Below are 60,948 nucleotides of genomic sequence, written 5' to 3'. Positions count from 1 at the left end.
CTCGAGGAAAATGTTGATAGGAATCTGTAGGCTTATGGAAACTGAATATAAAACTTGAGAGTAGAGTAAGGAATCATCAGTTGTAAAATCCCATCTGTGTGTGTAGACAAGCATTCATTTAGCATTCAGCCTAATCTATGGTAGTAATCTATGACAGAGCTTCTTTCTCCAAATTCACCCTGGACAGCAACTCTGATTGGCTAAGTAATCAGCGGAAGTGCCAGTATCACAGATGCTGTCTCTCAACTAATTGCATGAAGGCACTGCAGTGCATAAGGCGCAGGTGTTCGTTCACTTTGTTAAGTCACTTTGGCGCGTTTTACTTGCTTGTGTATCCTGGACTCTCTGAGCAAATATTCTCTAAGCTATTCATCACCAGAATGTGATTGCAAATGAAACTACATCGGGGCTAAAAGTGTACACAATGGGTGGATTACTGGTAAGTGTGAGAAAAGACCAAAAAAAAAAGCCCACTCATCTAAACAAATACTACTTTATTCATTAGCAAGGCACAGTGAGAGCCAGCTGCTCTCTGGAATCATGTTCAGATGCAGCTACAGCAGCCAAATCTAATTCAAATAACCAGGACAACCATACCTTACAGAGGACTTATTTTTTCCATATACAATTCATTCTCACTCATAGTGTATATTTCTTCTCTCTCAGTAGACAATATTCATTAAATTCACATGGTCAAAAAACAATTATTGCACCGTGTCTACCCTTAAAATAAGACTTTCTGGGTGATATTGGTGACAATTCCCTTACAATCTTGCGTTACCATTACACCAAGACTTGCTTAGACATGGACATGAGGTACACAGAAAGAAAAGGACAAAAGTGGCCATTGCAGAAAGAAAAGTTTAAATACAGTAGAACTAAAATTCTATTGCATAAGCCACCCTTGCATTTGACAGTATTCCCCTAATGAAACCGTGTGACAGCTCTTTCCCCAGCACCCTCCATCCTCCAAGCCCCTGCGGCCAAAAGACCAACTAGTGTGCACATCTGGCTCTTGGCCACGTGCCCATGCCCACGCTTTCACCAAGCAGCCTGGGGTTCGGTCCCTGCCCGCACTCTTTCTGTGCACCGTGTCCTCTGTGAGCGCCAGGCCCCACAGGCACGTTGGTGACGTCCGCCAGCTCCCACCGCTGGGACAGCGCGCTCACCATGTGCTCCAGCTTGGTGCGGATGGTGGAGTAGTGGCACTGGCGCTCTGTGGTCAGCTTGTGGAAGCGGTCCCTCAGGTGGCCGTCTGGAGCCGCTGAACCGCGGCGGGCGGGAGGCCGGCGGTCGGCAGCCCGGCGGGAGGAGCTCCGTCTGGGAGATGGAGAGCTGGAGTCGGAAGGGAGCGGAGAGGCGGCCCGGTCCTGGGCGGTGAGGTCGGGGGGGTTCCTTGTGTGCTGCGGGACGCTCTCTGGGTCGGTCTGGGCGTCGCTGTCCGCCGTGGGCCAGCTGGTCTGAGTGGAGACGTGGCAGGACGGGGCGGCGGGGGTCACCGGCTCCACCGCTGCAGGGAAACACTGGACGGCGCTACCGGCCAGGATCTCTTCCTCTTCGTGCTGCTGCTCCTCGCCTATGGTGGAGGAGTCGGACGCTGGGATACTTTTGCGGCCCGTCTCCCCGGTCGGAGGTTCACAGGGGGGCTGCGCTGCCGGGGTGTGGGGTTTACGGTTGGGTGTGCTGGTCAGACACAGCGGCTCTGTGGGCCTCTCCCTGGCCGTGTGACGGGAGGAGGTGACTGGGTGTTTGATGAGGAGGTGCTCGTACACCCCGCTGTTACGAGCAATGGGAGGAGCCCGAGTGTTGACGGGCAGAGATTGGGCGTAGAGGATGCGGAACTCCTCATCAAAGTTCTCTGTGATCTGGCCAGAAAGCTCAATCAGGTTGCTGCTGTTCAGTCGGCCATCTGTCCAGTTGAACCTGCACACAGGAATGGGATTTAGCAACACGCATGACTGCCAGTTCGTGGGCCAGTTAACCCAAACCCCAGAAGAGAAATGCATTACTTGAGAGTTTTGGTATGCCTGGGATTTTTATCACTACGCTGCATAATGAACTGTCATAATTATCCTATTATCCTATCATTTTTGAGTTCAGGGAAGTTGGTAAATGAGTTGTTACCTGTAGGAACCTGTAGCCACTCTGTTTCCATCAATCAGCATGAACCGTTCATGAACCTTCCCGGTAATCCTTGCTCCTGATCTCATGTAATAAGTTGTACCAGTTATGGTTCGCACTCTCATTTGCTGTAAGGATGAAAAAATTTTAAAAAAAAAATTTTAAAATAGGGAGGAGGGGGGGTTAAATAGGATTCAAGCCGGTTAAAGGTCACATAAAATCTTAAAGGGCACAGTTCCTATCAGTTTGATGGCATCCGGTGTCTGTGTTGTGATGCACACAGAGCCACACCCTGCATTACTAAACCAACCACATACCCGAAGGTCATCCAACCGCACATTGACACTGCTGCACATCTTGAGGAAAGCGGGAGCACATGATTGGTCAAGGAGGATGTAGACGGGGACTTTGCGTTGCGTGCACGCCTCCTGAAGATCCCTAAAGATATCCAGGTCTGTCAGAGAGTCTGTAACTATGGCAATCACCTGCAATGGAAAATTACAGAGGTAATATAATAGAATTCATTTGAGGCTGCAGCCTTGCTCTTCCAGACATAGCGCATGATTGTGTTTTCATTATTATCAAATGCAGGGCCTTATTCAAACACAGAGCTGCGCATCTCTGTCGGACACACTCTGTGTAATGTGCGCGCTGATGAGCTTTCTATCGACTGTGGTCTGTTACCATGGCAATCGGCTGTAACGCTTGGTCAGCAAACAAATGACTTTTATAGAGGAGACAAGTAGGCACACTGTAGGGCTCTTCTACATTTTCTGAGCTGCAATTTGAGACTGAGGTTTCTTTTTTTCACAAGGAGGGATGGAATTTTACATTCTGTTGTAAAGGTTGTGCAGTGTGTGGTGGATTAGACGCCGATTTGGACAGATCTCAGATATATTGCTTCAAGCTGCTGGTATCCACATGTGGCTTAATCAGGGTTTACCCAGTTTATTTGGTATCAACAATGTGTGTTTATTTTTAAGAAAATGGGTAAAAAAACAGCATTTCCTTTCACAGAGATACAGAAAGCAAGCTGCTCTTATGAGCCAGTCAGTGACAACTGTGTACAGGCAGGCAGGGTGCGTGGCTTTCACAGTGGCTTCTTTGTCGTACAAAGGCTGTGTGCGGTGGTTTTACATTTCAATATCACAGTCAGACAATAACGTTTGGTCCGGATACGTTTCCAGGGTTCCCACCGGGTGCCAAGAGATCAGCATATATACCACTAACCTCACTATCTTTAGCTCTAAAGCCATCCACACCTGCACTGAGAGGATATCCAATGCTTAAGGCATTATAATGAGAGGGAATGCAAACTTTCATGTTGGGAAGCAAAGCAAGTTGAGGCACATCTGGAAGGCAGGCCGTATACAGGCCTGATGTGCTGCTGTGAGCCGCAGACTCTCTTCAAGCTGGAATGTTTCTTTTCCCAACATGTACATCACCATGAATAGGCATGGATTTTTATTTGTTTTTTTTGTCATTGGATGTTTTATGAAGACTAAAAAAAAACCTAAGCCTCTAAAATGGGAGGCTGATCAAGGAAGCCAGATACCATGGGGACTAGCTGTCTTATGGTTGAAAAAGCATAGGCCTCTTATATTTTAAGGATGGCACAAAGAAATACTCACATTTGTCATTTGAATATTTTTTGAAGCCGAATAAACAGCCTCATTAATTTTGTAGCTGGAGCCTATTTGATAAAAAATTCCTAATCTTTTAATACATTTTAGAATGATACAAATATATACTACTACTACTATACTACATGTTTATTATATATAGTACAGTATAAATATATTGCATATATTTACTATAGTAACTATTTACTTAGTTACTAGAATAAATACATGCTAAAAAAGTCCCTAAAGGAATATTATAGTATCATTAATATATTAGCAGATTTAAAAAATACATCAAGTATGATCAGGTCACTACAAGCAAACTGAAGGCACATTATACATCCCTATAGGAATACTATAATATTGAGTAGGCCTACCACAGACACACTATAATTCCCTATAAGCCCTATAGGAATATTATAGAATTTTTTTTTTAGGGGAATTATGAAATCAGTTATATAAATTATGAATAACTTCCAAGAAACTTAGTAGGCCAATCAATAAAGTAAAGCATGTAGTTTAGGGTTGGTTTAATTCAAACTTTCTTCATACCTCTTTGGCACTTTTGATCATGCGCCTCGCAGCCTCCTTGCAGCTGTAGATGCATTCCCCGTAGCTGGGCTGGAAATGCGCGACGGCCCGGGTCACTCCCCGGTACGAGCCGGAGGTGAAGGCGGGCCAGCCGATCTCCAGCAGCGGGGGCTCCACGTCCGACACCTCGGGGAAGTACGTGACGGAGGAGCAGTCCACTGAACCGGTGACCGACTGCTCCAGCATCAGGTCCTCCCCGTGGACCGACACGCACCGGGGGAGCACCGCGGAGCCCCGGATCCGCCGGATCTCATCGTCGGACAGAAAGTTGGGGATCCTCTCTTTCTTGAGGAAGTCCAGGAAGGTGTCGACCCCCCCGGACAGCAGCTCCTCCAGGGCCAGCCGGTGTCTCTCGTTGTACAGCTCCTGCAGGTTCGGGTCGGTGTCAGTCTTTTTTGAACCCCACTTCCAAGGTGAGCCGTCTAAGCTCTGCGACAGGGCCATAGTTTGGGCTCCTCACTTGTCCCCCCACTTTTTCCAACAGGTCCCAACGTACCGCAGGTGACAGGTAACGTTGTTAACTAAAGGTGTAGGAAGACAAATTTGTATTTGGATGTTTCCCTCCGCTCCTGCCCGTCGGTGCTCCGTATTGGCTGTCGGACTGTTGTCAAACCAGAATGGCGTCTCCAGGCTCGCCCTGGAAGACTGTCACTCTAATTCAAACCCGGCCTCATTGGCTCATTTGGAGGCAAACAAACCTCCAGTACGTCCCTCTGCTCTCCCGTGATCCGGTTACACCAGAGAGAAAGGAGGAAAAAAAATAAAGAGCTCTCACTCCACCCCTATTTCCGGGTATCACAAACATCACCAGAGCACTCGTTTAAAGGCGCTACGTGTCACATGTTTAAACGATACATCATTGTCAAATCACTTGTGATACCTTGCTATAACTATCGTAAACAAATGAGACCAGGCATGAGTGTTTCTCGAAATTAAGACCACATTTCCCATAAACCCCGGTGCTTCCTGTCACAAAGAGGCTCTTTGCTTCTTCAGTGGAAGTCTTTCTCTTCTGCTTTACTGAAGAGGATAAACGTGTTGGAAATGATTCTCCATCGGCCTTTTTGCTCCATCCACCATCTGCCGCTGCGAGAAACTCCTGCAACATGCGACCCGGTGGCACACAATGTAAAATGCAGTGTGGAGGCCAGCAGAGGCTGCCAATCTTCTTGGCAACGGTGTTGTTTGTTCCATATTAATGTGTTAAACACTTATTGATGTCAGAATGCTCCCAGTTGGGTCCACATGGCGGAGGACAAATGTATTAAAACAAACATTCCATGTCCATTTCTTTATTTCTTGAGTTGTTCAGATACATTTTGTAATCAAAGGGCTCATCAGAAAGCCATGTGGATATTCACAATGAATGTAGCTGTTTCATTGGGATGCACACTCTTGGGTAAATTAGGTATGATTCTTAAAATGGGTAGTTATAGGCTATCTAAACTAGACGAACTGTGGTAGGCTACACAAGCAGCAGCAGGGATGCTCCTCTTCCTCCATCTGTGCAGGTTGGTATTGAGGGTTAAGCCCCACTTCTGCAGGCCGGAAAGAGGTGCAGGTGTTTTGTTCTACTGTGGAGTGATTGCTCTTCTTAATAGACAATCTTGGGTTATCCTGACTGTACACAGCCACAGCTACAGGCAACGTCTGAACTCAATCATCACAAACTGGGAAGGGAGAGCAAAAACACGTTTGCTTAAACACAGGAGGCCTGTATAGAGGCCTGCACGGTCATACATTACGACGGATCAATAAAATGTTATTTTCTATGTTGCACTCTATACCTGCTTGACTTATACAAGACTCCTTAATGAATAGTCACTATAATATTACTATAATGTTCCTTTACAGTGTGTCTGTGGTACTCAGTAGTGAGTTTATGGTGACCTTTTCGTACTAAATTGTATTTCTATCTCCTATGGTATCACTATAATATTCTCATAATATTCCTTTACTATAGAGACTTATGGTTTTGCTGTATTGTTTGTATAATATCCTTCTAAAATGTATAATAGGATTACTATAGTTCTTTTTCGGGATACTATCAATAACCTGATTCTATCAGGCCTTCATTCTGAATATGATGTGTTGGCTGTTTATGGATAGGTTGGTCACTATAGTGCGCTTGGCTCAGTGCGCCTTTACGCACAGAAGGCCAACAAGGTCATGAGGGTCACGGCCGTAAAAAACCCTGTTTTGTAGAGCAAGACAACACCTTGCCTTGGTAATTTGATTAATTAAGTTTTGTACTTTTATATTTTGGTAAAAATAAAAATAATAATAATAATAATAATTACACTGAAGCAATTACAATTACTCTGCAACTGCGTAATTTGGTGTGTCACCATTACGCGTGTGCGTAAAAGTCTATTTTAAGCCGGTAGGCTAATAGGCCTGTGCTTGAAATGACAATTCCCACAACGATTAATATTCACAGTAGGCCATCAAGAGTTTTTCTAAAGATGGCAGCATGTATTGAAAAAGCATGCGACCTAATTAAAAAGACCTTTATGGTGACAAAACTGACTGAAACGGGAGATCACTGAATCCTTCACAAATCCCACATTTACACAATAAATTCCATCTGTTTAGTATCTCCGTGGCGCCATTGCAGCTATGTATAAGCCATTCTCTTAGAGCATTGCCTTACCCCTAGAACGACATACCCAAATGTGCACTGGGCTCAGTATACGTCCTCCCCCCGCCCCCCGCCCCGCCACACACACACACACACACACACACACTCGCACACACATCCCCATCCCCTCCCCGCCCCTCTCCAAAATTTTAGATGAAAGGGCTTTTGGATTTTGGGTGACGCTCTGAATCACGTGTTCATAGGAAATACACTCGCTATAATTTTTTTTGGAGCTGCCTCGTCCTGCACCGCCGACCATAGTTGTTTTGCCGTCTCCATACAGTGTGGATGAGGGGTGGAGAGGTAATGTAATGTAATGTACCTTGCCGTGGTCACTGACGGGTTCACGCCAGTTCACCGGGTTCACTTGAGGAGAGCTCCCACCCCCTCCTCGCCTCCTCTTCTTCTCAAAGCGCAACGATCGGAGCTAATCCAATATTATTCATTTATATATTAATGTCGGATCCCATTTTCCCCGGCCGACTGTTAAGGTAAGCTCGCATCTACTCTTTAAAAAGCCGAATCGCGCTTATTATTGGCGAGGCGCGACCCCCAAGTTGTTTACTGAAATTATGGCTCGCTGTTGAATATTGAATTTTCATCTGGTGCCGTAGTCATGGCAGTTTATATGAAGTCGCCAATGTATAAAATGGCGACAGTAGGTGGAGGGGGGAGTGGAGGATTTTTTGGGAATATTCATAAGGTTATATAGCCCTCTGAGAGTGGCAGATCGCCTTTGGCAAGTAAGCTCCGAGGCAGTGTTTTGCCCCACAGCCTTGTGAATGGAGAGAAACGGGTTAACTCGTCAGTTTGTTACAGTTACAACAATGTATCCTCCGTCCGTCTGATTTAGCGCTCCTCTCACGCTATACAATGTGGCGTATCTGCTTATTTTATTGCACAACGCGCTGTATTTCCCCTCTGTAGTCCAAGTGTGAGTGTTTTTAGTTGTGAAAGACTTTTGAAAACAGGGCTATAGCGTGGTTATCGACTGATCTATGAAGGCTCGGTGTCCATAGATGTTCAAACTGCATGCGAAGTATCAATTTTCATCTATTGATCGCGAACTCCCAGCAAATCCCTTCCTCCTGCCAGAGCAGAAAAGGTAGGCCTGTATCTCTATGCACAGGACTCTTTCTTTCATTTCCTCGTCTTCCTCCTACCAACATGTGCTGCTGCCTTACTCCACACACACACACATTGAAACATACAGTATCCGTACAGCTGCTGCTTTTCCGAGCAGACTATTTTGCAAACTGTGGATTATGTCAGTGAGCCATTCTATTTAAAATATCACTTCCTGTACAGTCACATTTTCTCTCTGTACATTAATGTTGAGCCAGCTTTGAATGCCATGTGTCTCCCTCTCCCTCAGGGGAGGGACCTCTGCTGACTAATGTTGCCTCAGTGTATCATGTGTGGCTCCTGTGTCCAAAACATCACACAGAGCCCCAAATTGTCCTAGCAACTCAACAAGCATTATTAATTGATATTTTGGTGGTTATTATTTAAATCATTTAAGCCTATACGCTTGTTACGTATAATCTAGGTTATTAAACCTACTGTGCAACACATCTGCCATCAAGATTTTCCTAGCAGAGTAGGCGCATGGATTATGGAGTGGAACCTCCAAGTGTGGCGGAGCACACAGACCAGGCTCCAGTGGATATTTTCTGCACTCAGATACATTTGCAGGCGTGTGTGATGACAGACAAAACAAAGGTAGATGAGCTCTCACTGCGCGGCTCCGGTGGACCGGGTTCAGCCCGGTCCGGTCAGTCGGTGTGTTTGTGTGCGGAGGGTTTCACTCCTGCAGGACGGTTACACCGGGGGAATGTCAATTCCCTTTGTGGATGCCTGGGAACGCTCTTCCATCTCCCTTCTCGGAACTGCTCTAATGAGGCCAGGCATATTGCCTTTCATCCCTCACTCCCTGCAATTAGGCACAGCTCACAGTTTTGGTTGTGGCCATAGCGGAGTGTTTGTATACACAGACACAATGTAATGGGCCAGGAGTGCCCACTCCCCGCCACAAAAAAGGCATCTGCACATGCCACTCATTTACCTGGAATACTGTACTTTTAGGCTTTGGTGTTCCGATTTGTACCGGCAGTTAGATAATATGTTCATGTGTGCCGCCCACAGTTCACTGTGGATCTCCTGCCAGAGAATACTGAGGAAGGTCATATGGTCATGATTTGCAGTTTTAGCTGACATGGAGTGTATAACATTCCTTTAGTTCAGAGAAGAAAATCAACTATCTAATGCCAACCAGATCTATTTCCCAGCCGTTTTTTTTGTACAAACAAGCATTCATGATAACGGCATACCTCATGGTCCTCATAGAATAGTCTCCGGAGCACAGTACCGAGTCCTATTTTCCCCACCAGAAAGGACGGCATTCTATACAGATTCACTTTTATTCGGGGCTTTCATCCTTTCGTATTGCTTTTGTCGTAGAGACCGACGCCGTATCGAAGCCCAGAGCGCTCAAAAGCCTTACTGAAACAGCATGTTTGCACAGTTCCAACCAAAAGAAACTTCTATGCACTCGTGGAGGGAAAAAACCTTGGGGCTAGTGGGGAATGAGCCCCTACCACTTTCTCTGTCCCATGCAAGAAAGGTTCGGTCAGCAGGAGCTGGCATTTGCCAAGCTTTGGCAGTTGTAAGAGGCTGTGATGTCAGCCATTTTAGGATGGACAGTACAATGTGCGGTATGCCGCCATCTTTCTTCCTTTTCTTCTTAAGTTGCCAAATCAATGCCTGTAGTCTTGGCTACAGAACTGAAGGAGTTATTCATCAAAAGTGATGAAAAAGGATGCATGACTCAGAATTTTTTTTCCCCTGCACACCATGGTTTATTTGTCTGTCATTTATCTGGGCCACAGATAGAGGGTTTGGAGAACAATGTAAGATTTCAAGAGTGAGCGCTCACCATAACAGAAAACAGCAGCATTCAACAAAGATGCTCAGACGGGCAGAATGCGGCCCGACACACTGTACAGCCTCGGTCCCCAGGCCTCCATGCTGATTTTACAAGACAATAACATTGACAGGAGGTCATTTACAGTGTGTGCAGCTCCGATTTTTCTGTTATTAGCCCGCTGTCGTAAATATTATAAGAACAGTGGCGCAGGAATTTCTGCGTCGCGACAGCCTAATTGAAAAAGAAAAACCTGAGTCTTTATTACTAACCTCGCCCAAGTTATCTGAAACAGACTAGACCATGAATGGACTTTTCAAAGATGGCTGGCAGGGCATGTGGATTAAGTTTGTCCTGCACCGGATGCAGTCCAAGGAATTCAGTGTGTGTGTGTGTGTGTGTGTGTGTGTGTGTGTGTGTGTGTGTGTGTGTCTTGAGGTTGGTGGGTGTGGGCGAGTGACTCCGCTGTGTGTGTGGTGTGGTGGGCAAGGGGAAGAGAGGGGTTGCCATGGCAATGTTAACACATGAGTGGCACCACCGACTGGTCTCCCAGCGGACGGGGCTGCAGTCATGGAGGTAAGGGGGGTGAGGAGGAGGACGAGGAGCAGGAGGAGGAGGAGGAGGAGGAGACGGCTGACAACACCTGCGTCTCGGCAGACATTCAGACACTACCACACACACGCACACACACATACAAACACACCCACGTATAGAGCCTGCAGCGGAGGCAGAGCCTAAAACACACCGACGCCACAGAAGGCTGGACACGCAGCGGAGACGCGGCGGACCGGTGTGCTGTATTAGCACTGTGCTAATGACCCTGATGACTCTCTATTGTTTTTCAGCACACGTAACGCCGGAGCCCGCCACTTATTCATGCCGGCGAGAGTACAGTACGAGATGAGCCCCCCTAACTGAATCATGTCCGTCCACACTGTCCAAAAAACCCCCAAAACAACACATTACTCCACACTGACGGGCGTGATGGACACAGGAGACACCCAGACACGCAGGAAACGGAACAATCGCACTTCGACAGTCAGCCGTCTGAAGGCACCCGGCGCTGGATCACGTTTCCCTTATAAATGAGGCGCCATTGTTCCCAATCTCTGTGCACGGCAGTAATTGCTCTCTGTCTCTGGCTTATATTTGGGTGTCCAGCTGATCCACTCACATGACGTTAATCTATTTAATGGACATTTGGCAGAAAATGTCCTCCCTAAACAGATTTTTTGATCATTCAAATGTAGCTGTCAGGAGTTCCCCTCTCTGCCCCCGACCCCCCCCCCCTCCCCCCCAAGCGGATGCCAGGTGATGTTTGGCTGATTTTGAAGCCGACTCGGAAGACAGCCGCGGATCACTGTCAAGACAAATTACACGGAAAACAAATATTGTCACGAGTGAGGGAGTATTATGTCGTTCCTCCAGCTCCAGTGTGACTGCCGCATCAAGAGACTCCTTGCCAGTTTTTCAGTTCAAAGAGAGAGATTTCAGTCAGAATGGTGCAGGTGTTAAATATTGTGGAGGTGAGCAGGGAAGGTGTGTGTGTGTGCGTGTGTGTGTGTGTGTGTCGGGGGGGGGGGGGGGGGTGGAATATTGAAGCAGCGCAGTCTGTCATCATCATCAGTCATCCTCTCACTTCACTCCCAAATGTCTGAGTTTTGTCTTCCTTTGTCCTTCCTCCTCCTCCTGCCTTCACATTCTCATTCATGTGACAAGCGGCACAACAAAACACCAATCTCTGTTTGTTAATGTCAGCTGTAGGTGACCCAACAATCTGGGAGTGTCTGAATCAGTGGACTGTTTTGAATTAAATTTTAATGTCGAGCAACCACTTTGCAGCCTCGCCTCCCGGCTTCCGCTGGTAGCACTGCACTTTAGACTGGGCACGGCTTTTTCATGTAGTAATATTGTAATTACTGCAGCGATTTATGAGGCGATGAAAGGGAATAAATGCATTTTTTTTTCGTCCCCAAGTTTGAAAATTGATTGGTCGAAATGAGAGCAGCACACTCAGCTGTTTTGTCATTTAAAAGTATAGCGCACATGATTAAATATTAATGAGATGTAAATATGATATTGTTATGGAAATGACAGTGTAAGGCCACATAAGGGAGGCCTTGTGTAAATCTTAAACCTCCCCTTAAATAAGGCGGAACGTATAAGACCTTAGCCGATTTTAATCTAGTTTAATCCCATTTGTTTGGAAACGCTTGTTTTTGAAAAGTTGAATGGCTCCGGCGCGGTTTTAGCCCGGCGCACACGGCGAGGCTCTCCGCTCTGCGCCGAGCGTGGGTGTTCAGAAAGCTCGTCTGAGAGCTCCGGCGCTCTCCCTCCGCTCGGATACGACTCCCCGGGTCCGCCGAGATGAAAAGAGCTTCCTCCCTCTGTGCCGCGGAGCCGGTGCCAGTGCGAGGACATATGACACACTGGGGACAGTGATCGTCTGAGCGTTGTCTACCTCGCCGCTGAAACACGAGGCCGGGCTTTTCAGAGGGAACCATTCAATGGCTCCCTGTCTGGGAAGCCCTTGTCTTGTGTCTGATCGCACGTCTCGCTCGCTAGATAAAGCAGCCCATTCTTTTGATAGGTGACCTGATTCTTTATGTAACCTTTCTCAACTTTTGGCTTGTCTTGGGTTTTCTCATGCAGGAGGTGGAGTGCTTTTGGGGAGGGGAGCGTCAGCGCTGGGCCGGCGTCTGTGTCGTCGCAGCGTGCCGTCCCGCTCTGGGGGCCGCTGTCGGCCGCTGCACCGCACACACCCGACTGCCACCACCAAACTACCTTGTCTGGCCGCTTCGTTTTCCATCGCATGCTATTTCTGCATACATTGTGCCGTCCTCTTTGACAAAATGAATCACTCGAAAATGGGATACGGAGAGCGCAGCCACACTGAGCCAGTTTTTATGAAACACGAGTCTGAAGTTATATAGCATAATAAGATCTCTCACACAGATGTTTTAGATGTGCATGACTACATCCCTCTGCTGCGTGAGAACTGTCTTCTAAATCCCCAGTTCAGTGGAACAAACTCGCTGAACCCCGTGTCCTCAGCAGGGGTTAATCGACTGCGCCGTCAGAGGGTATCATGACCTCTCCGGCGGCGAAACATACAGCACATGCCCGCGTCTGGATGCAGTGAACCGGGATTACTGCATAAGATGCTGGTGACCTAGTTTTTTCGTTGTTTGTTTGTTTTGTTTTGTTTCTGGGGTTTTTTTTGGGGGTTTTTTTCTGTCAGAAGGCAGCCGTCATTAGAAATGAAAAAGAGGCAGTTACAAAGAGGACGTCACAGTCTGTCTGGGATCAGTGTGTACTGTTGGGCAGTCATTTGAGGTTTTTAATTCTGGAACAGGTTCATCTTTTATTTACCAGCCAGCCGGCCATGGTGAACATACACGTGGAGGCTGCAAAATGAATGCCTTTTAAAGTGCTTTTGAGGCCGTGCAAATGCGGCACGACACAAAATTTTGTCGGAAAGTATGTGACCGTGTGTTCGGTGCAGCCTACAAAATGCAGTACAAGGTGTTGGGGTACGCCGAATCTCAAGATAGACACGGTATTGGGTGGTATGGCAGTGAGTGTTTGTACAGCTGCTGTGTTTTTCCCCAAGATGAGATCAGCTCGCAGGGGGAGAAGGTATAGCCTGAGTGATATGGATAGATGATGATAGAATGAGAGCAGTTTTCAGCAGCATGTCACACATCAACACCTCTCCCGTCTCTCAGAAAGGAAGAGGGGAGAGGTATGAAGAGAGGCTGTGTGTGTGTGTGTGTGTGTGTGTATGCGTGTGTGTGGGTGCACCAACTGTGCGCGCATGTGTCTGTGTGTGTCAAGAGTTCATTTAGAGGGCAGAGAAAAGCAGAGCGATGTCTTCACTTTCATATTTTGTTATTTTTCCTAATGATTTCTTTTACATATCGTGCAGAAAATGGCTCTAAATGTTAGCCATGCAACTGAAAAAACATCGATCGGGGGTGTCCACTGTCTAGACAAAATCCCCCAAAACTCTGTTAAATGTAGAAATATTTCTAAGGGTGTATACATACACGCATGCTGGCACAGAGGGGCGTTTTTCAGTTCGTGAGACGCAGAAGAAAAGAAAGAAGTGTTGAACGCAGCAGATACAATCCGTATCCATCCTTGTAGCAGGAGTATTACAGGAAGGGAAGGTCTGAATATACGGTTTGCTAATGCATTTGGACACCTAAAGATCTGTGTATTTTGTATGTGCGCACATGCAGTGTCATGCTGGTCGAACGCACAAAAGATGCGAACGTTTGAGCCCCCCCGGCCTGTAAATGGGCCCAGATGTGTTTGCAATAACCTCATCAGACCTTATCAGAAGGTTTCATGTCGTCAACATTACTGTTGTCGCCTTACTGCTGGGACACACACTAGTCAGCTGATCGCTCCAGTAGGCTCTTGACACTACAGTATGCAGGGTGGCATGGTATAACCTCTGTCGAATGCGAAACATGGCTCAAATCCAAGCTTGGCAGCCTAATGCCTGGCCTTAATGTGAAGCACATGACAAGAAGTTGAATATGTAATGACATGCACTTGACCTACAGCACAGCCATGTATTTTTAACCCTGCATATGTTTGCTTTTACAATATGAAACAAAAGAGGAAACAGGTCAGCGTGGCCCAATGCATGTCAAGAATGAACTTTTCCCCATAAATATTCATCGTGTTTCCATTCCGAGCGTCTTTGCCAAGATTTGCATTCTTCCATGTTCAACAGACATTTGTCTGTTGAACCCCAAAATCCATGTTCACATTTTATTATAAAAAAAAAAAAATCCACAGAATTTCTGCCAATCCTTCTTTCTGTATACTGACAAGAAACAGGTACTAAGCACTTTTCTGTGGATGAACATTAGTGAACACAAACCTGAAAACTGGCATGCATATTTTTGCATATTTTTGGTTGCTGAAGATAATGTGAAACAGCTGGTAAGGTCAGATACATCTAGTACCGGCAGTATGGAGTGGTGAAGTGAGTCCCACTCAAAAGACACATAAAAAATAAAAAAAAAATCCTCAGGTAGAGGATAGTAGTGGACATTTAATTACTTTTGATATTAAATATTCCCTTAAACATTATTGGAGGCAATTTCTCTTTATTATTATTATTTGGTATTCAGCTTTACTGGATAGTTGACAGTAGAGAGATAGGAAAGATGGGATGGGGGAAAAATAGGGAAGACATGCAATGAAGGTCCCGCAGGCCGGATTCAAAACCACAATGTCATGTTTTCATGGTATGCGCCTTAGCCAACTACCCACTAGGACGCCCCAACTAACATTTTTAATTACATATTCTGTTGAATGAACAGTTAATGTAATGATACTTTGCAAAACAATAATTCAACCTATTCATAATTAATGGTGCCAAACCTACGCCGTGATCAGGAACAACAACCAAATTCACTTAGATTAGAATAGCTTCGCCAGTTTTTATGGACGTTTTTCCAGAATTTATGTAAATGTGACAGCTAGGAAAAAGTCAATGGAAATCCAAGTAAATAACTGAAACACTGACAGGCCAGCTGCTGGCTATCTTGACTGAGGCAGTGTGTGTGGTGCACCGAATTATATTTTGAAAAGCCTTATGCCTTCCACATGGCTTTGACATAATTTATGTTATCAACAATTTAATTAACATCACTTTAAAGCATGAATCATTTTGTCCATGGTCTCCCATGCCAATTAAAAGAAAGTGGGTCTAGTGAGCAAGACCCACTTCACCACTACATGTTTGTGCTTTAATATTTATTTTGAATTATAGGCATAGAAAATAGTTTTGTCCTGAAAAAAACCTTATGCATTGCACTTTTACATTAGCACTGTAGTTGCTTATAAGGCCACCGACATCGATATTTCCACCTACATTGTTACCCTACATGGGACTACAAGTTCCTTCCACTTCCACTACACCCAGCTTGCAATAATATATCATGTTTAAATATGCCAGTTTTCAATTTTGTTCTCAATAGTAAAACAAACTGCATCTACTATTTATATACACTACTGTGCAAAGGCCTTAGGAACCCTACATTTTTTTATATACATTTTGTCTTAGATGTTTATTGTATTGTATTATTTTATGTTTTCTGCATTAGTGTGTCAGTAGACTGCTCTTTATAGTACATTTTTTGATATTTAGAAACTTTTCATTTCATTATTTTTGAAAGCATCTTCGCTTTATGGATTTATTTATTTTTTACATGTGCCTAACATGTACGCACAGTTTTTAACCTATAGGTCTGGACAGTGTTTAGGTTAAATTAATCAGTTTCTTTTTTCTTATGTTTTACCCCCTCCTTTATATTTACTGTACACCATTTTGTGAACTACGCTAGTTATACTGCCAGGTCAAACTGTAACTGTAGAGGTATTGTCATCCATTTGGCAATCTTTTTACATTTTTGTAATTACCAATTTAAAGATGGAGCAAGTCTTGTAAATCAGATATTTTCATATATTTTTTCGTCTTTCTCTTTTTTTACTGTCTCTGTCACAGGTTCCCAGTGAGCTGTTAAAACACAGTTGTCCATGTGACAGGAGTCCTAAAGTGACAGAAGGCAAACATGAAGCAACACTGTGATATCATAGCGGCTGGTCCATGACACTAAACTTCATTCAGCCCTCTCCACTATCCACCCGCCCTCTGTTCTCATCAGACCGGACAACCAATCACTCACTCTCCCATCTACACAAAGCTGCACAATGGCCAGCAAGAGGAAATCCACTGTACCCTGCATGATACCATCCAAATCCAAACATGTGCGTGAGGAAATCATTCTGGGCTGTCTACCAGAACTCCTACCAACAATCCCAGAAGATAGCATACTCAGCATCTCCGGAGAGGAGTCTGGCCATTTCTCCCACAACTCCTCCAAATCAGAAGGTGGCAGTGGCAGGCAGAAAGGCGGCACATACAGCTGTCCAACCTGCCGTTTCGAGTCAAGAGACCTAAACTACTTTCTGGATCACATGCACAACTGCCACTTAGACTTCAGGGCCCAGCCCACCTTCTACTGCCTGAACTGTGGGGTGTCAGTCGTCCGCTTTGAGGCCCTGGCTCTGCATAATGCTAAAGCCCACCCTGGGATAATGGAGGGCTTGATCACTGCCTCCCTACACGTCAACAAGAGGGATGGGTTGACCACTGTGGAGCAAAGTCTCTTCACAGACAGTGGAGAGGACTACAGAGAATCTGGGATCTCCCTCACCAAAACACCAATTGCAAAGATGATGAAAGCCAAGGGGGAGCACAAAAAGATAGTGGTCTCCCACACCGTGGAGGTACGGAAGATAGACACTGGAAAGGATGTAGACCCCAGCATGCTGACAAATGTGCCTGAACTCCAAAACGGGGCTCTCAGTGTTTCTGCTGCCCCAGCTATGCCGAGGACCACTGTCGCTCATGTGATTAAGACGACAGTGTCCAATCAAGTCTTTCACCAGCACACTCCCTCCCTTTACTCCTCCCCCTCCTCTGATTCCAACAAAGACCTTCCAAAGGTGATGATCCCTCTTAGCAGCATCCCCACCTATGATGCTGCCATGGACACCAGCAGCTTTCTCAAGACCTCCTTTGGCAAGTTTCCCTACCCGACCAAAGCCGAACTCTGCTATCTAACGGTGGTCTCCGAGTTCCCCGAAGAGCAGATCAAACTGTGGTTTACTGCCCAGAGGCTCAAGCAGGGCATAAGCTGGTCTCCTGAGGAGATTGAAGAGGCCAGGAGGAAGATGTTCAACACCGTCTTCCAGGGTGGAGCACCCCAAAAACAGCCCTCTACACAAAGGCACGTCAATCACATTGTAACCCACCACACTGTCACTGCCCAGCCTGGCCAATCAGGCCCAATGGGACCAAACTACCAGATGGCCAAAGTTCCCTATGGCAGTTTGAAAGGTAGGCCCGGTGGGGTCATAGCCACACAGGCTAGCATGTCAACTAACCCCCAGGTCACCAGGGTCTCCTATTCTACCCCGGTTGTCCCCCCAAAGTTTCCATCTGTAGTCAGAACAACACAGGTACTGACCAAGAATACTCAACCCACCGTGGAGCCAGACAAGAGCAATGGCCTCAGCCTGGACATGGCTGGAAGCAGCGGTTGTGTCAGTAGCACCAGCAGCAGTCGAAGCAGCAGTAGCAGCAGTAGTTGCAGTAGTAGCAGCAGCATCAGCAGTTATTCCAGTAGTAGTAATGGTGGTGAGACTGTCACCAGGAAACTTGTGAATAACAGCAGCCCAACCAACAGCATCAACAGCATTGTCACTTGCTCTGCCAACATTAGCAATAATGATGAGCACAGCATTGCTGACATCAACAGCAAACCAAATGTCAAAAGTAACAGTACACCAATTGGATTGGAAGGTTCCAACAGTAACAAGAGTAAAGTGATCATGAATAACACCAGCAAATCTACCATCACCTGTAACAATCATAACAGCATCATCAGTCCACAAGAGCAGTCCCAAGCCACAAAGGCCAATGACGATCGCAACAACAACTATATTCACAAGACCAACAACAGCAGTATTAGCAATGACTGCCCCAGCACTGCCTGTAACGACAGTGTCCCTTACTTTAACCATGCCAGCAAATCCCCTAATGAAAGCACCAGCACCACTGTCATTACCAAAAGCAGCAGCAGCTCATCCATTTTAGATGAGGGTAAATGCAACAAGGACTTTCCCATAAAAGGCATGTCAATCTTACAGCAACTCATCAAGGAGGAGGACCCCCTTTTGGGGGACAGAAGCTGTCCAGAGCTGAAAGTTGACCCCATCAAGATCAACCTGAAGAGGCTGAAGATGAACGAACCAGAGACAAAATCTGGCTCTGAGATCGTACCTGGAGAACTCAAGCCTCAGATGGCTGAGGTGACTACTTCTCAGCCGTCCTTCTCACCCCCTTGGGGAAAGAAGACCCCGGAGCAGGTGCACATCCTCCGGCAGGTGTTCTCCAGCACCCGCTGGCCCAGCAGCCAGCAGTACGAGGAGTTAAGTGTCCGGACAGGCCTGCCCAAGTCGGAGGTGGTGCGTTGGTTCAGCGACAGCCGTTACAGCCACAAGAATGGACAGGTGAAGTGGCTGGAGAGCTATCAGCGCCTGCCTGCAGAGGAAGTGAAAGGCCGCGGAGATGCCGAAGCCGAGACACTGAAGGACCCTCCGATGGCTCAAAGGAAAATATCGGGGAAAGACATGAACAAGCACCTTGAGGGAGAAGCGGGACTGAACTCAGGGCAGCGGGTTGTATGGCAGGATTCATACTCACCGCTGCTGGGTCTAATGGGGTCAGAAGAGAGCGGAGAGCGAGGGAGAGCTGAGGAGTCAGTGCAGCCGGGAGTTTTGCAGGATCCCTGGTCAGAGAGAGCGGAGGACCACCAGCAGCCAGTGACCAGTCAGTCATTCATTGAGCAACAGACTGATGCCAATCAGGCCAGGTAAGCCGTAACGCTTGTGTCTAATGAAAGTCACTGATGTAAGCATATACTCTCGATGCTAGTGCTTTGTATCAATCAAGAAAATTTAAAAAAAAAGTGAGCCAGGTGAAGTGATGAAAGTATGTCATCTTGTTGTTTGTAGTCGTTACTGCAAGAGGTACAGTAAAAGGGAGGCAGGAGAAGGGTGTACAGGTACTCATGCTGAGTAGCTTATTCAGGCAATCAAAGGTCTGTGTTTAAGAAGCTATTTTTAGACAAGTAGGAGTCTGGGCCGTTGAATTATAGATTGTGAGAGCATGCTAATATATGTGAATAAATCATGACAATTGTCTTTGGTGAGATGGATTTCCAAGAGGCAAGTTTCTCATACCCAGGCGTTGTTTTACAATGCTTCCTCTCAAAAAGTACCTTACTTACATACAATAACTTAACAATGGCATCTACACAATTTATATTTGTGTGTGTGTGTGTGTTGATAGGGATCGTCTGAGGATGGAGCTGCTGGAGGTGTGATGAAGCAGGCCCAATCTCGCCAGAGGAACAGGATGGTTAAGTCTGGCTCGCTCCCTGGCCGTGGTCTAGAGTGTTCATTATGACAGCAGATGTGATTGTAGCTGGACCGTTGGACTCTGACTGTAACTGTGAATACCCCCCACCCCTCCTCCTCCTCCTCCTCCTCCTCCTCCTCCTCTTCCATCTGCCATCACTTCCTGCCATCGTCAAAAGAAAGAACTTCTCACCTTTGAGTCCTGTGATGTTTAAGCCTTTCATGCTTCTTTGTGGTTGTGTGGGGAGGGTGCACAATGAGGTCAGTACGAGGGATCAGACAAAAGAAAAGAAAGAGAAAAGACGCACACTGACTGGAAAACTGACTTGAATGAGGAAAGATAGGAGAGGGCCGAGAGATATTGTTTTTGGGCAGAGGGAGAAATATATATATATGATTGAAACTGCACTATAAAGGAGGGTTTGTACTGACTGGACAAACAAAAGATGTGTCAAGGAAATGTTATTGTTGGCTTTGTGATATTTTTTACTTTTTTAGCAACCAGTACTTCAGCACTGCCTTGAATTTTTCTTTTTCCGTTATTTGGTTTTTCAATTCTATTTACTCTTCTATAGTCACTGTAAGTCCAGATGCAATCAAACATGTTTTATTTAGATCTGTATAAATGTTGGTGATCACTTAGCAGTTCAGCTACACGCAAGAGACTATATACATACAATGCACTAATGAAGACAGCAATGCTAAAATCACACTGCCCCACAGTAAAGATATTGACAGCTGTGTCAAGATCAATACACTACACTGCCCTGCAAACTGAACAGAGAGAAGCCTGTCACGCTAACGTTGCCTTACTCAGCTCTGTCCATGTGTTGATATGACCTGTCTGCCCATCACCTTGCTTTCCAGCTACTGTGCTGTCCAAAATAACTTGCCAGTGCATTGATGGTCACTGTTGGTCTATATCTGTGAAAAAAAAAAAATCTTGTGCTGCTTTCTGTACACTTGGAAATGTTTAACTTTTAAGCTGTAATTGTATCAAATATTGTTACTGGCAAAATGTTCTTCAAGGCAAAATTATCAATTTGATCCCTAGACACTGACAGAGTGAGATATTGTGCTAGCTAGAGAGCCAAATGAGGAGATCTTTCCTCCTCTGAATTTTCTTGTGTTCATATAAACATACAGTCACTACATGAATCCTATTAAGCTGCATCTTTGTCAAGCTGCTAATAGCTAAGAACGGTGCTATACCATCCAAAGTGAAATTGGAGGTTGATCTCCTACCAGCAGTGTATGCACTTGTGTCGAATGTTACAAATTTATTTTGGTTTGAGATAAATGGAATCTGGACTTACGGTGTTATGATCACTTAAAACTTTTATGAAATAGTCTGATCATAAAGCACTGTTGTATCATCCTTTCTACACTTCTGAATCTTTACAGAATAAACAGAATACTCACCAAGCATTAATGTCTCATCATTTCTTCAACAACTATGGGATGAATAAGAATAACATGGAAATTGGTCAAATTATTTACTGTGATGAAAATGAAAGTCACATGGAAGTAAATACTTAAGTTTTAGACAAATGCATAGCGTCATCTGCTGGTGAGGAGCTGCTGATGCAGTTAACCACTCATGGGACATGAATTACGGAAGAAACATTTTCCGTCTGCTATCATGGCAGACAATCGTTGCCATATAAGCTATTTATTTTATCTGTAAGCTGTAATGTGTGAGTTATTAACTTTGAAATATGTATGCAAATGGTGATCAGAGCTTTCCAATTCAATAAAAAGGATGTGCACTGAGGGCAAAGTGGCTTTATTTACAAGAAAGGGGCACCGGCTTGCCAGATGTTGCCAAAGACATGAAATCCTTCCCGTGCGGGGCATAAAAGAGCTGGACAGAATAACTTCACAAGAATGCACGAGGTTGTAATGAGTCCAGTCAAGCACACCAGCACAGTTCACGCTGAATGTATTCCAGCTGGGGAGGGGAGAAGTCCTGCAAACAGAAACGGGTCATCTTCTTTCTGTAATGTAATGGGTTTTAAGTTATATATTCTTTAACCTCTGCTCTTCATTTTGTCTTTGGATTTTGTTCCACCTTGCACACTACGTGCTACAGGCTCGTAGTGGCAGCCATCGTTAGATTATGAAGAGGTCTAATGTGCTCGGGGAAGCCAATATGAGGACGCCCATAACTCTGGCAGATCTCTCCTATATGGCTGCTGGCTGCTGGTCCAAAAGCAACAGGCAGCTGTGCTTCTTGGGGGCCTCCGCTCAAGGAGAAGGGCTGTTTTTACACTCAGCTCGAGGAACATACTAGTCTGCAGAAACATCATTTAGCTCTCTTAACATGTTTACTGATAAACATTATAGAGTGTACAAAATCACAGACACCATAGATGTTGTGTTGTAGGGTTTTATTTATTTTTCAACCTACAATGAGCATAAAACTCAAAAACAAAAACAAAATAAAACATGATCGAAGGCTATGACAAAAGGTTGTAAAACAGGAATAGGACGTTGATTTTACAGCTACTTACATCAACTTTCCTGTCATACAAGTGGAACAAAGTGGAATAAGATTAATCGATAATTCACATTAAATGTTATGTTTCTTTGTCCTCAATCTTTACACAATTAAAAAACTGCCTAAATTGTAACAGATTGGTGATTTTTTTTTTTTTGGCAAAGTTGATATCCCTCAAATACCCTTCTGGGAAGAAAAACACTTTCCATTTACTGACTTAAAATACATTAAAACAGCATTATCTTCAAGTAACAGATATGGGAGTTGGTTTCTTTTTCTCTTGGAACAATTTTTAAAAATAATTAAGTTAAAATCAGATGTAGACAGGGCTATGCAGAAAGATTCAGAGGATGCTGGCAACCCAAAGGGTAAAAAATGATTGGTTCACATTTACACTGAAAAAGAAGTCCCTGATAGAGGCTGTAAAACAAAATATTCACATTCTGCTTGCTTAAGTAAATATTGACATGGTTGCAGTATTTCCCCCTTGCATGTCCAGGCATCCTCTTTCATGTTACACAATTCAACACAGTCCAGTTTAAAATATTCACCCAAACACACAGCTTCCATGGTCTCCCCCCCCACCCCACCCCCACACACACAACTCAAAACTCGAGCTCACATTTCATTTCCTCAAAAGGCGCGTGGGTGTATTTAAGGAATTCATTTAACTTTCTCTTCTATCAAAATATAGAATTCATTAATAATACATGGGAGGGCTAAAATACAGAGTGAGTGAACAAAGATAATAAAATGATACACAAAGCATTTTTTTTGCTTAATACAGTAGCTATAGGACCACAGAGTTCAAAGTTCAGGCATTGTCAGGTCTTGTCCCTAAGGAGGGAGAGAGCCAAAGGTAAAAGGGTCTTCCAATTACTGGGACTACGCCTTGACGCTCAGTTGTGGGTATAGTTCAGCCATGTTGCCTGATCTCAGATCAGATGCTCAGACTAACCACAACGCCCTCCTGCCACTTCATAATGGCCTCAACATCTCCTCTTACCCTGTCGTCGCCGTTCTTTTTCAGCTCAAACTTTCTCCACAATCCCTTGTCAGGTCTGGCCATCGGGTGAAATTCAGTTAAGCTAAAAACAAGTATCCGATAAAATGAAAGTATCATAGTTAAAACCACAAACTTGGATTTAGAATTCAAAGTCATCGTCTGCCATGTCAATAGCCCAGGCAAACTTTTCACGCTGGGTTTTGTTATAGATCTTCTCAATGGGAATGCCCCACTTCTTACACCTAGGAGACAAAACCAGACAGAAATTAGAAGGGCAAACCTCAATGTTGACTAGCTGCATTACAGCACAATGTTCTTCACTCTTCACGTGATTGTGTTAATTATGCAGCATTTGTCAAAGGGGCAAGAGTGCTAAAGCAACAGAGCTGGTACAACAGGCAAGCTCAATAAAGTGTTCATGTCAAGAATATCTTACCAAGCCACAGAGATGCGAGGGTCCAGATAGTTGAGCTTGGAAGTGCCGAGGGCAATCTGCTTGTTCTCCTCACGATCAGTCGCCTGCACTTCCAGCTTCATCAGCTGCTCCTCTATCCTCTGAACTGCCTTCTTCTTGGTCTCCACAGCCCTAAGGGAGACAGAAAACACAAAAAGTTATACACTAGTCCTTCGCAGGGGAACAGGGAAACACACCACACCAGATCTTAAAACTACTTACTTTTTGGATTTCTCATCTCTCCGTACTTTGGCATCAGCCTTGGCGCTCTTCAGTTCTCTCTTGGCATCAGAAAGCTGGTCCTTTTTTGCATCAATCTGAGAGAAACCATAGTGGTTAGTTAACATGAATTTATCGTACTTGTGTCTATATAGCATTGTTAACAATTGCATGGTAACACCTTGAAATAGGATATAAACACAGGGTTCTTACAATCACTCGGACATCAACTTGAAAAGACTTTAAAGGTCTTGTTTGGTGAAATTCAAGGTTTCAAAATTGGAATGTTTTAGGCTAAGATATGACATTGTCAAAATTACAACAGTATTTTCATGGCCATCTATTCATTTAAAAAAAAAAAAAAAACTTTCAATGCCTCATTTTATTTGTCAAATCCACACATGGCCCATGGGAACTCTAAACACCAAGGACATCAGATTTTTTTCCAGTACATTTCCAATTCATGTTCTTGAAACACTGGAAGTATCAGTTGCGTTATACTTAATACACCCCATTTGCTATATTCATATTGCTTTTTTTGGTATATAATCCCATTATTTTGCTGCTGCAATGACCCAAATTCCCTTCAAGGATCATTAACTCATCATCTTATCACTATACTCAAAAAATGAGGATACAAAATTCAACCTCAACAGCATGGTAACCATGTTACAAACATTCAGTACAGTAATCATGTGCACACCATGACAACCTTCAACATAGTAAACCCGACGCATACTAAAGCCCAACTTGGGCCTAGTTCTTTCTGGACAGCGTTTACTGGAACCTGCTGATTAAACTGGGGATAACTAACATCCATTTCAAGTTTAGCCAAACAGAGTGAGATTGTTAAGGTTTTACATAATGCAGCCCAAGTGTTCAGAGAGACGCTCTCACCTTAGTCTGCAGGTTCTGCATAGACTTCTCAAAGGTCTTGGGTGGAGCCCTCTGATGGTTACACAGGATGGCCACAGCTCTGTTGGCCCTGTTGTAGGACAGGATCTTGGCAGGAATGTTTTCATCCGCTAGAAAGGGAGAGTGAGTATGATGAGTTTTCTGAATGAAATCCTAAATGTGACCGACAAAAGGAGTTCTCATTGAGGAAAAAACAAGTGCAGCTCAGTTTTCCCCACATGCAAATGCATACTATAAATGCAGAACAAGCAGTTGCATCCAGTAGTTCTCATTTCATAATGAACTCCTCTTGATGGGACCAAATCAAGCAGGACTCAGGTGGGGATTACAGAGTCTCAGAGCCTGTGCTTGCCGCAGGTTAAGAAAGGTGGAGACTTACGACTGGTGAGCTCCTTCAGCTGTTGTTGCAGGGTGATGGAGGCGTTGTAGGTACGGAAAACTTTGGCCGTCAGCCCGTCCATCAGCTCCTGAAGGTGCTTGTTCAGAATGGAGGTCTGGAGGAACACAATGAAAGCGGTCATTAGATGGGAAAACTGAATGTTATCAGTGTGCCAAAAGCTAGACACCGAATGCTCTGCTGAAAGGAAACTCATGCTTCCTTTCCCATTCATAAAAAGGTTATATTGTGCTTACATTCAGACGGTCAAACAGGTCATCATCCGGCTCCTTGTTCTCCATGAACAACTGAAGATTCTTATATACCTGGAAGAGAGGCAGGAAACAAATACTTAAACACAACAGTGGCAGTCTAGGAACACTCAGGAAACACTGCTTTACAGCGAGATGTCCTTACCCTCTTCTCCACAGGGACTTTGTTGTAGTAGCGGATGGAGTCTTTACCCAGGAAGTCAAACTCCACCACATATTCTTGACCATCTTTCTCTGGGTAGAGGTTGATGTGTTCAACTCTGAGCGAGCAGCAGCCCACTGTGTCCGCAGTCTCTCCTTCCTCCTTCTCATTACCCGCTCTCAGAGCCAGCTAGTGCACATCAGGACAGCTGGATTAAAACCGGCTTAGAGGAACATTACCCTCACAGCAACCAACGTTTAAGCACCCACTAAACCTCAATTGCAAGCTACTGTCATTGTTAAAAAGCAATTATACTACATTAAACTCCCACAAGTCGGTCCATCAAGCTACATGCTAGGTATAGTGCCAATGACAACAACAGCGTCCACCTCACCTTGTCAATGAAGTAGAGAGCCACAGCCCTCTGTCGGATCCTCATCTCTTTGGACTTCCAGTCGTCACGGTACTGGGCTCTCAGGCGATCCACACACTTCTTTAGTCTACGGGCCGTCTCGTACTTCTGCCAGTCCTTCTCTCCCTGCAGAGACACACACACAGCACAAATGAAGATGAGAGAGGAATAACCATCAACTGACAGAGGACTTTGTGTGTCATATATGCAGACATTCATATGAACTCATGATTGAGACTACTAGATAGCAGTATTGTGCAGGGTTTCCCCTAGCATAGGAATTTTCTTTGTTGGTCGCCAGAGCAGTTTCCTTTGACACCACAGTGAAAAAAAAATAACTAAATCAAACTGGGGGGAAAAAAATATGTAGAACTTTTAGCACAATGTGGTCATCTGACCAGCGGAGGGTCCGTGTTAATAAAACTCTAAAGGCCCTGTCACACTATGCATATCAAAGTGCGCAAATATTTGCTTTGAGCTGAGTGGTAGCTAGTTAGCTGCCATGATAACTAGCCATGATGATGCTGGCTACCTAGTGCCAGTGTCACTGTTGAACAATTAATTTAAAAAAGGTAGAAAAGTATTAAGTAGTAAAGTAACACCGACCTCTCAGTCAACATCCCCCTGACATAAGAAATCATCCACGGCAACAAATTTAGGCCCTCAATGAGTTAAGATTTCTGGTATTTGATTACCTATAATGAAGGCTTCAAAAGTTCATGAATATTATTAGACACAGCCTTCAACTCATTTTTAGAGGTTAATGTTTTTTGGCGCACCGTTTTTCTAGTGAGAATTAAGCCCAGCCATGCAGACCCATATTCTGACACAGAAAAACGTGTGGTCCCCCCCCCACCCTCCCCAATTTTCACCTTCATTTCAGTTAGATTTACCTTAATGGAACTTGCAGACACTGACACTCAATTAGTACAAAGACCCATTTTAAACCAGGACAAACCCTGCTATAGTGCAGCATGAGGCTCATTAGCCCACCTTGATCCTAGAGCTGGGGTTCAGCATGATGTACTTGATGGAGCCTTGGATGTTCTCCGTCCAAGACACCAGCCAGGTCACCTTGTTGTCATGACGAACCTCCTTCCACTTGGTGCCTGGGGGAGGCTTGGGGTGCTTGGAGTCTCTGTGAGGGACACGTTAATAAAACCATTTAATCATCATGCAATATAGCCATAAAATACATCAGTCCATCAAGCTTGATAGACAATCTTTCACTCACTTGCTGCAGTTGACGATGATGTCTTCAGGTCTGATCCGACGTTTAAGCATGCCCATTTTGGGGTGGTCTCCACGGCCGCGGAACAGGCCAGGGGGCTCAATGCGGAAATTAGCAATACGTTCCTTGTGGTTGTCCATGATGCAGAAGCCATACTCCTGCAGGATGCGCTCATTCTCTTCTTTTATTTTCTACAGGAGGCACAGAAAGACGCATCAGAACTCGGTCTTGTTGGGTGTAGGATTTGACTGATACGCATTTTTGAAGGACAATACAGATATTTTTAGGTTTCAAGCTGGCAATAGCAAATATTTTGTGAGAATATCTTCAAATTTTACCATTTTCATGCTAAAAACTGCCCAAAAAATTCCAAGTATTCAGTGTCAAAAAGCATCTGAAACTGCGTGGGACATACTCGCCACGAAAACCCAGGGTAATATGAATAAACATATTGGTGTGCAAATCTGATCAAAACATTGCATTAGAATGAAATCAGGTTATGGGATACCCAAAGACAATATTGATAAATTATACAACAAATATGCAATTAAAGAAACTGCAACCTGTCAAGTGGACAACACTGACTGCTCAATATCTGATTTTCAATAAAAGCCCAATATTGGCCAACCTATATATCAGTTTAACTGCACAACAGTATGCCTCACCAGTTTGTCTTCCTTTGACATTGCCTTTCTGGCTTCAGACTGCGCCTTGAAGTATTCGTTCATATCGGCAAAGTTGCACTTTTTCAGGTCTGTGATCTTAGTCTTTTCCTCTGCAGTCATTTCCTGTTGGATCAGCAAAAGTTGGCACACTCAAAAACAAAAACCTTCAACAACAAAAACCTTCAACAATGAGCTTGTAAGATTCTACAAGATTTTTGAAGCTTTGAGCTGATCCAAAACACTCCACTTCCCCACACCATGACTCATTCTTACCTTCCTCCAGTCTTTAAAAAAGTTTTTCCGGAAGACATCCTTTGTGGTGTAGTCGTGGTCCAGCATTTTGGCAAAGAAGGTGGCCACCTCTTCGGCTTCTGGACTGAGCTTCATGTGCTTACCTAGAAAGACGGAAAAGAGTGTTTAATCAACCACCAACATCTAGAAGTGCCATCACACAAATCACACACCCCTTAACTGCTGTTCAAGCACAGCAAAAGTAAAATAATCCTGTGCTACTACAGAATCTCACCATCGTAGTAAAATTTGACGTTGCTGGGAACAGGCTCATAAGGTGGAGCAAACACTGGCCCTTTGTGTTCCAGAAACCTCCACTTGGAGCCGTCTGTGTATCTCTCCTCCTCCCACCTGGAATCAACCACATAACGCTGTTGAGTAAGGAGATGGAATAGACTACAGAAAGAAGATAATACTTGATCCAAAAACAACACAGAACGCATCCATACTCTATCCATCATCATACTGATAACTAGCATGTAGATATGACACAGCTGGGTGACATGAATAACTCACCATTTCCACTTCTCCTCTGGCTCTTTCTTTGCTTTCTTTTTTCCGTCAGAGACTACTCCTTTCTTGTTTTTTGTCTTTTTGGGCTTAATGTCCTAAAAAGGGAAGAGAAACTACGTGAGACTTTTTTCAGTCCTTGGCTGGCAGAAAAATGTCCAGTATCAACACAAGGGGGTTGAAACTCAACCCTTCCCAATTCCTCAGGTGCTTCCCTCTCCTTGAGCTTTCCCAAACACACTGGAGAACAGGATCAAGGGACGTTTCTTCATTGTGCTTAGAGAAGACAGACATGAAAACCAAGACCAACTTTACATTCTGCTCAGGGCTTTGCTTACCTCATCATCGTCTTGTTTCCTCTTTTTGGCCTTCTTGTCATTTTCGATCTTTATTTTCTTAGGCTTGAATTCAGAGCTGAAAGACAACACCCTATGTTACCTAAGGCAACGGTCATTTTCAATCAACATTTGTCTCCTGAAAAAAAGTTCAGCAATGCCTTTTGGAAAACAGGGAGATCTTATATAGTGAACAGTTGAAAAACTGTAGAAACTTGTTTAAAAATAAAATGTGTCTAATATGTCAGGGGGTATTTCAAGAAGCAGGATTACCCAGTTAGTCAGATAACTAACAAAGAATAACGTGTCCATACTGATGTTTGGACTGATCTGCCAAATTAAACTTGGACATTTTATCTCACAAATGTCTTGTAGCCTTAATCATTTTAACTATAGTACTATATAATATAAATATAATAATCTAAACAAAACTGTTGATAATCTTTGTAGTTATATGGGTGAGCACTATTCTGCTTGAGATACTCTGCTTTATGGAAAACTGTACATCCATCATGAACTGCGCAGCACAAATGTCATGAGCTCAAATGAAACACAAACATGCGAGAAGTATATAATAAGACTAATGGGACAGGGCGACTCACTCATTATCATCATCCCGTTCTCTCTTCAGAGACTTAGGAGAGTGGTAGAAGTCCTCCTCAGGCTCAGACTTCACATGTGGAGGACTGCAAAAGAAAAAATAAACAAATCAGGCATGGCTTAAATTTAAATATTTAAAAGGACCACAATGGAAATAAGCATTAGGGCTTTACTGCGTCAGACTTTCGGTTTTTAATGTATTGGACTGATGATATTCTGTGCTTTATATGCTGTTCTCTGCTTTTAAATGGAATTGTTGAATAAATTAATTAATGTGTTAGTATCCTAAATCTAGCATTCAAGTGACTTGTGAAATGTCTACAGGCTTACCTGGCAAAACCATTCTCTTTTTCCTTTTTGATTTTGCCATCAAGGGACTTCATCTGAAAGGTCAAAGACAACAAGAATTTGTTATGAATGGAAAACCTGGGATTATAAATGTTCATTGTAAAATAAAGTATATTATAGGGTTGCACAATTATGTTTGAATGATAATCTAGATTTTGCCAAATATTGTGACTATGATTATTAATCATGATCGTCAGTCTTGATGATCTGGGAATAAAGTTATTTTATTGCTTATTCGCATCTTAAAATCAAGATAGCGACCATTTTCAACCTTGTCCTGTGGTCCTAAAGCATCAGCAGCTAGAGCATCTCTAACTCATAAATCATTTTCAATCTCACTCATTCATACAATACATTGATTAACAATACATTGTACTATACATTATTTAACTTGTTATTGTCTCTCTGTCTGATTCATGGAGAGACCCACTGTTAAATGTTCCTTTCGTCAAGGTTTGTGTAGCAGGAGCAGTGCTAGAGCAGCCTCACATGAAACTAGATTTTGGATGATCATTGAGGTGATTCAGTCAATTCATTATGATTCTTTCAGGCGCAACAAAAACAAAAGCAAATGTTTGCTCTCTACTCTGGAACCATCTGATTCACATCTACCTCATTTGAAACCGAATTCCACATGTAGTGATCGATTTTTCCCCTATGTTGCTTATGTTTGAAACAAGGTTTCCATATTCTGATTCGAAGGACAGATTTGTCTCCCTATCCTATCATTAGTGGATCCATCATGCTTTAATCATGTGGAATGGCAGATGTGAACAGAAATGAATAAGCTACGCAGAGAGCACTCAACAGCTGTGACTGATGTAGCACACACTGTTAATAGCTGAGGAACGTAAACAGGACAGTTTGATTTGATAGAGCCGCTGTTCTAAACATAACATTCCTAATAATGCCAAATAATATTTTTATTAATAATAGAACATAAAATCATGATATACTATTAACTGTGCTGCCATAGTATATCAAATTGCAATTTGGCCATAACAATAAAGAATATACAGAGAATGGAATAGTGAACCAAACTTCTTTGACAAGCACGTGCTTTCTACTGTGTAGTATCTGTATGGTAATTCACCTTCTTCTCCTTGTCCTTGTGCTTGTGTTTGTCTGTGCTTCCATCTTTGTGCTTCATCTTCTCCCTCTCCTTGTCTCTGTGTTTTTTGTCAGAGAAGTCCTTGTGGTCACTGCAGTTTAAAGGGAATATAACAACCATTACATCAAGTTACGGCTCCAACTGTACAATGCAGAAAATACTTAACTTTAATAATGAAGTGGTAAGTCTTGTACACTCTGTGCCTGATAAGAAAAGAAAAGATTGTGTGGTGTCTGGTCAAACAAACAACACTGATGAAGCCTATCTCTGTCCTGTATCTCAATGATTTACAAAGCTTCTCAGTGAAATAAAATAGAAACATCTGTGACAAAACTGACATCTCTGCTCGTCATACCTGCTGCCATATTTTGATTTCTCCCGTTCCTTATCCTTCTTGTGGTCCTTGTGTTTGTGTTCCTTATCCTTGTACTTTTCTTTATGCTTGTGAGAATCTAAAAGGAGAATCAGACAATTCTGTGATATATTCTTCACAGGTGAAAAAGATATTCTTAACAAGCTACTTTGGAGGCACAGAATTTGAGAGTCTACTAAGAAAAAGCAAAGGCAAGGATTGGTATGTCAGCATTAACCTCTTTCCACAACCAAGACCTACCTCTTAAAAACCCACCTTAAAACAATTAACGTTTCACTAAGAAAAATTAAAAATGCTCAAAGTATGACTGGATCCTATAAACAGCGGCTCTTGGTTAAAGATGGACAAAGTACACTCCTCACAACTGGGTGTGCATGTGGACAGGCCACAGTCACAGTAAAGAGGTCCACTTGATAAAACACACTATCACCTCTATTGAAAACCAAGGAAGCACTCAAAATCCATCCATCTAGTTATCCAAGTGCATGCATTAGAATGCTACAGACAAGCTATGACTGTGCAGTACAATCTGAATCTGTGTCATGTACTGAACATCTACTGCATGGTAGGACAGCACCCCCTTGTGCCCAAATGGGTCTATAGGTCATTGTTTATGAGACAGTATGAAATGGTAGACAGGTTGTAACATGCAAGTGAGCAAAATAAGCTTTCACCCTCTGCCTTTACACATGCTAGCCACAGACATAGCAAAAGCTCTCATATGCATCTTAGCTGAGGAAAGGAAAAAGCACTTTAAAAACCTAAAAGTTGTTTCAGGAGGCCTGAGGCTTTTGATCAAGGTACAAATACCAGTAACAAGACACTAACCCTCAGTAAAGCAAGTTTTCAAAACAAGTTGTCCCTCCCCCATGATGTGATTTCAGCAAGTGACAGACAAAAACAATTTAAAGAAACTTTGACTCAGAATAGAAATAGGTCAGTGAGTGCTTTGGCCTCAAAGAAAATATAAATCCCCCAAACTGACAGAGCTCGTCCTTGATTGTAATGCTTATCACAGTAAGAACTAGCCCTCTTTGGTTGCATCATTCAGGGTGAACGCTTGTATATCATCGCTGCCTTCTGAGATCTAGGCTAAATCATTGCCAGACACATTTCACTGCAGGGGCCCTTTGCGCTCCATCATACTGTTACAGACATAACAGTGAACGTATCCATCTAATAAAGCTAGAGTTGCGGCTTAAACCTGTACTGTTCACAGTCTACAGATCAAATGTGTCATATGTCAGAATATACTATACGCCATAGGTGACTGGGACTGAGTTAAGCCTAACAGTTGAGTATTTACACAGAACGTGCAAAATGTGCTCATTAGTCAGGAGCCAAAGGACTGAACCTTCAAAAAAGGACAGCAAGTTTTTAGACTAGGACAAGGCTATTAACTATTACTAAGAGTGCTTGTTCAAAGTTGATGTTGTTATATTAGAAAGCAGAACATACTCCTGTGATACCTGACAGCTCAATCCAGCCAAAATTTGTGGGAATGAACAACACCAAAACATCCGCAAGACAAATCCTGAAAATGCCCTGTTGCTGAGGAATAGGAGACCGACTGTGTGGACAGTGGCAGTTCTCAGGATGATTTTACGGGGATATGGGTGCATAGGGGAAATACAGCATGAATCAATAATCCTCCATACTTGGATGATTGACTATCTTATGGGAGGACTAGCATCTTCTGTCCATAAACTGGCAGCTACATCACTGAAGCCCTTGTCCTAGCTCTAAACAAAAACACTTAACTTCACAACAGACTGTGTAGTTTTTTTTGTGGGCAGTGTATGGTGATGATAACCACTTCTTATATTGATCTTAATATGGTTTAGCCAGATGATAACATGTAAAACTCCTAAAACACATGCTTTTTTACTTTTAGCTGCTGTCATCATCCGCTATTTAACCTATGATAACTTTGTGATTAATCAAAAAGAAAATCACTGGAAGTGTTGAGACTAGAAATGTGGGTCAAACCTAAAAACAATATTCCCTGAACCAAAGATTTCTCCTAATAAAAAGCAATGTAAACTCCCTGTAACGTTAGCTATGTTGAGTATCCAACATATTGCACTGAATTGTGTAGACAAGCCAATTTATTTAAGTAACCCTGGCCAACAAGGATATAATAATCTTGATTATGAAAACGAATTGGAGACATCCACACAAATTTTAACTCTTCCTGGTCACTCTGTGAGATCTTTGAGGAAGCAACGTCCCTCCGCGTTTCGCCTCCATACCATACAGCCATCTGCACTTCACTGCCTGTGTTGCCTATGTTCAGCTTGCTACAGTACAGTCAGGCCGCTAGACCGAAAAAGAAAATGGCGCAGAGACTAAGTCCTCAACCCCCAAACCCTCACTTTCAGATGGGAAATGTGGTATTTAAAACCAATCAACAAGAAAAGCTAATATGATAAACTGATAAAACACCTCCAGATGTGTGTAAATATTCGGTCGAATAGAGATAATAAATTACTAAAAAGCTTTTTCAAGACCTCCTTTTTGAACAATAGGCGCTTGTGAGTGAGGCAGAGGACTTAGTCTCTGGACGCCATTTCTGTCCTTTGCTGAAAACTAACGTTAAATATGGAATAGTGAAGACACGTCAGAATTTGTGGAGAATCCTCTTTCTCTCATATCAGCGTAATGTCATAAACTTACCATTGACCCGAGAGCCACAGTCAATCTGGAAATTAAAAAACAGATGCATGTTAAAATTCGTAGTAGCTAACTAGCCGGCTAAGTAACTTTGAACTTGCTGGATGGCACGGCGACAGTTTAGCTGGCTAGCAAGCTAGGTTAGCTTGCTACGCTGGCTGGTAATATGGCTTAGCGGCTAATGTTACCGAAGTATCTAGCTACAGCTAACATTGTAGCTACAGCTAACGCTAATTTAAATGTACTTCATTTTGTCTTAGAAGTTCACACGTAACTATGTAACGTAAAAGCTAACTGGGTACAACATTTCATTAACATTAAGAGTAAAAAGGTGATGATACTTGTCAGGTGGACGTTAACAATAAAATGTGTTGGCTACAAACATAGTCTGCTAACGCGCGCTAGCAAGCAGTAGTAACAGTTAGCTAACCTGTCAACCCAAGCAAATAAAACAGTAGCAAGAAAATATGAGTAAGTTAACTTGAGCCCACCCGTGATGACATTACAAAACGCATTTATTATTACCTGGTCATCGTTGTGGGAATGATCCCCACTCATTTCCTAATCTTTATCTGATTGAAAAAACAAAGTGAGAAACGTGTAAGGTTAAAACACCGGCGAGGAGATGCAGGCAGAATGAAGAAAGAATCAGTTGTGTAAGGGAGCAAGTCCCAATTGTATAGCAATGCGCATGCGCATGTGATTTAAATGGGGGAGAAGGGCGCTGTGGCTCCTCCTCACAAAACGTGTTGGCCTCTCCAGACCACGTTGATTCACACACAGAGTACAAGCTGATCCAGGATGGTTGTCTTCCTGTTTGCCTGTTTGTTGGCTTGTTTGTTTGTTTGTTTTATGCATTCATTTGATCAGCAAAAACAAATATGTAGGGTTATATTACCATAGGCGACAGGAGTTTCTATTATAAGCAAGATGCCGTTTTGACCTGTAGTGCAGGCCTACTAACAAGAAGAGAAATTAAGTGCTAACAGGAATGTCAGGCCCACCACTGATTGCAGCACTCTTCCCCCTAATCCTGAATCAGTTTTCCACCTGTTTTAGAATCCTTTCTTTCCTCCCTCTTAATTGCAATTGGTTTACTCCTGAAAAATGAAAGATGCATCTCCACATTTTACCAAAGAGATCTGGTCTTACCTTTCTTTTAGCTCATTAATGGTGGAAATCATTGAACTATCAACTATTTTCACTTCCCTACACTCAAGTCATCCAAAGAGTTCTACAGGCACGTCAAATATATATAATATATAATATACCTCTTGGAAGACCTTGGAGTGGCATTTGTGCCAGTTGTGATTTCAGAATGGTCTAGCTCAAAATGTATGGCACGTAACTGGTATGACAGGAGCCTATCCTGCCCTCTGCTTTGAATAACCTTGTAAGAGGAGAGCCACCAGGCCTATCCCATATCAACTCAAAGTGTTCCAGACTATAGGTCATGTGTCATGCTGAACTTGAAAGTTAGAGGCATGGTTTGGAATAAGAACAACATTACCTGAAAATTCCCAAAAAGTAGGTTTGACATCTCTGAAAGTATCATTTAACAGCTCCTAGAGTGATGGCAGCTGTGTTTGCATCATGTTATGATCCTCGTAGTGTTATTATGGGGATTCCCAAGCTGGTTGATGGGAGAACGTAGAACAATATCTGAATAACACTAGCATACCTGGACTTCCTTTTGGATTTCACTCATGTTAACTTCCAGTTTAGTATTCTTGAAACAAAACTCTGTTGCAAATGTTTTGAAAGTTTTGAAAACAAATGATAATGTGAATATATTTAGTCTATACTTTTGTTCAGAAGGTCTGCCAACCCTACAATCACAACATTTTTTACTGAACATGGTTTACCATCAGCATCTGTCCTTCAGAGTTTATGTATGTGCACATTTGTGTGGGTTGATGGGCATGTACCAACCCAAGAATACATAATATGAAGAGTTATATTTCAAAGTGTAATATATCCATTCTGGGGTGAAATCATTACTTATTATTCAATATCTCCCAAAAACAGAGGATCCAGTGTGTACACGTGTTGTCATTTTGTCAGCTAAAGACACAAGTTAGCGACTATCCTTTAAAAAGCAATTATTGATTGCTATCCATCATTTTATAAAGGTTGTGTCACTTTTTTGGGATGAATATCCTCTTCTTCAAACTCTCAGAATCCATCTACACTATATGATGGATCTGAGTGGATGCCATTCAAGGCAATCAGATTTTTGTCCACTAGGGGGCATTGCAGACCATAATATTACCTAATAGAATTCACTTGGCCTCATAGAACTTATTGTAAATAAATATAACTATTCCACCTTCACTTGTTTACTTATTGTCACTGCCCATCTGAAAAACTGCTTTCTATCCAGACGCATTAGAATTTGTTCCTTAGGGTCCCTGACTTTAGATTGAACAATTAAAAATGTATCTGTTCTGCATCCTATTAAGCTGTTAAAATACATGAACCCTTGATAGGCAGTGGGCTATGTACAAATACAAATAAAAGATAGGGAAAGTATATAGGGATCCCTGGAGGTCAATAATGTGAATCAAATTTGGATTTTCAGCTGTTGTCTTGATTGAGTGTATTATGATATACAGTATGTTTGATGTCAAACTGTGATGCTTGGGAAGCGAGACAACTTTCAGAACAATCAGGCATAATGAAGCATCAGCTGATCTTGTAGCCTGAGTTTTAATACAAGATAATTCCATTGCTGTTTTTTAAGTGTCATTAGATTTCCATTGTTGCTTGTACCTCAGATGGAGATTCAAACATAACACCCCTTCTTGACCACTTTGTTATTATAACATCAATGGCAAGACTAATGGGCAAGCATTTTTGAAAAGCAATTATGTGATAGAAAATTCACAATAAATATATCTCTAATAGCATTTTTTTCCCCACATTTTCTTTATGAAAAATATGTATTGTTAATGCTCTGATAGGAGTATGAGCTATTCATATCTACACACAGCACAAATGTTACAGAAAATGGCCTACACACATGTACTTTTTAACATATCTTCTGCCATGTCTTTCAATGTAAATCCCATCTTTTAACAAAATGCACATGTCTATGATCTTGGAAGAGACACTTTGTCACTTCTCCATTGGCAATGAATGATTTTGTGGAGCCAACAAATGTCTGTTTTTTACTTTTACACCTAAAACAGCTTAATGTTTCGTATTAGTGCTACAATTATGTGGCTACACATAAAAATCATTGATCATATATTTAATAGGCTTGTATCCTGCTCATGAATCAAGACTGAAAATTACTTACACCATAGGAACATGTCAATAATTGCTTGAGTGGATTTTCACTTTATCAAATAAAAAGGCAAAGAAACAATTGAGCACAAAGTTATAAAATCATTTGTGTCCTACCATTTCCTTTATAAATCTATAGTATAAATAATCACAGAGGCACAAACAACAAGGGACAATGATGGCAATGAAAGAAGAGTTCAAAATGTCATATTTCAACTGCCCATTTTTCCCCTCTTAACAAATCAACATACATTGTGACATTTTGACATTTTGAAGGTCATTCTAAGTCAAATTTGTTAAACTATAATATTGTTTTTTCTGTAATGTTAAAAGCATCTGTTTCAGCTCCTGCTGTTTGTAGCTAATAATCATCAACACCAAACCTTGCTGTGGCGATGCACAGATGCAAGGTTATTATGGCAGTGTTATGGGAACGCCGTGTCCTCGTCCTCTCCTGTGTTTTAGGCTCCTGATGGTTTTATTTGTGGTGTGGACGGCTTCTGGTATAAAAACATGTAGGAGTCACACAGCAGCCTGCGCACCAGTTCTCCGGCTTGGGAGGGGTTGGCCCGCGCTAGCTCCTCCTCCGACTGGGACAGGAAGTCGCCCAGCTCCGGACAAGCCCTGATCTCTGGAATGTTGTAACCACTTTGGTCATCACCTGGGAAGGGGGTTGGACTTAAGATTAGACATCAGCACAAGACGAGATAAAAACCTGTCACAGACGTCAGAGCGCGGTGTTATCTCACTATCGAGGCTGCATTCTCAGAAAATCAGGCAGTCACGGGTAACCACTTCACAAAAAAAAACCCAAAACAAGTCAGTATTTGCACGAACATGACTGTGCCTTGTTGAGAGTAAAATGACTTATTGTACATTAGGGTTGCTTGCTCAGGTCAGGAGATAACAAATTAACTCAAATAAATAAAAGGAAACAAGCTGAAATCTATCTTACCGCATCTGTCTGCCATGCTGTCAAAGAAGAGCCAGGAGTGAGGGTCAGGGCCGTATTTTACAAAGGACACATAGTGGCTGGTGTGAATACAGAGAACAGCAAACAGCTGCATCATGTGTCTGGGCACAGGGGCATCGGCGGGCGTCTCTGCTGGGACCGCCAGCGCTCTGTGGGAGTGGCCCTGCCGGGAGGGATGGGTGTGCACCTTTGGAGAAGGGAGACATGCAGAAAGGTTTACAGTGGAAGTGGGTAAAGTGGGGCACTTGGCATCTATAATGGCCATTCGGCTTACCTGTGTGTTGCAGGTGGTGCAGTACTGTTTGATTCTCCCTGGCTGCAGTTTGCGATCTGGCAGACACTGGAGGCACTCGTGCTCTGCCAAACGCCCACAGATAAAGCACTCTCTAGGAGCTGTTAGGAGAGGGAGGCGATCCATAGGCATGTTATGACTCAAGCCGTTTCAAAATGCTGAATTATAAAAAGTATTCTCTTCACGTGCTTTAGTTTAAATAGTGCAGATTATGTCTCTGTTGCTCACAGTTGTGTAGGAGATCTGTGATGTCCAGCTCTGTGGAGGGGATGATGTGAGGAAACATCTTATACTTCTTTCCAAACCTCGGCATCTGCACCATTAGACAGGATGGGATCTGAGGGACAAATGGTGGAGACAATATTGGAGTTAAGTGACCACTAGGCCTTATATCTACTTTTCCTAGGATAACATAGCAGAGCAGCACCCACCTCTTCAAACTTGAGGTCACATGACAGGAAGGAGGTGTCCAGCAGCTGTTGGACGGTGGGCATCTGTCCCACCTGCTCTTTTTCCAGAATGATCTGGAAGGTGAAGGCATCTTGCGATGTCTCTCCTCTCGATCTGAGAGAAACGACAGTTCAGCAACACAACTTCACACAGCAAAACAGGACATGTTATCATTAATGCTGGGCAGCTCAGGTGCGTACCTGAGCTTAAGCAGTGGCTCCATGCAAAGCACCCTCTGAAAAAGGACTGTGATGAACTCTTCAGGGTCTGCAGAGAGGCAAGGTAATGAAAACATACACAACTGTCACGACATGTTACAGTGACAAAATACTTTTACGTTCAAAATGCTATTTTATACACCACTCAAAACAAAACAAGCTTTGTGTGTGTGTACCTTTTTCCTCTGTTTGGAAGGTGTCACAGCCAAGCTGTTTACGGAAGTTCATCACACTCTCAGCAGGCACAAACCCTTGTCTACAGAACACACATTAGCTATCAGTGAGCAAACACAAGAACTCACACACTGCAACGGCCTGCACAGGCCAAAACAAACAGGAGTACACACAAAAAGACACACCTTCTTATGTAGTTAAGTTTTAAGAATGTATGCATTTCATGTTAGCTATCGAATCCAACTAGCGTATCCCTATCACTAAGGCAAAGCAAACAGAAGGAACTTGTTTACCAGATGAAATTACGTAAAATGTCACAATGCCCGTATTTAGCAAACTAGATGATAGTACAAGATGGTCTCATGGCAGAAAAAGAACAGAGCCTTGGACACAATGTTTATACCTGCGTAAACGGTTGACAATCTCTTTTCTGAGAGTGCAGTTTATGGATTGTTCTGTGTCAGCAGGCTTGTGGCAGATATTATCCAGGGTCATGGATGAGCTGAACAAACTGTGAAGACAGAAAACCGCATTTGCTTTATCAACTCAGCACTCTTCCAGATACAGTTCGCCATGCTCATTCTGAGCTGAGTTAAGAACAGTGTGCTGCTGGAGAATCAAATGCCCTAAAGGGTGGTGAACTGGTTTTACCTGAAGAGTGTGGCATCGAGGTAACAGGAGTTGAAGTGACCCTGGATCCCTTTCATTCTTCCCACTAACAACGACAAGACCTCTGATTCAGGGATAGGCGGTGCATCCTCCTCTGAGTCTTCTAATGGGGGGACTGAAGCAAACATACAGAAATAGTGTGATGTTATATGGCTTTTTTCTATTAGAGACATTAAGAAAGATGTTATAACAATGATATTAGTGTTGATGTATAAATTGCATGACAAGTGTGTAACCTGGGGGACGTTCTGTGGGTTTGGGGGTCTCCTTTCCAGTAGAGGAGCGGTGGAACCTGCTGTCGGGGCTGCACATCGTAACAGGAACAAACAAAGCCATACTCGCTTTGCAGGAGAAATACCTCTGGCCTCCATAACTCCCATCAGAGCAGCCATTCACCTCATAGTCCTGGAAGAATGAACCAAGGTCGATAAAAGAGATATCTCAGATACTTAAAACCTACAGAAAACTCTACTGCACCTAATTCGAGCCACTCACCAATTCAATCCCTGCCCATTCATTGGTCTTTCCTCCGGGGACCCCCATCCAGCGGATGACCCCATACACTGTGACCCCTGTGTTGGACACCACCTCCACCGTGGATCCCACCTCCAGATGCACCTGGGAGGGGTTAGGACTTTGACTTTGAGTGATGCTCTGGCCCGCATGGTTTTCCCTCAACTGAGGTCCGCGAGAGCCCATATTTGGCATTGAGTTGATGCGTGACACCGCCTTTCTGTTTAGACCTGAGAAGAGGTATGGGGGGGTTAGGAAGTCATATGACATTTTTTAGGCTTTGTCATATGCTGCATGTCATCAGATTGACCTCCAGTAAACATCTACTAGGTCTACTACATATGAGGTATGCAGACAGCTCAGAGCACAGAATGTGCACAAGTGCCAGACCATGTGATGCTGCATTCCAGAGCAACAGGGGCCAGTTTTTCTAGTTTTGTACGAGGACCGCTTGATCTCTGCCCCCGCTGCAGTCACAGGTGCTCGATCAAAACCTTCAATGACTTGTTTTCATTGGCTGATAGGAAAGGCGGGGGAGGAGGGTTTTGTGAACCAATAGCAAGCCCCAAAGATATACTTTGAAGAACACCTGCTGCTTGAAAATTAAGATTCAGTTCATTTTGCCCACGCAATTCAGATATTCTACATGCCAAATGTCAAAGAGGGACAATAAACTTTGACTTGGACCATCCCTGATACTGTTAGCACTCAGTACTGACCCCCACTGTGGCTGTCCCTCCAGTGCTGTCCAAAGGGGACAGAGTAAGCTGGGACCACCTGGATGATGTCCGCTGCACTGAACAGTGGTAGAGGAGCAGATTTCTTGGATGACAGACTATGATCAGTGTCCTGCAAGGAAAAAACGAAACATTCAGTGTAATGCAAATACTGCCACTTAATAACAAGGACGGCTTCATCACTCAGAAGTAAACACATAAAGCTCCTGTGCCTCTGTACATGCTCCACTTATGTCACTGAGGGTTACGTAAAAGCTCTCTCTGGCAGTCTTTTGACAGATAATTAAGTTATTTTCCTCGGGACACAGAGAGGTCACAGGAATGCATCTAGTCAACCTTGTCTCAATACATTCCCTTGAGTTATACATCTGTATGTCAATACATCCTGTTCTTTCATTCCAGGCACAAATACACTCTAGACCATGTGTCATGGAGGGCCAAGAGTCTGCAGGTTTCCATTCCAACCACAACACCACAGCAGCGGATTTGACGGATGACTTCCCTCTCTCTGGTTGAAGGTGTGTTTCAGCTGCACTAGTGATTGGTTGGAATGAAAACCCGCACACTCTTGGAGACCACCGCCCTAGACTGTGATGTCTAGAGCGTGTTAAGTCGACTCACCACGAACTCCACCTCGAAGCCAAGCATGTGCAGGTCCTCTTGTTTCTCCTTCCTCCCGATCTGCATCAGGTTCCTCACCAGGCCCGGCAGGTGTCCCTTCTTGTACTTCACCACCACCAGGTCGTCCTGAGACAGCTCGCAGATAGCCGAGAACAGCTGGGGGTTACACAGCAGCTCCAGGCGCTTGCTGGAGGGGGACACGAAGAGCAGCAGCTGGGCCTGGTGGCGGGTGAGCGGGTACGTGTCCTCCCGCCTCACGATGCCCCCGCTCTTGGGGCCGCCCGCGTTGTTGCCGCCGCTGTACAGCAGTCCCATCAGTTCCCCCCGCTGCGTCTCTGCCTCCACGCGGCCAATACATCCCCTGGAGAAGCCTTTCCTCGCCTTCCCTCGTGTCACGATGAAGAACTTCTCCTTTGCATCAGCTTTGGTCTCCATTGAACCCCACGTGTTTTACCCAATTCAGTCTTGTAAACAGCTTTGGGGCGCAGACTCTCTGTGTAGCTGTAGCAGCAGGCAACCTGTAGAAACACAGTAGGAGTACACTGTATTGTACACATTGTAAAACTTCCTGATTTAATTCTGTGTTATGTGTCAAAGTCCAACTCTGTCTCAATCAACAATATCTCCTAGCTCAGCCAATATAAAAACATAGTTGTGAGAAAATCAGTCACACTGGCCTATACAGTTGGTTTGACTACTGCTGACAAAATGATGTAATGTAATGTAATGCATTTCAAATCAACAGACAGCCTATCTAACTGATCAGTTAAATAGCTCATCATTTTGTCATGTCACTGGATAGTACAAACACCATGACAGAAAAAAGGACGCACTGTGCCAAGTTACCCATATAAAAAATAACTGTAGCAATCCTATAATACATTTTAGAAGGATACTACAAAAATATTCTAGCAAAAACATAATATTGCTATAGGTCCCTATAGGAATATTATAGTAACACCATAAACTCATTAATGAATACCGCAGATACATTATAAGTCCCTACAGGAAAATTATAGGAATAGTGATTTTTTTATGAGGATTAAACAAGCAACATTACACCAGCACCACTTGACACCATCTAGGACACTCTAACCTCTCAAACTGCACACAAACTGACCTGCTTTGTCCTCTACTACAATTTTAATAACGTTATATCCTGCAACATTCATTAGGAGGCCGGTTCAGCCTTGGTCAACACAGAAACGCTTGCATACTTACAGTTTTTGTTTGTCAAAACGTCAAGAGCAACTAGTCCAGTGTTGGTGACATGCTGCAATCCGCACAGTCGCAGGTCCGAGCTCTCCAGCAGTGTTTCCCTGAATGAGGAAGTCTGGGAGCCCGGCAGCAGACATACAGTATATATCACTGACCTGGCTGTGACCGTCAACGCCCACTTGGCAGCGGTCATGCCTCTCCTCCTCTCAGGCAACTTTTCTCTCAGCGACATTTCTGCGAGATGTAATTAAGACTGCAGATTAGATAAGAGACAGGAGGGCCTGCAGACACCAACCAGCTCCAGTCACTGTTGTATTGTTGAGTATCGTCTCGGTGCAAAAAAAAAAAAAAAATGACAGGTTGCCGCTTATTTGAGATGCCAAAATAACTCATTAAAGATATCTCCATGAGGAAAAAATTCGATAAAATACATTTCATTTCTGAAGTGAAAATGTATTTTAGCATGTAGATGACATTCATTCAAAATGTATTTTGAGTGGCTAGAATATATTTTGGATTTATATGTTTGGATGAATGTATTTCCAGAGTTCAAAATCGCTTTCACATAAATGTTGTCTACATGTACAAATATATTTTTGGCCATTGTTTTTTGTAGATGTTGAAACATATCTCTAAACATATTCTGAGGTATATGTGAAATTTATTTTTTTGGCAGTATGGATTTATTCAACTGTACAGTGTTATTAGAATTGCCATTAAAATAATCCAGAAAGCTCACTGCAGCTTCATCTGTCAGCATAGTGTTTGATGAAGACAGAAAATAAGTAAGCCAGTGTTGGCTTACTGAGTCTTCTTTTACATCTTCAAAACCACAAGGGAGGCCACCATATCCTGATAATACCATTAATCATACCACATCTTTCCACAATGTGTACAGAGTATTTTTTGAAATAGTCTCAGTACACATTGTGCAAAATATGGTAGCCAAGGCCTAGAGTAACCCTTTTGAGTGACATGTTTGTCTGCATGCAAATTCAATACATGTGACATATCCTCCCTTGTGATGTAACTGGTATGCATGTCTTACAGTATCTTGACTCCACATCACCTTTGTGTAACAGGCCTTATTTTCTAGACTATGGTAACAGCAAAGCACCAATGGAGAGGCAGTGTTGTACGGCTTTCCCCCCAGTCAACACCAAACTTTTGTCTGAGGAATTGTCTATTGACAGACAACGAGAAGCTCAAGCATAATGAGTTTATTCCTTTAATCAGTTTTTAAGACAAATCATATGAATTGTGAACTGTGCCACCTTTCAACAGAAACTAGGGAGTGCCCTCTGTTGGCCAGTGAGTACAATACTGTTATGGCATCCATTACTATGTAGGACAAAAACAACTTTTCAGATGAGGCAATACACCACATTCTTACATACTGTCATCCCACTGTTCAGCCTATTCAGATAATATTTCCATTTCAAACTATGTCTTTGGGGAATATAAGATTTCTGGGAACATTAAACTATGGCAGAATGAGGTTCTGCCATGGCCGTAATAATATCCCTGTTCCTCTGGACAGCCTGGACCACAGAAAGTGTCTTCACCCGTTGAACCATGTGACCCTTTTCGTGCAACATCTGCACGTCCTCTTCTGGAAATTCGGCTGATGAGGGAGGATTTGGTTAAACAGGAAATTACTAACATAAAAAAATGACTAATCTGACAAAAACAAAGGGCATAGGCCGAGGAGGACTACTGCGTCATCTACTCACAGTCTACAAGAAGGCTGTTTGGTTGAAGCTGGGGATGGAGTCTTCCCAGGGAGAGGCTCTCATTTATCTCTTTATGGGAGGACAATGCATTTATCAACACCTAAAGCACACACATGACAAAGGCACAAGGTAAATGCTTTTGCATTACAAAAACCCTTTATACTATTGCTGCCCTAATAGCTACTTCCATTGCAACAGAACACAAACACCTTTGTAGTGCAAAGTGAATCAGACCTGGGTAATCCCACTCAAACTGTGGTCTCCATCTGAATTGCTTAGTGCCATATAGATCCCACACTTGTGCCAGGGTGGCACCACTAGTGTGGGCATGAGAGATGACAGGGGCCTCTTCCCTGGCTGGACTCTGTTTCTCTACAGAGCAAAAGGCAACCAGAGAACAAATCATTAAAGCACCACACACACATACTGTCTCTCTCCCTCTCTTTTTATTGATAAATTCTATATAGGAAAATTATGAGAACATATAGGGAAAAACAATTCTTGGTCACTCCGCCGGTTGTAGTCTGTATATGTATTTATGTATGGCTTTCAGACTGATGACGCCAAAATATAAGCATGTAAATGGAAATCGCCACAGGTAACAAGTAATGGGAAATATCATAGGTATGGCTGACTACTCATGAACCCACACAATGACATGCATGCCAAAAGCTATGACTGTGATACCAAAGTAAAATACTGCTCAGGAATGACAGGAATGGCACTTGGCACAGTAAACCCCTGACTGATTGTATTGAGTAAGATTTATCACAGTAACATACCTGGTTGGTTAGGAGTGGCCCTTGGGTTTTGTTTGGCCAGGAGAAGTCAAGGATGTGGCTGTTGAGGAGAATGCCTGAGGGGGTTATGATTCTGCTCCCAAATGGCCTGCTCAGGGAACTGCAACACCAAAAGACGACAGATAAGAGAAAATAATATACCCAACAATACATTCCTAACCACAAATACCCTCCTGGTGGGATCATTTATGTAGGACTTCACCTTGCCACTGACACAGTGAGGTCGTCTGGTCCCATGACCACCACCTGGCCAGCCACTGACTCACCCTGGAGGAAGTGGACAGTGGAGTAATGCTCAGGTGGAGATGCATGTGAGTAACTGATCATCTGGCGCAGCACATCAGCATGACTCTTGCTTTAACAAGGACAGAGATAATAATAATAATAAACTTTATTTGTATAGCACCTTTCATACAAGAAATGCAGCTCAAAGTGCTTTACAACAGAGAAATTACATGCACCAAGTGCTTCACATAAAACTTGATAATGATAGTGAGAATAAGATAAAGAGGAGAATAGAATACTTAAAATGCATCTTCACATGAAAATAGACATAGAATGAGCATAACATAAGATGGAAAATAAAACCCACTGAATAACAATAGTAAAAATATGAGGAATGCATAACATAAGATGGAAAATAAAATCCACTGTAAAATAATAATAAAAATAAAGTTAAAAAATACAGTACATAGGATGCATAAAATCAAGTAAAATACAATTTTTAAAAGAAGTGCAGCAGTGCAGCAGTGCATAAGTGCGAAGCAAAGTGAGAAGAAAAAAAAAAAAAAAGACTTTAAGGCCTGTATCGGGAAAGTCATAGCTGGTTAACGGCTAAAGTGAAGAGATACGTTTTTAGCTTTCTTTTAAAAATATTTAGCGAGCTGGCTAGATATTTTATTTTAGGAGATAGAGAAAATTCACTGGAAACTAAGTTCATAGAAATTCCTGAACGGGTGCTGATGGGTTACTTTGTTGTTGTGCAGTATAATAATAGAAAGTTGATTGTGGTTGGCTGTGGTAAACACCTACAAAAGTAACATTAACATGATCTCTGTCACAATATAATTTAATGTTGTTAGCATAGTCTACCTTAGCATCTCAGAGAGCAGCTCGGTGACTGAAGCGTCACGCATGGGGTCTCCCAAACCGCTGGCCATAGCTAGAGCTGCTTTGAGAGACTTGAAGGAGAACATCAGTCAATTTTATATGGGAGAAGTAGCATTTCTATAATCACTGCCATAGCATAAATAAGCCTTATGATGTTTAAGCGTTGAGATCCAATACCTCAGCAATCCAGTGGTACGTGTCATTGGCTGTACTATTGTTCTCATTGAGGTGGAAGCCCTCCAAAAGGTTGAGGGCTGATATCAAGGCTGCACCAACAGATGGGGGAGGAGGGACTTGAACTTTAAATTCTAAAAGAAAAGTGAAGATATACAATGTGGAAAAAGGTGTCATAAACTCAGACACACTTGTCCAGTCTAGAAGTATAGCCTTTACCATGATACAGGCCTTCCACAGCTTGTCCAACTTCTACACTGTAGTTACTGATGTCCTCTCTGCTTAGGACTCCTCCATTTGCTCGCACCTGCGAACACAGCGTAGGTTGTTAAGAGGATGGGTTGTTGTTGCAGGAGTCAATTAAAGACAGTCTTACACTAACAGCAAATTTCCCACTATGTTTTATTCATGTAACCAGGCCTTTCAATGTGTAAATGTCACTCACCTCATCCTCCATCTCTTGCGATAGGTTCCCATTGTAGAAGTCAGACAGGTCAGCTTCCAGGACTCCTGCAAGACGCGGCATCCTCAGAAACGAGCCGGGAAGCAGAGCTCGACCGCCTGGGAAGAACATGTTCCTGAAACGTCCCGGTAGCTTCTCACCTTTTACCTCTGATATGGCCTCAGCTGTAGAATTGGACAAATTTGTCAAATCTCTGTGAAGACCTATATTGTGAGTATGAGATAAGATCAGTGTGAGAAAACGTAAAGAGGGGCGGTTTGACTCACAGAGACTGAGAGACACATTGAAACCTTCTCTGGCTACCTCAGCAGCTCTGGAGACCACATCCTCCCATGACATTCTGATAAGGGAATTGATTTTGTGGTAAGATGTCTTTCACTTTATAGGTAAAAAACGTAAGTAAAACTTTACTCTTTTACCTCCCATACAGATTGTGAGCTTGGTGTAACCCTCTGAGCATGCCTGGTACTCCTACTTGCAGACCTGGCTGAATGGATGAAGAAAGATAATGAACATCTACATCCTGAAGTTAAATGCTCACCCTTCCCCTCCCCTCCCCGTATCCCATTTATTACCTTTAGTTGTGAAACATTTTGCAGCATCTCCTCTTTGAGTGCATAAGGTGCCGTTTCTTGAAAATTGATCACCCTGGTTTCATTTTTATGGATGTCATGAACCAGCATCACCCCTCCTCTACATAAAAAAGAATGTAAGGTAGGTGATTTTATGCTCAGATACCTCTATATACCATATTTTACAGTAAGCATACCATGATAACTCAGTCACATACCCACCAACACCTGACACATGTGGATGCACAACACCCAAACAGAGGGTGGCAGCAATAGCTGCATCTACACTGGATCCTCGATCTTGAAGGACCTTCTGGCCAAGCGCTGTGCAGCGCTCATGGTCCGACACCAGCACACCTTTTATAAAGACCTGAGAAGCCACTATAATGAGGAGAAATATAGTGACTACAGTTGTGGTTCTACTTGCATGTGTTAGATGGATAATGTGTAGCATACCAGACTTTCCCCCAGGTAAATTTGCAGGATCAAAGCAATGGTGACTCCTATGGCAAAGGTGACAGATGCAACATAGATTGGAATGAGCGTGTCCTGCCAGGGGCAATCTGCCCTGGGTCGTCCAGGAAGTGGGTCATTGTCTGTCTCTTTGAGGCAGGAGTGGCCTTCGTCAGACAACTTGGGGCTACCAGAGGCCAGCTGTCTCAAAGGAATCTCGTTTGGGAGATGGCTGAGGTCTGCGGCAGGAACAAGGGAACAGATTTTAGACCCTGACCACAGTGGAAACTGTGGCATCTTGGTAACCAGTCATTTAATGGTTTACACCATACCTGTATAATCATCATGGTCTCTCTGTGAGTCAGAGGTGAATTCCTTGGTTGGTGTGCCGTCAGTCAACTGAGGTGAACCCCCAAAACTCTTATAATTGAATGCTGATTGATTGTTGTTAAGTTTTGTTTCAGGGGAAACATCCATTCTCATTCTGTTTACTAAGGAAGAACCATATCATTTAAGTCAGAAAGGCTAACGATTTGAAAAGGAAAAAAAATAAATCAGGCTAGATTCAAAACTAAGATTCAAAGACGTAGCAGGTCTCCACCAGTTGTCCACTAACTGCTCCCTCCCTCAGCCAAACACGTCAGCAATAGAACACAGCAGTTGCAATTAACTCTCAACCAATGAGATCTTCTCATCAACATTTGCATGTGATCTGTCACTGGGACATAAACTTTGAGCAGCTCCAACATAGTTTGGACATCATAATGTTTTGTATTAAGTAAATTATGCAAGCCTCAAGTCCATTAATTTTATTGCTGTATGAAAAGGTTTTGAACCAACAGTACACCATCAGTGCATACGAGTAAAAACATGTAGGTACACATCATTTTGTCCTAAAATGTTTGAGGATACATTTTGCATAGGCTAGACTTTCCACGTACACAAGTACACCACTTAGCAGATCATGTGCATACTGTATAAATTCACATGCACACAAACAACAAACATATTGTACCTCATTTCATGAGATGTACATCTTCATTCCAAAGTCATATACAGTACAGGTTAAAATGACATTTTAGCTGCCTATTAACTGGTAACAGTTGTCAAGTGTTGAATCAAATGAGGAACATAGACATTTGGTGTGTAGCTTAAATCTGCACAAGAAAATACTGGAATGTATAAAATGAGTTGAAATCATGCATTTATTGTCACCAATGAGGGCAAATTGCATATTGTATGTGTTTGTATGTGAGTTGCCATTGTGTGTATGGTCTGAAAGATTACTTTCTGGTTACAAGCTTGGCGCCCTGGGGCCAGAGTCTCAGTGGCTTGGGTTGCGATGGCCTGGCTGGTGGAGGTAGGTGTTGTGTGTGTGGTGTTGGCTTCGTTGGCGGGCACAATTCTGACGCTGAATGGCGTTACGGGACAGGTGATGGCGCTCCACCCAGGCCTGAGCTCTCTGGACACGGGTTACCTGTGTCACCTTGGCCAGGGCTTCAGCGTGGGACACAGAGGAGCTACTGATGACCTGGCTGGTAGTGCTGCTGCTTTGAACCGAGGGCTCTCGCTCTAACATCCTGGAGAGAAACACACGCAAGTAAGCGAATGTTAATAGTCTTTCTAAATGTAGTCTACCAGCAATTCATATCTCTTTGTAGAACCAAAGTTTAGATCCAGCAGATTTCCCGCAAAATCTGACATGGTGACACACAATGTAAAATGCAGTGTAGAGGATTATAGAAGCTGACAATTCTTGGCAATGGTCTTGTTTGCTTACGGTAATTATATTAATGTGCCAAAATTTCTGTGGCAATGATTTAATGATGTTACAATGTTACACGTAACACCTTTAAACAACCAGCAATGTTTCCCTTCTTCTCTTCCTCTCTCACCTGATAGCAGTCTCTAGGTTTGCATCGGTGTCTTCATGAACAGCGGGGTTTGATGGACGGGTGTCGGCCAGCTCTGCATCCTGGTCCTCTGCCGAACTCACTTCATTGATTGCCTCTGTGGAGACACAAGTGGAGCTTTGTCAAAAAGAAGATATTCACCCACACGGACAAGTTGTAATGATGAAAGAATAGCCAACACCAGAATGATATATAAATTATGCCGGCGTGAACGTGTAACACAGTATACTTACGCACACTAAACAGAAAAATTCCTTTCAGAGTAAAAAAGCAACAGCCCATCTAGCACTGCTGCAATACTGACCCTGATGGCTGACTAGAAGCCAGTCCTCTTCAACCACCTCTCCAGACTTCACATCTTCAGGAGTCTCCTCCTCTCCCCCAAAAAGCAAACGAGCGATTGTTCTGAGCATGTTTGGTTTCCCTTTGTATCGGTGAGGTGTTTGCCTGTTCTCTCTTTCCCGTCTTCCTCCTCTCCTTTGTTCAGCAGGAGGCTCAAGCGTAGCAAGAGAGTCTTTAGCTGATGAAGAGAAGGGAAAACAAAATCAGATCTGTTGGTCCTGGCTCTCAGTGCTCCAGACTTGCTGGCTCATTGTTGTCATGTAGCATCCTCGCTTCTTTTTGAAAGTAACGGTACATCTAATCCCTCCGGTGATGGAGCGGATGATGCCAGGAAAGCCATTCATTCATTCATAATTTCATTCAAAATTCAAGCAACCTTGAGTCAGCTGACTAGAGTGCCCACGACTGGCCAATGAGACTTCTTGTAGTACAGTGGTTTGAATAATCAACCCACCCCACCCCACCCCACTGCACAGTTTCATTGTTAGAGTCCATCTGCTTTTAGACATGGGGGAGGGGCCTCCAAAAATACTGCTCCATTTATCACCCCAAAACATCACGTCAACGCACAGGCTAGTTTGTCCGTCCCACTCTACAGTATTTGCAGGTGACACTGAACCATGTTCTGTGATGCACACTAAGATACAATGTAATGGTGTTTTTGCTGTGATAAACTGTATTCCCAGTCATGCAGTAAGTTACACATGAAGGAAATAATAAGGATAACAGGCCCTAATAGTAGTATGTCGCCCATGGTTGCAGGATTGTGGTATGATGTCCTTCAATAACAACAGAGATTCTCTCCTCATAACCACTGAATTAAAGTCACTGAGCACAGTTCAAATGCACAACGAGAGTAGATGAAATTTAAGTCCACGTTTAGAAAATATTTACATCATCATTTTGCAGGCTATTGACCTAATTACACAATCCCCTCAACATGTTGCTTGACTTGTTTCTCTGCTTCAAGCCTGTCATAGTTCTTCCAGGGCTTGAAACTCCTGTAGGTAACTGATCAGGCTTGGCCCAATAGTGGCTCTACAAAACAAAACAACATCCAAACTGTATCGCATGGTCTATGTAATGTCCCAGCCAGTCGAACCCATGGAAGTATTAGCCTATATAGGTCGAACCCATACATTTTCAGTCAGCGGCGGTGTGAGGATGCCAAAATTTTGAAGTCTCGGTGTTATATATCGCACAAGACGAGACTCTGTTTAAATAGGTTAAAGAACAAAAAGGTCTGCAGCTGCAAGCCAACTTGCCTAAATGAGGACAGGCTGCAGGCAACGACAGCCAGCAGACCAGCCGCACAAAGACGAGGTAATAATAGAACAGCATCTTAATCTCTGCGTCGAAAATAAATAATTTAATATCCACACCAAGAGGGATGGTTGCCAACACACGGCAGGTCTATACAATCGTGAATTGATGTTAGCTAGCTATGATAATAAACATAACGCTAAGGTTACGTGCAGCATCCTTACCTGGGGAGAGTCTCTCAGTTTGATTGGTAGACCATTGTGTCAACTGGCAGATTTTCACAGGTTCCTTCTCAGGTCACGGAAGACTATGACTTAGATACTGATAACTATATTATTTGAATAACCAAATGACTAGATGCAATAAGAGTGCTGTCTTGTTTGCAACTGTTTTTTAAATATTGAAAAACAACTGACACGCAGCAACCCCTCCCATTTCCCCGCCCACTAGGAGTAATGCACCAATCAGACAGCCGCGGAGGTCGCACGCTCAGCCCTCTGATTTGATTTGATTCACGTCAGAAAGACTTTAAACTTTACTACCAAGATAGTTCCCACCCTATTTCACTCTGTGGTCACTCTTGTCCGCTACACCAAGACAGCATCTCTGTGCAAAATTTGAATTCAGCCAGCAGCAGGATTGCAAACTAATGCATAACACAGCAGCTAATTTCTGCAAGAAACTTCAAGAATTGCTGACACCAGCCGCCTGCTATAGAAAGTTTATTGTTTTTTTTAAACTATACTATTTACTATAAACTTATCTAGGCTTAACAAAACTATCAGTAGTTTGGGATTATATTAAATATCCCACTGTTTGGCTGAATCAAATACGGGAATAGGAAACACTCTCATTGACTCCCAGCCAGCCAAAAAAGAAGGGATTTAAGCGAAGACGGAAGTGGGCAGGAGTGAAACCTCTCGCTTCCTTGGGTTCCTTTAGTGTAGCCGACGCTCTCCCTATTTATTTATTTATTTATTTAATTATTTTTGAATGACTCTCCAATTCATCGAAAGACTTCTAGCCTATGCTGAAATTAAATGCTAGTGAAAATAGACTGCCATGAAAATGTATTTTACATGTAGCCTATTTTATAGCTGGTCAGATGCGACTGCCTCTTACAACATAGTACAATAGGCTGCTCTGTAAAACGCTGATTAGACTGATCTGATCAAAGTTTTCTACTGATCCAGACAGTTTATAGGATGTCAGGCTGTGCCACAATAGCCTATGCCACTTGGCCACAAGTTAACACATCTTTGCAGTTCGTCGTTCTAGTTTGCAACGTGTTGAAACGTTTGTTTGTTGGTATGTTGTTGTTTTTTGTGTGTTTTGTTGTGTGCGCAACTTTTTTTTTTACAGTCTATGTGCGCAACTCACTTTTATCTAAGTGAGACGAACATAGGCCTATTGTTTATGGCTTACAAGTGTTTAGGCTGCAGATGTACAGCAGTCCCAGTTCCCACTGACCGGAGTTTGGGGGAGGGATTTGGATTTAAAGGAAGGTCGGCGGTAACGGTTTGGTTTAATGCAGGGCGGGATCTGAATTTTAAAAGTCGCATAATCCAACGAGTCCCATCAAAAGATCATTATGTTAGAGTGCAAGTACTTTATGTTCATCTTATTGGAAAATAAAGCAATTTATCTATAGGCCTATACCTACCTATGGGTTAACCTACAACATCTTCATGAAATACTGTGACTGGAATATAGCTATACCAGTGTGGGTCTATTGACTCTGAATTGCAGATTTCTCTGATTAATCTGCATTTTCTGTCCCTGTCTCACTCACTAACACACACACACACACCTCATTCCGTAACCTAACTATACATGGACTAATAGTGTATTTGTGGTAGGCTACTCAATGCTTATATTGACCTTATCATAGGCTACTGTATAGTATTTATCTCCTATTTTATCACTATAATATTGCTATCTAGGCACTTCTGCTTTGCTGTGATAGCCCATTTCTATCTAATCCTTCTAAACGTTTCTGGTTCTTTTTTGTTCTCAGAGCATATTGCATTGCAGTAGCCCTTACTGTTTAGTGATGAATGCCCATACATGATGTGTAGATAATGGGAGAGTCATGATAGATCCAAATGAAATGCGGAAGAGATGCTCTATGATTGTAGGGAAAAACCCAAGGAAAAGCCTGTGACACAGCGCCACCAGGTGTTGCTTGGTATGAAGTGGTGGGTCGTCATGTTTCAGTGCTAGCGACTTGCTTCCAAAAGATGGTGCAGTTACTCTGCTGGACTTGTTAAAAAGGACAGACAGGAGACGGGTAAGCTGCACTGAAAGCTGTAGATTACTTTAATTTATTCAGCGTGACATGTTTGATAACAGTGCATACTGATAGAGAGTATACATTAGGCCACGAACCCCCATATGAGAAGGTTTTTGTTGTTAGATATGGTTTGGTGCAAAATTGGTCAACTAAATTAATTAAAATTAAAATAGACATTTCTATATAATTCTCTCACTGTCCTAAGTTCCATTCAATTAAATCACAGCGAAGTATAACTATTCCTCATTTAGACCCCAGTTTGGGAACCATTGCCCCATTATAGGCTATTGGCCTGCTAATCAATGTGACCAAAGTCGACCTGGAAGAGAATCAATAAATGATCATTGCCCAAACCTGCAGCACTGATTTCCCTCCTGCTGTTTCTCAGCACATATGTGTGTGTTTTCATATTATAATAAGTTGATATTGATATTAGCATGCATGCGTTGGATCTGCCAGGTTCATTTCTGTTCATTTGCACTTTTTAGGACATTTCTGCATAATTGAATCATAAGGTGACAAGAAGGCTGTCCGTGTGTGTGTGTGTGTGTGTGTGTGTGTGTGTGTGTGTCCCTACATTTTAATTTGATTGCATCCAAGTGGTCTTTTACATAATTAAGTAACTGCTACAAGTGCACTTCATTCGCCTTGCCTTGTTTGCAGGTCAGTACCACTTGATGGTCCTCTATTAACGCTCAGGGGCCCATGTTTTTGTTTTTTTGTTTTTTTGTCGCTGAGCATGAAGGCTCCTTCCTGCGCACTTGAGCAGTGATAGGAGGTGGGGTGGGCCCTCGGGGCGAGCACACCCCTACTGCCTGTGTCAGACTATTTCAGCACAGAGGCCAGCATTTAGTCATTCTGCATGAACGCTGTGCACACGCACTTGTGTAAAGTTTTACGAGTCGACTCGAACTTGTGGACTGTTTGGATGGTATTTCTCTTCTTGTTCTCATACGGAACCGAGGAGCGCGCTTCCCTTCCTTTTTTTTTGGGGTGAAAGTCTGCGTCGTGACCACAGGATACTTTTACGCACAATTATTGTTAACACCCCAAAAGGGAAAATGCCTCGATCTTTCTTGGTCAAAAAGTATTTCGCCAAACAAAAGCCAAACTACAGTGAACTGGAATGTCAGAATGGTGAGTTCCAAAACTCTTGATTGCTTGTATCAATTATGAAAGCATCCTTACGTAAGTGCGTAAAACTAATATAGGCAACCACCTGTTTTCTCAGTTGTGGTTGCTGCTATCTGGTGAAGTGTATTAGCTGTTTTTTTAAATTATTGAGTTTCCAGCGGTTGTGCCTGCTTTAACTACAAACCCAACAACTCCCCGATCAAGTTGGGGCCCGTTAGATGCACTTTCCTCCCTTTCTGCAGCCAGACAGAGCTCCATTCATGTTACAAGCCCTTGTGAATACGTGGGAGGAAACGGCCCATGAAACTTGTGCATGGCTCCAGCTTTTCTGCTCAGTAAACGGATAGAAAAACAAGATTTTATCACCAAAATCACGACAGACAGAATAGATGTAGTTGGTAAAAGTGTTTAAAACATATTTCAAGTGGTGAATAAAGTTTTGCTCTCTATTCGTCCATAATTGAATTAAGTTATTATCTTTGCCCTTTTTATTGTGTCTCATACTGGCTGTGTGTGTGTATGTATGAACGGATCCTCTTCCTCCTCCTCAGACGCCTCACTGGAGAGGTATCCCCTCGCTGAGCTGCCATCAGGGGACAACTCACCTGCCACCTGCTTCACAACAGGCCTGGTGTGGGACCTGAGTGTCCTGCCGGCCCTCTACCTGCCCACCTCCCCCACAGAGCCCTCTGCCGCCCCGGGCCCCCTGGACCTCAGCTCCCCGTCCAGCCTCAGCAGCAACGCCAGCAGTAGCGGGGAGGAGGACGAAGGGCGCACCTCGGACCCTCCCAGCCCCGAACCCACGCACACGTACGCCCCCCGGCAGCGGATGAAGTGCACCGGCTCCAAGGCCCACGCCGGTCCCCGAGAGGAGGAGGAAGAGGAGGAGAGAGAGGCCCCCGCCGCAGCGGCGGCCAGGCCGGCCTTCCTCTGCAAACACTGCCCCAAGGAGTACACCAGCCTGGGGGCTCTGAAGATGCACATCCGCTCGCACACCCTGCCCTGCGTGTGCACCACTTGTGGAAAGGCCTTCTCCAGGCCGTGGCTGCTGCGCGGCCACATCCGCACACACACAGGTAAGATCCGCCTCACCAGTGGGTGATCCTGTCCTCAAAAGAAACTGTGGAACATTACGTGTCCTTCCATGTGTGCTGACGGTTCATTGTGTGGTTGAGTTATGAGTTGTGAGTGATTACGAAACCATACATGCTTCTGCTCAAAACTGCAAATCTCTGCATTTCAGCCGCTGTCATTGTGAGTCAGTGTGTCACTCCCTCAGCCATCATTTGGCCAAGAGCTCTGAAGTGTGTGTGTGTGTGTGTGTGTGTGTGAGTGAGTGGGGGGAGAGGGGGGACAGGATATTCATTATAATCAGTTTGATGAGCACAACAATGAAGCAGCAGACGTGATCACATAGGGAAGCCTTCTGTAGACCCTTGGCTCATTGATCACTCATTGTGTTTAATGTCCATGCCACAATGACTCGCTGGCTGTTTATCTTATCCTGGCTGCTGGGGAAGACAACAGGATCGGGACGGCCCAGTGACAAAGGCTACAAAGATTCCTCTGCTATCACCAAGCACTTACTACCAGCAGCAACTTGTTAGTGTACTAATCTCATTTGGCTCTGATTGAATCATGCTAATTCAGTCAGGCTCTGATCCCACCAGCCTACCATGTGGTTCTTCATTATCTTCAGAATGTGTTGTGTGTGTGTGTGTGTGTGTGTGTGTGTGTGTGTGTTTGGGGGGGAGGGAGGATATGTGAGGTGTTAATGGAAGCCTCTTGTGAACTCGGAGACGCCTGACTGTTGTCATTGTGTGAGGACGATCGTTAGCACCACCTGCCACAGGCTATAGCCTCATCTTAAGGAGTGCCAGCAGTCATGTGATGTGTGTCTGACCCTTTGTCTCTCCCCCCCCCCAACCAGGTGAGCGCCCGTTCTCCTGCCCCCACTGCAACCGGGCCTTCGCAGACCGCTCCAACCTGCGGGCCCATCTGCAGACCCACGCCGAAGTGAAGAAGTACCAGTGCGGCGTCTGCTCTCGCACCTTCAGCCGCATGTCCCTGCTGCAGAAACACAGCTCGTCGGGGTGCTGCTCCACCGCCGTGTGAGAGAGAGAGAGAGAGAGAGAGAGGGGGACCCGCTCAGACCTCAGGGCAGTGGAGGGCTAGTGGCCGCGGGGAGCAAGAGGGGGGAGGGCAGGGTCTGTACAAGCCAAGCCGGCCTGTCGACGACCTTTCAAGACCGCATAGAGCATGACACGGCCCGCTGCAAGAGACCTGGAGGGAATCGAGCCTCATGATGGATCTGAATTTCACAAGCCTCTTCGCTTCTCTGCTTCGTGGAGAGGAGGAGCAGATTTGTTTGACTTCCATCCATTTTAGGCCGTTCTTGATTGATGTCTTGGGGCTGGACCTAAACTGAACTGAGCAATACTGACATTCACCCAATATCAGCCCCTTTGTCGCTAACGTGCCCATTCCAAAGACCAAATATGTAGTGGACTCATGGGGGTTAGAGGTGCCGGCGTTCTGTCCCGTCTCTGTCCTGGTGCCGGCCAGCTCAGGATCATGGCCTAGACACAGCTGCTGAGAGGTAGGGGTGCGTGGGTGGGATAGATCTCTCAGCATGCCTCAAAACACACACACACACACACACATATACGCTACACACATACGCACACACAGCTGTCCCTGGTACTGTGGTGTAGATAGACGAGGTGCTAACAGGTGCTACAGCCGTGACCTTCGCTGGTTGATAGCAGGTGACTTCCACTGCCCTTGCTTAGCTTAGGAAAAAAGAGGAAGTATGTCATCACAAAAGAATGGCATCAGTTAGTCGTTTTTATGTTTTTTTTCACCGGTGGAGACGACTTTAAGCCTCTATTTTGACCACATCCAAGCCTTCTTTCTAATCTCATGAGTCTCGGAGATAGGAAAAGCCGGTCTGTCTCTGTTATTTCCAAGGAAGCTCCACTCCTGTAATGTGGATGACAATGCAAGCCATGCACTCAAGGTTACCACAGTGTTAATAATGCCAGCCAAAGCCATTTTTTGTAAGTTATGATATGAATTTGTGCCTTGAAATTGTATTACTTTTGAAACCAAAAATGTGCCTTTTTTACCTCAGTTGGTAGATGTGGTTTTAAGAAATGTCATTTGCAGTATTAGTAGAAATTAGCACCAAACGGTTGGAAGTGGAAGACGGCTGGGACCAAAGAACATGTCTTTTTTTTTTAACGTTTACACCATGGAGACATGGTTGCCTAATATGTGATCCAAACCCTGTAAATGGACTGTACGAAGATTAATTTTAAACTTTCCTAAACATTTTATGGCGGTGTTTTATAGTGCAATGTCCAGATATGTCTTATTTCAATTTTGTACCATGCTTGTGTGTTCACTTCATTTTCTTGTATTTCATAACTGATAAATTTGCATTCAATAAAGTAATTTATGTTTATTAAAACTTGTTTTGTCATTTGCATTAACATAAGAAAAGCCAGCCTTCAAGGGCAATATCTCTTCTAGGCAGTAGTTGCTCAAAAAAGAAAAAAAACTGAAAGATCTGTTTGGGTATAGAAAATATATGACAAAAAGATTATAGACACGTTTTTTTTATATCACTTCTTTGATATGATGTGGAAATGAGCGCAGTTGAAACGTTGGTAATAAAAGGCCTGCTAGATCATTAACTGGGAAAGTCTGTTCAAGGGAAGTGAATTGACCATTGTGAAGCTGACTTGCAGATGTGCAGGTGAACACACTGCATGATGGACGGGCACAACTGAATGCACCTGCTTCCAGTTTCCACCTGCCAGCTACTCCTCACCGTCACTGTGCAAACACTGCTGGGCGTGTGTGTGTGTGTGTTTGGAATTTTCTTTCTGTGTGTGTGTGTGTGTGCGTACATTAAAAAGAGAACTTGAGTCAAGCAGTAAGTCCATTTCTGTTTCCAATCAAGTCCAAGATTTAGCATAAATTCATACGTGCGCCCTACAGGTCTTGAAATAATCTTATGGTGGAATTCCGGTAAACTGACATCCATCCAGTCCAACATGGTTGCACTGTGTGTGTGTGTGTGTTATTTTTCTCCTCAGGGAGAGTACAACATTCTCGTCTTCCTCCGCCTAGACGGTGAGTCAGAGTCTGCTCAGACTGGAGCTTTAGGTTCCCATGGCTCCTTCACTGTGCAGCTCTGCTCCCAGTCAGTAAGTCAAGCAGCCAGTCAGCCAGTCAGAGTAGTGGCTGTGCGTGGGCTGAGGCCCAGCCAGGCCAGCACAGAGTGAGGTAAGCTGTTCCACGGAGCAGCTCCTCATTTCCGTCTGAGTCAGGGAAATGTGCACACAGCCACTAGCCAGGACGGCCGCTGTAGCATGCAGCAGTGATTCACTGCAGTCTGGTCACACAGATCCTCACACCAACCAGGTCAAATATGGAACTAATTGTGGTTCATTTGCTTGTTACTCGTGTACCTTTAACCTGGATACTCTTGGGTAAAAGGCCCATTAAATCTCAGTTAGTGGAAGCCAATTCAGGACCATTTTGATGATTGGTAACATGTCCTGAGGTGAAGGTGGTAGCTCTGCTAGTAAAGACCCGCTGCCTAGCACTTGAAATAAATCACCGTTTTAAATCTTGCTATGCTCTACTTGGTCAGAATCGTGTTTCCTTGTCATTTGACACAGTATATGTTTTCTGGTGACGTTCCTCTTTGTAGTCTTAACAGGTTATCCATGCCAGAGAAGCCGCACAGTTTCTTTTAGACAGTAAAGCTACACATTTCAATAGTACAGTCTTTGTTGCATCATGAGTTACTGTATGTATTTCTGCCTTTTTATAGAGAAATGAAAACACAACATGCTCCCCTTCTTGTTCCTCGGGGAGAGTGGAGGGCCTGGATCTGAAATCTGAGAGCCTTTTCCTGCTGTGAGCTTTACAGTGCCAGAGCACTCACTGTAATTTACCAAAAGTGGCTGCTATTTATGCCATAAAGCATGTGTTTAACATTCCTGAACCCCACTGTGTTTGTGTATTCCTCGCTCTCTCTCACTCGCTCTCTCTCCCACTCACTCTCTGCCTGCCTCTACGGCTGTATTTCTATTTATGTATGTGTGTGTGTGCGTGTGTGTGTGTGTGTGTGTGTAGTGAGTGGAAACGGTCCCTACAGAGCAGCAGCCCTTTCCCTCTTCACAGAAGG

General features: G+C 43.6%; 7 protein-coding genes across 7 annotated transcripts; 2 read left to right on the top strand and 5 right to left on the bottom strand.

Moving 5' to 3' along the window:
• Positions 1 to 477: 477 nt before the first annotated feature.
• Positions 478 to 4,884, bottom strand: fam83d (family with sequence similarity 83 member D). The gene is made up of 4 exons (XM_071917466.2): positions 4,296 to 4,884; positions 2,439 to 2,606; positions 2,125 to 2,249; positions 478 to 1,923 (listed from the first exon to the last, which is right to left on the bottom strand). The coding sequence occupies exons 1-4, from the start codon at positions 4,776 to 4,778 to the stop codon at positions 996 to 998; spliced, it is 1,704 nt and encodes a 567-aa protein (XP_071773567.2). The 5' UTR covers positions 4,779 to 4,884; the 3' UTR covers positions 478 to 995.
• A 2,298-nt stretch (positions 4,885 to 7,182) lies between these two features.
• Positions 7,183 to 21,337, top strand: zhx3a (zinc fingers and homeoboxes 3a). Its single transcript, XM_071917470.2, has 3 exons — positions 7,183 to 7,466; positions 16,428 to 19,362; positions 19,842 to 21,337. The coding sequence occupies exons 2-3, from the start codon at positions 16,634 to 16,636 to the stop codon at positions 19,873 to 19,875; spliced, it is 2,763 nt and encodes a 920-aa protein (XP_071773571.1). The 5' UTR covers positions 7,183 to 7,466; positions 16,428 to 16,633; the 3' UTR covers positions 19,876 to 21,337.
• A 1,361-nt stretch (positions 21,338 to 22,698) lies between these two features.
• On the bottom strand, positions 22,699 to 34,986 carry top1a (DNA topoisomerase Ia). The gene is made up of 21 exons (XM_071917418.2): positions 34,868 to 34,986; positions 34,346 to 34,370; positions 31,652 to 31,748; positions 31,279 to 31,387; positions 30,168 to 30,220; positions 29,840 to 29,923; positions 29,241 to 29,316; positions 28,909 to 29,000; positions 28,628 to 28,743; positions 28,375 to 28,496; positions 28,102 to 28,224; positions 27,440 to 27,627; positions 27,199 to 27,343; positions 26,188 to 26,331; positions 25,797 to 25,982; positions 25,637 to 25,705; positions 25,383 to 25,497; positions 24,986 to 25,113; positions 24,092 to 24,186; positions 23,852 to 24,001; positions 22,699 to 23,657 (listed from the first exon to the last, which is right to left on the bottom strand). Exons 1-21 carry the CDS (start codon positions 34,898 to 34,900, stop codon positions 23,555 to 23,557), a joined length of 2,253 nt encoding a protein of 750 aa, XP_071773519.1. The 5' UTR covers positions 34,901 to 34,986; the 3' UTR covers positions 22,699 to 23,554.
• A 2,046-nt stretch (positions 34,987 to 37,032) lies between these two features.
• On the bottom strand, positions 37,033 to 43,594 carry cyld2 (cylindromatosis (turban tumor syndrome) 2). The gene is made up of 14 exons (XM_071917453.2): positions 43,499 to 43,594; positions 42,278 to 42,795; positions 41,639 to 41,768; positions 40,902 to 41,149; positions 40,643 to 40,811; positions 40,389 to 40,521; positions 40,141 to 40,248; positions 39,740 to 39,819; positions 39,546 to 39,612; positions 39,327 to 39,459; positions 39,124 to 39,232; positions 38,878 to 38,996; positions 38,586 to 38,790; positions 37,033 to 38,291 (listed from the first exon to the last, which is right to left on the bottom strand). The coding sequence occupies exons 2-14, from the start codon at positions 42,710 to 42,712 to the stop codon at positions 38,092 to 38,094; spliced, it is 2,136 nt and encodes a 711-aa protein (XP_071773554.1). The 5' UTR covers positions 42,713 to 42,795; positions 43,499 to 43,594; the 3' UTR covers positions 37,033 to 38,091.
• Positions 43,595 to 44,915: 1,321 nt separating this feature from the next.
• LOC139925929 (glutathione hydrolase 7-like) lies at positions 44,916 to 49,097 on the bottom strand. The gene is made up of 14 exons (XM_078283612.1): positions 48,809 to 49,097; positions 48,566 to 48,728; positions 48,351 to 48,468; positions 48,195 to 48,262; positions 48,042 to 48,115; positions 47,758 to 47,939; positions 47,532 to 47,619; positions 47,316 to 47,446; positions 47,121 to 47,209; positions 46,231 to 46,383; positions 46,011 to 46,128; positions 45,463 to 45,600; positions 45,229 to 45,328; positions 44,916 to 45,119 (listed from the first exon to the last, which is right to left on the bottom strand). Exons 1-14 carry the CDS (start codon positions 49,095 to 49,097, stop codon positions 44,974 to 44,976), a joined length of 1,857 nt encoding a protein of 618 aa, XP_078139738.1. The 3' UTR covers positions 44,916 to 44,973.
• A 502-nt stretch (positions 49,098 to 49,599) lies between these two features.
• tp53inp2a (tumor protein p53 inducible nuclear protein 2a) lies at positions 49,600 to 52,689 on the bottom strand. Its single transcript, XM_071917471.2, has 4 exons — positions 52,543 to 52,689; positions 51,018 to 51,233; positions 50,696 to 50,810; positions 49,600 to 50,380 (listed from the first exon to the last, which is right to left on the bottom strand). Exons 2-4 carry the CDS (start codon positions 51,124 to 51,126, stop codon positions 50,125 to 50,127), a joined length of 480 nt encoding a protein of 159 aa, XP_071773572.1. The 5' UTR covers positions 51,127 to 51,233; positions 52,543 to 52,689; the 3' UTR covers positions 49,600 to 50,124.
• Positions 52,690 to 55,462: 2,773 nt separating this feature from the next.
• On the top strand, positions 55,463 to 59,193 carry snai1a (snail family zinc finger 1a). The gene is made up of 3 exons (XM_071917469.2): positions 55,463 to 55,748; positions 56,297 to 56,821; positions 57,676 to 59,193. Exons 1-3 carry the CDS (start codon positions 55,673 to 55,675, stop codon positions 57,858 to 57,860), a joined length of 786 nt encoding a protein of 261 aa, XP_071773570.1. The 5' UTR covers positions 55,463 to 55,672; the 3' UTR covers positions 57,861 to 59,193.
• The last annotated feature ends 1,755 nt before the right edge of the window (positions 59,194 to 60,948 follow it).

This window comes from Centroberyx gerrardi, chromosome 5 (assembly GCF_048128805.1).
Source record: "Centroberyx gerrardi isolate f3 chromosome 5, fCenGer3.hap1.cur.20231027, whole genome shotgun sequence".
NCBI classification, from domain to species: domain Eukaryota; kingdom Metazoa; phylum Chordata; class Actinopteri; order Beryciformes; family Berycidae; genus Centroberyx; species Centroberyx gerrardi.
This window is presented reverse-complemented; position numbering and strand designations above follow the sequence as displayed.

Coding starts and splice junctions, on each gene's coding strand:
- fam83d (XM_071917466.2), bottom strand. CDS start 4,778: ATGGCCCTGTCGCAGAGCTTAGACGGCTCACCTTGGAAGTGGGGTTCA. Junction 2,607..4,295: donor TGATCAAAAGTGCCAAAGAG/GTATGAAGAAAG, acceptor TTTCCATTGCAG/GTGATTGCCATAGTTACAGA. Junction 2,250..2,438: donor TGCGGTTGGATGACCTTCGG/GTATGTGGTTGG, acceptor TCATCCTTACAG/CAAATGAGAGTGCGAACCAT.
- zhx3a (XM_071917470.2), top strand. CDS start 16,634: ATGGCCAGCAAGAGGAAATCCACTGTACCCTGCATGATACCATCCAAA. Junction 19,363..19,841: donor ACTGATGCCAATCAGGCCAG/GTAAGCCGTAAC, acceptor GTGTGTTGATAG/GGATCGTCTGAGGATGGAGC.
- top1a (XM_071917418.2), bottom strand. CDS start 34,900: ATGAGTGGGGATCATTCCCACAACGATGACCAG. Junction 34,371..34,867: donor ATTCCCACAACGATGACCAG/GTAATAATAAAT, acceptor TTTAATTTCCAG/ATTGACTGTGGCTCTCGGGT. Junction 31,749..34,345: donor CTGTGGCTCTCGGGTCAATG/GTAAGTTTATGA, acceptor TTCTCCTTTTAG/ATTCTCACAAGCATAAAGAA.
- cyld2 (XM_071917453.2), bottom strand. CDS start 42,712: ATGGAGACCAAAGCTGATGCAAAGGAGAAGTTCTTCATCGTGACACGA. Junction 38,791..38,877: donor GCACCACCTGCAACACACAG/GTAAGCCGAATG, acceptor CCTTCTCCAAAG/GTGCACACCCATCCCTCCCG. Junction 38,292..38,585: donor CAGCATGGCAGACAGATGCG/GTAAGATAGATT, acceptor CCCCCTTCCCAG/GTGATGACCAAAGTGGTTAC.
- LOC139925929 (XM_078283612.1), bottom strand. CDS start 49,097: ATGCCACAGTTTCCACTGTGGTCAGGGTCTAAAATCTGTTCCCTTGTT. Junction 45,601..46,010: donor GGCCACTCCTAACCAACCAG/GTATGTTACTGT, acceptor TTTGCTCTGTAG/AGAAACAGAGTCCAGCCAGG. Junction 45,329..45,462: donor GTTTGAGTGGGATTACCCAG/GTCTGATTCACT, acceptor TGTGTGCTTTAG/GTGTTGATAAATGCATTGTC.
- tp53inp2a (XM_071917471.2), bottom strand. CDS start 51,126: ATGCTCAGAACAATCGCTCGTTTGCTTTTTGGGGGAGAGGAGGAGACT. Junction 50,811..51,017: donor GCTTCTAGTCAGCCATCAGG/GTCAGTATTGCA, acceptor GTGTCTCCACAG/AGGCAATCAATGAAGTGAGT. Junction 50,381..50,695: donor AACCTAGAGACTGCTATCAG/GTGAGAGAGGAA, acceptor GTTTCTCTCCAG/GATGTTAGAGCGAGAGCCCT.
- snai1a (XM_071917469.2), top strand. CDS start 55,673: ATGCCTCGATCTTTCTTGGTCAAAAAGTATTTCGCCAAACAAAAGCCA. Junction 55,749..56,296: donor TGAACTGGAATGTCAGAATG/GTGAGTTCCAAA, acceptor CCTCCTCCTCAG/ACGCCTCACTGGAGAGGTAT. Junction 56,822..57,675: donor CCACATCCGCACACACACAG/GTAAGATCCGCC, acceptor CCCCCCAACCAG/GTGAGCGCCCGTTCTCCTGC.